Source organism: Diabrotica virgifera, chromosome 3 (assembly GCF_917563875.1).
Source record: "Diabrotica virgifera virgifera chromosome 3, PGI_DIABVI_V3a".
NCBI classification, from domain to species: Eukaryota; Metazoa; Arthropoda; class Insecta; order Coleoptera; family Chrysomelidae; genus Diabrotica; species Diabrotica virgifera.
In genome coordinates this window covers 190,151,130-190,223,218 of record NC_065445.1, presented here as the reverse complement: position 1 = coordinate 190,223,218, position 72,089 = coordinate 190,151,130, and the positions used below count along the sequence as shown (strand labels likewise).

At 33.0% G+C, this 72,089-nt stretch overlaps 1 protein-coding gene across 1 annotated transcript; it reads right to left on the bottom strand.

The window, feature by feature from the left end:
* Window positions 1–19,772: 19,772 nt before the first annotated feature.
* Window positions 19,773–54,467, bottom strand: LOC126882264 (serine/threonine-protein phosphatase 4 catalytic subunit B). Its single transcript, XM_050647101.1, has 7 exons — window positions 54,331–54,467; window positions 53,856–53,932; window positions 53,504–53,653; window positions 47,910–48,062; window positions 35,515–35,815; window positions 25,725–25,914; window positions 19,773–23,552 (listed from the first exon to the last, which is right to left on the bottom strand). The coding sequence occupies exons 3-7, from the start codon at window positions 53,651–53,653 to the stop codon at window positions 23,423–23,425; spliced, it is 924 nt and encodes a 307-aa protein (XP_050503058.1). The 5' UTR covers window positions 53,856–53,932; window positions 54,331–54,467; the 3' UTR covers window positions 19,773–23,422.
* Between the last annotated feature and the right edge of the window lie 17,622 nt (window positions 54,468–72,089).

Sequence of the window (72,089 nt, the reverse complement as noted above, 5' to 3'; positions counted from 1 at the left end):
TATATAATACTCAGTAACCAGTGATATTGTCGTATCTTTTATTTTTATGAGTTTTGAGTAGTTTTTTGTTCAGTGTTGCCATATGGCATCGCTGGGCTATAGAGGGCTTTTCATTGTAAATTACTGTAAAATATTTTGTTAGGCCCATATAACACTCAAAATGGTGGAAATGGGGTAGTTTTGCTTGTTTTAATGAAATTTTTACATTTTATTTCTACATTCGTTTTAAATTTACTAGAAAATATTATTATTGTTAATTATTGTTGTTTACAGGGTACAAATTTTTTATTTTTATGTTTGTAGAAAGATATCGCTAAAAGAGGCATTGGATAATTTGGATGAAATACCGTCCGATGATGACGAACCCAAAGTCATATATATATATATATATATATATATATATATATATATATATATATATATATATATATATATATATATATATATATATATATAACCTCAAGAGACAGAAGATGGTACTGTAAGTGGTGAGGATGATGGTCCAGATGAAGAAGAAGCTACGCCGGATAATCTTTGCGCTGGACAGTTAAAAGCCGGTTGTGAGATAGTATTAGCGTCTGGCAAACGAATTGATTCAATTGATCAAATTACGTTGAAATCAGATTCAAAAGAGTCGGAGTGTGAGTTTGAGGAATTTGATTAAGATGAAATTTTGAACGACGTTTTGGAAACTTCTAGTGCTAACATTGTAACAGATATCTTGTACATTTCCAACAGTGATCCATCAACTTCCGCACAATCTTCTAATAATACTGTTACTTGTTTACGAAAAGTTACTTCATTCAAGTCGACAATCCCAATTCAATTCCATTCTCTGATAAGAATACTAAATTTGTTTGGAGTGAAGACAATTGTTCTGCAATGATTCCGATTTTTCCGCCTGCAAATTACGAAGACTGCGGTGGAATAAAGGCGCACGAGCAGTTTGAGAAATTTGTTGATAACGATTTGCTTCAACATATTTGTAATGAATCTGGGAAATATGCTGTTTTTTTAGGCAAACCCAACCCTAATATTACTGTTGATGAATTAAAAGTTTTTATTGGAATTTTACTTGTGACTGGTTATAATTACCACTCACGAATTAGAACGCTATGGAGTACTGATGAAGACCTTCAGAACAATTTGGTAAGGAACTCCATGCGCAGAAACAGATTTCAACAAATATTGTAGTTTCTTCATTTTGAAGATAGCCTAAAAAAGGCACTGAAATGGATAAGATGTGGAAGCTTCGACCCATTACAGATCATTTAAAAGCAAACATGATAAAACATTTTCACCCTGAACAGCATCTATCATATGACGAACGTATGATTGCTTACTTTGGCAGACATGGCTGCAAACGATTTATTAAAGGAAAACCGCTTCGTTTCGGATATAAGGTTTGGTCTTTATGCACGTCATCTGGTTACCTTGTTAACTTCGAAATATATCAGGGTAAAAACTGCAGATCGAACTCCAAGTATCAAGAACGATTTGGTAAATGCGCTGCACCACTGGTATGTATGATTGATGACTTTCCACCTGATGTTCAACAACTGCCCTTTTCACTGTATTTTGATAACCTCTTTACTGGCTTTCCTTTACTGACGTATTTGAAATCTCGGGGTTACACTGCTACTGGCACTATTCGCGAAAATAGAATCCCAAAGACCTGTCCACTACCTTCTAAAGAAAAACTTACGAAAAAACAAGAGGTTTTGCCGTTTCCACCAAAACAAAAGAAAGTGATATTGTTTTAACAAAATGGGTTGACAATTCCGTGGTATGTACTGCATTAACTGCTTTTGGCATGAACCCTGTTTCCAAAGTGCAACGCTATTCCAAACACAAGAAGCAGCGAATCAATGTTACACGTCCTTGTGTTATAAAACAATACAACCAGTATATGGGATGAGTTGATCGTATGGATCAAAATATAAGCCTTTATCGTATTGGAAACAAAGGTAAAAATGGTGGAGTTCTATATTCACGTGGCTGATCGACGCTTGCGTGCAGAATGCTTATGCTTGGCAACTGCATAGAAGTGCACATCCCACAATGTCTCAAATATAATTTAGACGCCATTCATTGTTGCAAGCATTACGAAGAACCTCCTAAACAACCTGGGCCTTCCCGGAAACGAAAAAGTGAAGGTTCGCCTTATGAAACTCTTCGGGATGATGGACTGTGCCATTGGCCTGTGCCAATTGAAAACAAAAGAAGGTGTGCTGGGGATTCCTGTAAAACTATTGGTCGTACTGGCTGTAAAAAATGTGGAATCGGTCTTTGCATTAAATGCTTCGAAAATTATCATACTGAAATGTAAAATACCTTTTAATTAAAATATTGTAGTATAATGGTCTGACTTTTATTAAAAAAAGAGAAACTTTCGGTATGACCCAGTGTTGCCATAAGGCAACATGCCTTGAACAAAAAACCGTTTTTCAAATAAACAAATAATTATTGAAATTGAGTTTAATTAGCATAATCATTGTTATTTATTACAAAAAACCGAAACATTTAACAAAAAAGTTCTGGGACATACCGGGTTAATAAAATTGTTTGAAAGTGGTAGGTAAGAAAGTTAATTTAATATTTAAATAAAATACAAAAAGTTTTTAGTATATTTATTTCGTTGAAATTATATAATGGAAGTATAACTTCTTACGTGCGTACAAAGTACACACACACATTATTTTTTATCTCTATGGTTTGTTTTTAAACCAAGAGGAGTAAACTAAAAAGACAGATTCACACCCAAGAAAGTCATTAGAAAAATCACCAAATACATATTCTTTTTTGGTTGTTCATATCGGTCTTCGACGGTAATCCATACATATTATATTATACTAATACATCGCTAAAGAGTTCTAAAAACAACTGTTTTTATATAAAAGTATAGACTAAAAATTAAAGGAATAATGCAGAAAACGCAAAAAATCGCCGATATAACTGAATTAACCTATGCAATGCCAGAAGTGTCAAAATTTCATAAATGTCATTAATGTCAAAATTTCATAACAGTGGAGTAAACTTGCCTGAGATTGGACCAATTACAAACAAGCATTACGGCGCGGTAAATTTGAATTACTCCTCTTGCTTTAAAAACAGACCATAACAAGAAATCGAACATATTATATAGTCCTGTCGCCAGGGGTGGGTACAACGGCCTCCTTTATTTCAGATGGACTTACTCAAGTTTTTTTTATGTATTTTGGCCCGTAGAACACGAATTTTTTGGGTAACAGTTGATTCGAATGTCGATAAGATTGTTATAAACAAAGAAGTTGAGGAATTACATAACAGGGATATCTCGCAAAACAAAACATTTTTTTGCATAGGCGTAACCAGGATGATCCTAAGGGGGGGTTACAACTACTGGAAGGTCTCTGAGGGGTATGGTGTTAAGCGTATAGAGCTAAAAGTTCATCCCAATGGAGGGGGGAGGGTTATAACCCCCAAAACCCCCCTGGTTACGCCTATGTTTTTTGTATTTTTTGGGTCATTCTAACCAAAAAATGTTATTACAAGTTTTTGCGTATTATGCATAGTTTTCGAGATAAACGCGGTTGAACTTTCAAAAAATCGAAAAATTGCAATTTTTGAACCCGAATAACTTTTGATTAAAAAATAAAATAGCAATTCTGCTTACCGCATTTAAAAGTTCAAGTCAAATTCTATCGGTTTTGAATATTTACATTGCTAAAAATTTATTTTTTTATTGTTAAAAAAAGCTATAAACACATAGTGTTTCTGTTTCCCGTGCCTAATACATGCGTTTTAATGCATGCTACGTAGAAATCGCCTCGCTTGCACTTGTACCTACTCGTTCGATTTTAAATGAGTAATCATTGAAAACATCACTCAAGCACTAGGTGTTTATAGCTTTGTTTAACAATAAAATAATAAATTTTTAGCAATGCAAATAACTAAAACCGATATAATTTGACTTGAACTTTCAAATGCGGTAAGCAGAATTGCTATTTTAGGTATTTTTTAATCAAAAGTTATTCGGGTTCAAAAATTACAATTTTTCGATTTTTTGAAAGTTCAACCCCATTTATTTCGAAAACTATGCATCCTACGAAAAAAATTGTAGGAACATTTTTTGATTTTTTGGTTAGAATGGCCCAAAAAATACAAAAGAATGTTTTGTTTTGCGAGAAATCGCTGTTATGTAATCCTCAACTGCTTTGTTTTTAACAATCTTATCGACATCCGGATCAACTGTTACCCAAAAAATTCGTGTTATACGGGTTAAAATACATAAAAAAACTTGGGTAAGTCCATCTGAATACAGGAGGCCGTTGTAGCCCCTCTGGCGACAGGACTAATAACTAAATAACTGATTAGTCAACATAGAGAAAGTGTCACTGTCATTTTGACAAACCTGCGTCAGATGGTACCTACCCGCTACGTGGTAGCGGGTAGGTACCCCTCTATGATCCCGATAGAGAGTAGACTTACTTCAGGGATTTAGCGCCCATGTCCACGCCGCGACCTCCTGGTTTTTTCCTCCATTTCCTATTTAGAGGTAACCAGGCCCCAACCTCAGTAGTATCCTATCCAAACCCCAAATTCCTTCCCTAATATCCCCTCCCACCCACCAACCCGTCTGGCCAGCGTGGTGGGTTATGGCCAAAACCTCCAAAAATCAAAAATGTCGGTTTCAACAGATATACGGAAGATACCCCAGGTGGGTAGGAAGTTTCTTCCACAGTCCCACACCGAAATAAAGGTCTGCCTCGAGTATTCTGGGGAAGGAAAGTCGACATTGAAAAAGAAGAACAACAAACAACTCCATGTAGCAACTTACAACATCCGTTCCATGGCAAAAGACGAAAAACTCTACGAACTAGAAGAGGATTAGGGAATATGAATTGGGATATAATGGGACTATCAGAAGTTAAAAGACGAGGTGAAGGGTATGTGGACTTACATTCAGGCAACAGGCTCTATTATAAAGGCAATGAAGACTATACATACGGTGGAGTAGGTTTCTTAATCAACAAGAAGAGAAAATCACAAATTCAAATAATTGACAGTATCTCAGACAGATGACAGACCAAATTAAAGATTGTGCAAGTTTATGCTCCAACTGAAAAGGCAACTGATGAAGAAATAAATACTTTTTACGAAGATCTTAAAAAAGCTATAGACACCAACAGATAATCAATGATAATAATAATAATGGGAGATTTTAACGCCAAAATTGGAAGATTGAAGACTCTGAAAGCAAGATTGGAAATTTTGGATTCGGCACAAGAAACACAAGGGGAGAAAAACTTATGGAATTCCTGGAACAAGAAAACATGTACGTTATGAATACCTTCTACAAAAAGAAACTTAACAGAAAGTGGACATGGGTTGTACCTAACGGAACCACCAAAAATGAAATAGACTATTTTCTCTCAAACAACAAAAGAATATTTTTTGAAGACGTAACAGCAATCAACAACGGAACAACGGGCAGTAACCATCGTATAGTTAAAGCAAAAATAAATATTAACATGAAAGAAGAGAGAAAAAGAATATTTAAAAAAACAACGTGAATAGAGCCTTTAAAGTAAAAACAAATGAACAGCAATTCCGAGAGGTCTTAGCGGATAAGTTCGAATATCATCCTTCACATAATCAAGATGAAATTGACGAAATTAACAAAAACATCAATAAGAACCTTCTCGAAGCCGGACTTCGCAAAGAAAACAAGTACTAAAGAAGATAAAATAAGCAACGAAACTAAACAATTAATGACGGAAAGAAGACAACTACTAACGCAAAACAAACGCGATACTCAAGAATACATAGAACTATTAGAAAAGAACTAAAACGCGACTTACAAAAATGGAACGAGAACTTAATAGAGCGAGTCACTGAAAACAACAGAGGCTTAAAATGTTTAAGACCCACACTGGGTGTTCAAAAAATCATCAAAATTAAAGACGCCAATAGTAAGGAAGAGAAGGACAAATATAAAATAACAAAAATAGTCGAAGACTTCTACAAAAGCTTGTACAGCTCGCAAAGCCAGCCTAATGAATCAACAAAGAAAAACGTCAAAAGAAAAATAAAAAACCTGGGATCAGAAGTACTACCAAATATAAAGGGATTCGAAATATAAAGAGCTTTAAAAGAACTAAAAATAAAGCTCCAGGACAGGACGGTATAATTGCCGAGCTCTTGAAAACAAGCAAAACAGTAACAATCCCTATACTAACAGAGCTATTTAATAAAGGTCTCCATAATAGCAAGATCCCTAAAGACTGGAACGAAAGTTTAGTAATACTTTTACACAAAAAAAGGGGACAAAAATGTGACCTACAGAATTATAGACCGATATCGTTGCTCAGTCAAGTATACAAACTATTTATGAGAATTATTAACAACCGGTTGACCTACAAAATGGATAATTACCAACCAGTGGAACAGGCTGGCTTCCGCAAAGGATATAGTACATCAGACCACCTGCTGACAATGAGAACATTGATAGAGAAGGCAAATGAATACCAACTACCCGTATCTCTTGCCTTCGTAGACTATGAAAAGGCGTTTGATAGTATTCGAGATGTGGGCCATAGAACAAGGTATTAATAATTGTAGAACAGATTCGAGATATAGACAACTAATACATAATATATATGAAAATGCAACTATGATAGTACAACTAGACGAAAATACAAATCCCATCCCCATTAAGAGAGGCGTGAGACAAGGAGACGTAATATCGCCAAAGCTTTTCAACCTAGCCCTAGAAGTCGTCTTCAAAACGACAAATTGGTCAACCTATGGCATTAACGTTAATGGCAAGAAGCTAAACCACCACAGATTCGCTGAGGACATTGTGATTATAGCGAGCTCATTCGAGGAACTGCAAATTATGATGGAGGAACTCGCAGGCAGCTCCCAATTCGTCGGCCTGAAAATGAACATGAGAAAAACAAAAATAATGACAAACACAGATGACCCCAGACGTATAACTATAAATGGCAGTGAGATAGAAAAAGTCCAGGAATATATCTACTTAGGTAAAAATCCTGAAACTTGACAAAGAGAACCAAAGTGCGGAAATTACTAGGAGAGCAAGACTAGCATGGGCAAGATTTGGAAAACTTAGTTGGATACTTAAAAACCGCAAAATACCCCAATACTTGAGGAGCAAAGTGTTCAACCAATGCATTCTTCCTATCATGATATATGGATGTCAAACCTGGACCCTAACCAAGGCAAATATGAATAAACTAGCCACAACAGAAAGGACAATGGAAAGAGCAATGTTAGGTATACGACTGTCAGATAAAAAGAGGAACGACTGGGTAAGATCAAAAACAAAAGTCGAGGACATAACAACAAAAGTTGCCAAACTTGAATGGAGCTTCGCAGGCCACACTGCTAGACAAAAAGACCAACGTTGGAATGCAACGATGCAACATTGGAGACCTTACCAAAGTAAACGACCGAGAGGAAGACCACAGATGAGATGGGTTGATGATATTAAAAGAGTAGCCGGAACGAATTGGAAATATGTTGCTCAGGATAGAGACCGATGGAAGGAGTTGGGAGAGGCCTATGTCCAAACGTGGACGATAGTAGGCTAAGAAGAAGAAGAAGAAGAAAAAGCGTCAGATTTCTGTTCCGTTATCTGCATAGGGATTACGAACACTCTACGGCGCTACGGTAAAACATGGCGGATACGATTCGTCAGTTTCTGTGGAGAATATAGAATAAAAATGAATATAAAAAAGACCAAATACATGATAATAACTAAGAAAACAAGCATACATTTGGGAAATGTACCGATAGAAAGGGTTGATAAATACATAAGAACGTAGATTTCAGAGAAAAATGCGTTTGTAAAAATGAAAACAATTCTCTGCAACAAAGACCTTGATTAGAAATGAGAGTAAGAGCTTTGAGATGCTACGTGTTCTCGAAACTGCAATATGGACTTCAAAGCTAGACATTGAACAAAGAACACATAAATAAGCTACAGTCATTTAGTCTAGGCGCCAAATAGAGGTCACCGTGTCCTTTTTAATTCTGATGGACAAAGTCAACGGTTTCTTATGGATTCTTGGATGATGATTACGAATTTCGAGGGTGGATTTCGATCCGAGTATCCAAAATTAAAGACGCCAATAGTAAGGAAGAGAAGGACAAATATAAAATAACAAAAATAGTCGAAGACTTCTACAAAAGCTTGTACAGCTCGCAAAGCCAGCCTAATGAATCAACAAAGAAAAACGTCAAAAGAAAAATAAAAAACCTGGGATCAGAAGTACTACCAAATATAAAGGGATTCGAAATATAAAGAGCTTTAAAAGAACTAAAAATAAAGCTCCAGGACAGGACGGTATAATTGCCGAGCTCTTGAAAACAAGCAAAACAGTAACAATCCCTATACTAACAGAGCTATTTAATAAAGGTCTCCATAATAGCAAGATCCCTAAAGACTGGAACGAAAGTTTAGTAATACTTTTACACAAAAAAAGGGGACAAAAATGTGACCTACAGAATTATAGACCGATATCGTTGCTCAGTCAAGTATTCAAACTATTTATGAGAATTATTAACAACCGGTTGACCTACAAAATGGATAATTACCAACCAGTGGAACAGGCTGGCTTCCGCAAAGGATATAGTACATCAGACCACCTGCTGACAATGAGAACATTGATAGAGAAGGCAAATGAATACCAACTACCCGTATCTCTTGCCTTCGTAGACTATGAAAAGGCGTTTGATAGTATCGAGATGTGGGCCATAGAACAAGGTATTAATAATTGTAGAACAGATTCGAGATATAGACAACTAATACATAATATATATGAAAATGCAACTATGATAGTACAACTAGACGAAAATACAAATCCCATCCCCATTAAGAGAGGCGTGAGACAAGGAGACGTAATATCGCCAAAGCTTTTCAACCTAGCCCTAGAAGTCGTCTTCAAAACGACAAATTGGTCAACCTATGGCATTAACGTTAATGGCAAGAAGCTAAACCACCACAGATTCGCTGAGGACATTGTGATTATAGCGAGCTCATTCGAGGAACTGCAAATTATGATGGAGGAACTCGCAGGCAGCTCCCAATTCGTCGGCCTGAAAATGAACATGAGAAAAACAAAAATAATGACAAACACAGATGACCCCAGACGTATAACTATAAATGGCAGTGAGATAGAAAAAGTCCAGGAATATATCTACTTAGGTAAAAATCCTGAAACTTGACAAAGAGAACCAAAGTGCGGAAATTACTAGGAGAGCAAGACTAGCATGGGCAAGATTTGGAAAACTTAGTTGGATACTTAAAAACCGCAAAATACCCCAATACTTGAGGAGCAAAGTGTTCAACCAATGCATTCTTCCTATCATGATATATGGATGTCAAACCTGGACCCTAACCAAGGCAAATATGAATAAACTAGCCACAACCGAAAGGACAATGGAAAGAGCAATGTTAGGTATACGACTGTCAGATAAAAAGAGGAACGACTGGGTAAGATCAAAAACAAAAGTCGAGGACATAACAACAAAAGTTGCCAAACTTGAATGGAGCTTCGCAGGCCACACTGCTAGACAAAAAGACCAACGTTGGAATGCAACGATGCAACATTGGAGACCTTACCAAAGTAAACGACCGAGAGGAAGACCACAGATGAGATGGGTTGAGGATGTTAAAAGAGTAGCCGGAACGAATTGGAAATATGTTGCTCAGGATAGAGACCGATGGAAGGAGTTGGGAGAGGCCTATGTCCAAACGTGGACGATAGTAGGCTAAGAAGAAGAAGAAGAAGAAAAAGCGTCAGATTTCTGTTCCGTTATCTGCATAGGGATTACGAACACTCTACGGCGCTACGGTAAAACATGGCGGATACGATTCGTCAGTTTCTGTGGAGAATATAGAATAAAAATGAATATAAAAAAGACCAAATACATGATAATAACTAAGAAAACAAGCATACATTTGGGAAATGTACCGATAGAAAGGGTTGATAAATACATAAGAACGTAGATTTCAGAGAAAAATGCGTTTGTAAAAATGAAAACAATTCTCTGCAACAAAGACCTTGATTAGAAATGAGAGTAAGAGCTTTGAGATGCTACGTGTTCTCGAAACTGCAATATGGACTTCAAAGCTAGACATTGAACAAAGAACACATAAATAAGCTACAGTCATTTAGTCTAGGCGCCAAATAGAGGTCACCGTGTCCTTTTTAATTCTGATGGACAAAGTCAACGGTTTCTTATGGATTCTTGGATGATGATTACGAATTTCGAGGGTGGATTTCGATCCGAGTGGTTAAAAAATTGTTATAAACAATTTAATTGTTTATAAGGCTCTTAGTCCAGAAAGCCACTGCGCATCCGCTAGGAAAAATATTCTAATTCGGATTTTTTGCACAATCTTACTCAAAAAGGACCCCTTTTAACAAATTTGCATGTTGCCAGGACCAAAAGTTGGTCAAAAATTTTTTAAACGTTTTTTTTTGTTTTTTTCCTAAAATTATTTTTTTTGCATGGAACAAAATTTTTTTAGGTTTTTTGGATCATTCAAAACAGAAAAGGTCTTTAGTAACTTTTCTCTAAAGTTGATAGTTTTTGACATATAAGCGATTAAAAATTGAAAAATTGCGAAATCAGCCATTTTTAACCCTCAAAAACTATGTGAAAAACTGAAAATTTGAATGTTGCCAAGGTAGGTAGATATTCTTTAAACATCGATTAATGAAATCCCGAAGAGTTTTTTGCAATACAATATCAAAAACCCCTTTATTTTTTAATTGCCAATCAAGCGTGCGCGACACTATTTTCCTCCGTTGCATGTGTATACAGTATGGTGCAAATGAAAGGAATAAATTCGTTACTTCGTAAACCGGTGACTTTAAGGAAAAATCCCAAAACAGGTCGGTTTTATTTTTAAGTTATGATATTGTGGCATATATAGTATACTAGTGACGTCATCCATCTGGGCGTGATGAAGTAATCGATTATTTTTTTAAATGAGAATACGGGTCGTGTGCTGGCTCATTTGAAAGGTTCTTCAAATCTCTATTCAGTAATATAAACATGTACATAATTATTTATACAGGGTGTCCAAAATATTTTTATTAAATTAAATCACTTGGCAAATTGACAAAAAAATTAAATTATTGGACACTCTGTATAAATAATTATGTAAATGTTTATATTATTGAATATAGAATTGAAGAACCTTTCAAATGAGCTGGCACACGACCCCTATTCTCATTTAAAAAAATCACCGATTACGTCATCACGCCCAGATGGATGACGTCACTAGTATACCATATATATGTCACAATATCATAACTTAAAAATAAAAATCGACCTGTTTCGGGATGTTTCCTTAAAGTCGCCGGTTTAGGAAATAACGAATTTATTCCTTTCATTTGCACCATACTGCATACACATGCAACTGTGGAAAATAGTGTCGCGCACGCTTGATTAGCAATTAAAAAACAAAGAAGTTTTGAATATTGTATTGCAAAAAACTCTTCGGGATTTCATCAATCGATGTTTAAAGAATATCTACTCACCTTGACAACATTCAAATTTTCAGTTTTTCACATAGTTTTTGAGGGTTAAAAATGGCCGATTTCGCGATTTTTCAATTTTTAATCGCTTATATGTCAAAAACTATCAACTTTAGAGAAAAGTCACTAAAGACCTTTTCTGTTTGGAATGATCCAAGAGACCTAAAAAAATTTTGTTCCATGCAAAAAAATTATTTTAGGAAAAAAACAAAAAAAAACGTTTAAAAAATTTTTGACCAACTTTTGGTCCTGGCAACATGCAAATTTGTTAAAAGGGGCCCTTTTTGAGTAAGATTGTGCAAAAAATCCGAATTAGAATATTTTCCCTAGCGGATGCGCAGTGGCTTTCTGGACTATCTGGCTCATAAACTAAAAGAGATATAAAAAATGTTTCAAGTAAAATTTGTTCCTTAATAAAAAACGAAGAAAAAAACGTTTACTAAACTTAAATCCAACTATTAGAACTCAAGATATTGTAAAATTAGTGCACAATGGAATAGTGGTAATTGCAAATTGCAAAATAAGTATTTTTCAAAGCTTTATCGATTGTAACTCGACTTCTACGCATGCAAGTGAGCTTTTCAAGGTCTCATTTCAAAGCTTAATTAATAGGCTTCCAAATAAAGGTTGTCAAATTACCTTATCTTCATTTGTTTTAAAGTTATACTCGTTTGAAGTTATAATTTTCTTTAAAAAATTGTACATTAATTTGTTTATGAGGGTTTCAAGAAAATTTGAACTATAAACATTTATACTTTAATTAACAATAATGATAGTCGAACTCAAAGGGAACATGTTGAGCTTACGAAAATGTTCGTAAGTTTAACTTCTCGATGCAAATTATAATTTCTATGTATACCTACAATAATACGTTATCTTCATTTTTCATTTTTGAAGATCCTAATAAAATTTTATCATATAATTCTTATAATTAAATCATCATACGTTTATCTCGTATCACCTTTCATTCTATTTACTTTGTCTTCTATTTTTTGTACTAAATGAGAAAAAAAATCATTAAAAAATATTTCAGAAATATAACTAAAAAGTAAGTTGATATTATTTATTAATACTATTTTTACAAACATTTTCTTTCATGCATCTGTATCAGATAGGGAATCTCAGCTTTTTTACATCTGCATAAGTTCTCAGAGCAATTTTTACAGATACATGGTAGTACTAAATCTGGTCTTGTTGTCATTAAAATTATAACTTTTTGGGGCCTCAGTGTTTCGTTATCTATGTGATATCCATATACAAGTGGATCAAGTTCTTTTGCAGTATCTTTGACGTACGATCTTTGTGTGTATCACCTAAAATGCTCGTTTTATATGCAATTGTATTGAGTTCGATGTTGGTGGCATATCTTCAACAAGAGAAACGTCTCCATGGTCCTATAAATAAAAGCGCAATTCATCAAAAGTTTTCACATTTTCTGAGTTATTCAGAACCTTTACCAAAAATTCTTAAGATAGTTTAAGGTTTTTCTGAATACAGGGCCGCCGCTAAAGTGTTGGCCGTCTGTGTGCAACTTAATATTTGTCGCCCCCTTTTAACACTTTAGTCGTTTCAACATAGGTACTAGTATTTAAAGAAATGTGCAGGAGATACATCGTAACCGTAACGGGTATATGAAAAATAATTGCTCTGATCTCGACGTTACTTTTAGACCTGGATCCCGCGTACCAAAAAAAAATTGATTAATAGCAAGCTAAAAATTTGTTAATAGCTTAACTGTGTCTAGTCCTAGTCGGACAAACTTTGATGTATGGGAACACTGCAACAGGGGAAGTTTTAATTGTGGAACAGGTTAAAAATTTGGAACGTCAGACTACGAAAACGTTCCATGTATTTTGTCGGACATAACTTCCAATTGATTTGTTACCATTTCATTAAACTCTCATGAAAAAATCAGACTGGCGTCTATGACCAACTGGGCATTTTAATGAGTGAAACACGAAGAACATGTCAAATGACAGGAATCATGTTGGTTAGTAATAGCAGTCTGATTTTTGCATGAGAGTTTAATGAAAGGGTAATAAATCAATTGGATGTTCTGTCCGACAAAATACCTGGGACGTCTTCGTAATCTGACGTTCCAAATTTTTAAACTGTTCCACAATTAAAACATCCAGTGTTCCCGTACATCAAAGTTTGCACGACTAGACACCGTTAAGCTATCAACAAATTTTCAGCTTGCTATTAATCGACTTTTTTTGGCACGCGGGATCCAGGCCTATTTGAAAAACAGTAGTGTGCAAAAGAAACAGGCACACTATACTATATATCTATTAAAAACAAAATCGTTTATCAAAAGCGTGTCTAAAATCATCAAATTCTCAGCTTAGACTGAACTATAACCCATCTATAACCATACATAAGCATAAAGGAACAATATTATAACAGAGCAACCATCGAGTAATAAAAAAGACTTTTTTATTAGATAGATGAAGTAGTTTTCAATCCTAATAGCAAAATTAATAACATTGAAAATATTAAAAATATTACTAAAAGATTTTTAAATTGAAAACTTATTGATACACTTTCCTGGTGACACCTCCAAGACTTCTACAATTTGCAAGTACATGGATGCTGCAGTGAAGACAAAGGGAAGGAATTCTACACTATGCAATTCACATCCCCCGTATGCAGCTTGGTAAAGTTCCAACGGAAAAATGCACCTGGTTACTCTACGGAGTAATACGACTATAAAATAAAAATGTATACCATTTTTATTCAGTTGCAATGCGAAGGCAAAACAATCTTACTTTTCAATTAGAATACAGAGGCCAGTCCAGTCCTCTGAATCGCGATTTTCGGCTCTTATTGGAGCCTCATCGGAGAGAACGTAGGCACTGTTCTCCATATCCTAACTGACCAGCACAGAGAGTTTTTCCCACCCATTGCAACCGACGTGAAGGTATTAGGTGACTAGCGTCATCTGGCAATTGAAAGATGAAGTAGTTTTCAATCCTAATAGCAAAATTAATAACATTGAAAATATTAAAAATATTACTAAAATATTTTTAAATTGAAAACTTATTGGTACACTTTCCAGGTGACACCTCCAAGACTTCTACAATTTGCAAGTACATGGATGCTGCAGTGAAGACAAACGGAAGGAATTCTACACTATGCAATTCATATCCCCCGTATGCAGCTTGGTAACGTTCCAACGGAAAAATGCACCTGGTTACTCTACGGAGTAATACGACTATAAAATAAAAATGTATACCATTTTTATTCAGTTGCAATGCGAAGGAAAATTATACAATTTTGTATATATTTTGTTTATATAATTATATACAATTTTGTTTACTTTTTGGCAAATGTAAACGCACAACCATATGACGTCACGACGCGTTTTTTGCTGGCTGGAATAATTTGAATTTTTAATCGTCTTTAGGGAAAAAACGAAAGACAAACAAAACTTTTTTATCATTGATACATGTCTTAAATTATGTTTTGTTGTGATTTATAACATTTTTTTCCAATTTAAAATTTTACGCAAGTTCCCTAATGTTTATTCCACAAATTTATTAAAAACCCTTATAAACAAATTAATGTACAATTTTTTTAAGAAAATTATAACTTCAAACGAGTATAACTTTAAAAAAGAAAATTTAACAGTATTTTGACAAACTTTGTTTGGAACCCTATTAATTAAGCATTAAAATGAGACCTTGAAAAGCTCATTTGATGCGTAAAGCCGAGTAACGATGGATAAAACGTCGAAAAATTCGTACTTGACTGTGAGCCAATCTTGCGCCTCATAGCGCGCCATTAAAATATCGATATCTTGGTTAAAAATAAACTTACGAACATTTTCATATGCTCAAATTGTTCGTTTTGGGTTCTTCTATCATTGTTGTTAATTAAAATATAAATGTTTATGGCTCAAATTTGCTTGAAACCCATATAAACAAATTGATGTACATTTTTTTAAAGAAAATTATAACTTCAACCGGGTATAACTTTAAAACAAATGAAGATAAAGTAATTTAACAAACTTTGTTTGAAAACCTATTGAATAACCTTTAAAATGAGACGTTCTAAGGATCATTTGCATACGCAGAAGCCGAGTTACGATCGATAAAGCTTCGAAAAATACGTATTTTGCAGTTTGCATTGTGCACTAATTTTACAATATCTTGAGTTTTAATTGTTGGATTTAAGTTTAGTAAACGTTTTTTTCTTCGTTTTTTATTAAGAGACAACAGTATCGATCAACAGGTAGCAGCAAATGCGTTCCAAGATTGCGGCTGTAATTTTGAATATTTTGTCGAGATATTTGGCACACTTATTCGTAATATAATAAAGAATGGCGGTACAGAGCGCAATTTCAGAAATATGTTAGTAGGTATGTGGAAATTACTCTATAACTAAATAAAATATTGCAAAAAGGAGCCTGTACCTCCATTAAGAAAGACAAAAAATAAACATTCTTTATATAAACTTTATTATCCCGTGCTTAGATTTTGTGTCACATTAGAACTACTAAAAATCGATTTTTTTATAACAAGAAATCGAACGTAACTGACTTGGCAACATTTCGCACCATGTGTATAAAATTATTGTTTTTGATCTTAGACAAGGAAAGAGAGAGGACGGGTAACACTCATTTAATACACACGTTCAAAAAGTGGAGCCGGTTTTTGGTTTGTTTGCCACCAAAAACATGGCGGTCACGTCAAACAATGGGTTGCCAGTGGTGGGTGTTCGTTGAAGGTTAAAATTTCATAAAAAATAAAGTAAATCCACATCTAAAATTTGTATTAAAAACATATGTACGTATTGAAACGTAATATGAGCAACTTAATAAAACATTTACCGTACACAAATTCTTCATTTTAAATACATTTCATTTTAAATACTCAATGCATAACAATACCCCAAAGATACGTCGATGATCAAAATCTCTGGTGGCGGTTTGGCTTCACTTTTGGTCATAGGATTACTCGTCCTTTCTCTTTCCTTGTCTAAGTTTTTGATAGGATAAACGTCACTGTCAGTGTCGAATTATACCGACGCACTGTTGCCTCACTTTTGAAAGTTCGCAATCTTGGACCGCGTTTGTTGCTACCTGTTGATCGCTACTGTGTGCTCTTAAGGAACAAATTTTATTTGAAACATTTTTTTATCTATTTTAGTTTGAGCTAGAGCCTTATAAACAATTAATTGTTTATTATTGTTTATAACAATCTCTTGACCACTCGGATCGAAATCCACCCTCGAAATTCGTAACTAGCAGCCAAAAATCCATAAGAAACCGTTGAGTTTGTCCATCAGAATTGAAAAGGACACGGTGACCCCGGAGAAATGGACAAAAAATGCGAAATAATAATCGCAATAAAAATAAGAAAGTTAAAATATCTAGGACACGTAATGAGGGGACAGCGATATGAAATGCTTTATATGACATGCAATTGGGACCGTGCAAGTTCGGCAAAGCGACCTCTATTTCTACGCTCTGTACTTTTATTCGCACTTTTAATTATATTGGCCAATTATATTAGTCCTGGTTGCTGGATAATTGTCAAGGCCATAGTCCAAAAAAATAATAAGAAAAAATAAGATGCAGGTTATGCTATGCAAACGTAAACAATTGTATGTAGTAAATAAAATTAGTTATTAAAATGCAGTACTGCAAGCAAAATACAATTAATTAAATTTACCTTTATAATAATTGCATATCATATCAATATTGTGGAGCAATATATAATTTTTCTGCTTCAATGACAGAAGGTATGAAATATACGTCAATTTGACAATTTCAATTGACAATATGAATTATTTAAGATAGTTGAAATATTCTCCGCGACTCGCGCACGGTCGTTTCTCGTTTCCCTTCCAAGTACTTGCACACCGCGAATAGCGGCCTTATGCAATAATCCATAAATACAGGGTGTTTCATTAATAATTGTCCATATGGTAACTGGAGAAAGCTTATTACAAAATACGAAGATTTAACCTAAAACACTTAAATAAAATGTGGTTCCTTACTGAGTTACAGGGTGTTTTATCTAAAAATTTAAAAACTAATTTTGCTCAGCATTTTAAAACTATTCGATGTGTGCTTTTCATACGTGGCAGAAAGTGCGACTACTAGACACTCTACTAAATTATGATAAACAAACGTTTCTAGCTACTACCAGAGGCGTACGACAGGGGATGGTGGATGGTTGACCCTTTTCAAATTCTACGTCACTGGAGGAATTACTATTTTGGTGCCATTTTTAGATTCTACAATACTTTCTACGTAAATAATATACTCTTCATTGGTAACGATAAAGTCATTAGTTTTCGAGATATTTGAAGGTAAATATGAAACGGTACAGTTATTTTGATTAATTTATGATATGATTCATATGATTAAAATTTAAAAATTATTTGTACCCAGTACTTTAAAACTATTTGGCGTACCCTTATCATACTTGGCAGAAAGTGCATGTACTGTACACCCTACTAAATTAAGATAAATAAACGTTTTTAGTTACTATCAGAGGCGTACGACAGGGGATAGTGGCTGGTTGACCCTTCCCAAATTCTACGCCACTGACGAAATTGTTATTTTAGTGTAATTTTTTGATTTTGCAATAGTTTTTATGTAAATAATATACTTTTCATTCTTAGCGATAAAATGATTAATTTTCGAGATATTTGAAATTAAAAATGAAGCGACACAATACACTGATCAAAATAACCGTGTCGTTTCATTTTTAACTTAAAATATCTCGAAAACTAATGACTTTATCGTTACGAATGAAGAGTATATTATTTTCATGGAAAGTATTGGAGAATCCAAAAATTGAACTAAAATAGCAATTTCGCCAGTAGCGTAGAATTTGGAAAGGGTCAACCATTCACTTTCCCCCGTCGTACGTCTCTGGTAATAGCCATAAACGTTTGTTTAACATAATTTAGTACCTTCTGCAGTACATATACTTCCTGCCAAGTATGAAAAGGATACGTTAAATAGTTTGAAAATGCTAAGCAAAAATAATTTTTAAATTTTTAGATAAAACACCCTGTAACTCAGTAAGGAACCACATTTTATTTAAGTGTTTCAGGTTAAATCTTCGTATTTTGTGCTAAGGTTTCTCCAGTTACTATATGGACAATTATTAATGATACACCCTGTATATTATACTAATACGTTGCTAAAGAGTTCTAAAAACAACTGCTTTTTTATACGAAAGCAGACTAAAAATTGAAGGAATAACGCAGAAAACACAAAAAACCGCCGATATAACTTAGTTGTCCTATGAAATGCCAGTAGTGTCAAAATTTAATAACAGTGGAGTAAACTTGCCTCAGGTTGGACCAACTAAAAACAAGCATTACGTCGCGCCAATTTTGAATTACTCCTCCTGGTTTAAAAACAGAGCATATACTAAGTTAACTGCTTTATTCATGTATTTAGGCAAAATAAAAAATACAAAATTCTGATATACCAGTTTTATTAAAAATTTAAAAAGTACTAATATCAAAAACGCTGACAAAAGTGGTATCTACAAAACAAAATTTAATCACTGACCAATTTTAAAGAATGATAGTGGTCCGATGTGACTTAGATTTACAATCCAATTTACGCAATTTCAGGTTTCTAGAATGTAATCAATCAGAAAATTGTCCAATAATATAAACTAATAGATAAAATAAAACGTTATTAAAGCATAGGCGCAAAATGTCGCCTGTCAAAATGTTCAATGTGTTTTAAATGTATTCATTTATTCGAAACCTGAGAAAACTAATAAGTATTTTTGAAAAATTTATACGCAGAATGAAAGACTACATTATTACCGAGGGTAAAAAGTCCCTTAGAATAAACAAAAAGTTTCTTTTGAAGGAGATAGTATAGTAATAGTATATTGCTTAACACCCCATGTGGGGTTTCACCGCTTTTGCTTTCTAGATCCATTTTACGGGATGGATCAGTCCCCATGATCATTGTATTTGTTAACTAATATGTCTCCATTTCTTCCGGTCTATTCCCTTCTCTTTCCGTTTTGTAATTCCTGTCCCTCTTAGGTCCTCTTCTACTTCAGTTAACCATTTGGATCTGGGTCGACCACGTCTCCTTTTTCCTCCGGTTGCCACAATATCATAGCTTTTGATACTGATTCTGGTCCTTGTCTCCATATATGACCCAGCCATTTGGTTCTTTGTACTTTTATTTGCTTTACTATATCTGCACCATGTAATTCTACTAAAATTCGTTCTTCGATTCTCACTGGACCCAGTATTGTCCTTATTGTCTTGCGTTCATTTATCCTTAATTTCTCTTCTTTTTTTGTCATAGTCATCGTTTCTGCAGCATACATCGTTATTGTTTTAACTATTTATAATGGGAAATAAGCCACAATATTATTAAAAAATGATTTTTATTAATAATATTGTGGCTTATTTCCCATTATAAATAGTTAAAATTGTAAAAATGCCACAAGAAAATAGCTTCAGAACAACATCGTTATTGGTCTTATCATTGTTGTGTATATATTCATTTTTGTTTGTTTGGTCAATATTTTACTCTTTAGTAGTTTTCTATTTAAGTTTCTATATAAGTTCAATAATATATGACAACAACACCAGTTATACAGGGTGTTAGTAAATAAGTATGAAAAATTTTAAGGACTAATTCTACATGAAAAATTTATGCCTGTTTGCTCTATAAACATATGTCCGCAAAAGCTTAGTTTTCGAGATACGGGGTGTTGAAATTTTTATTTCAAACTGCCAATTTATTTATTGCTCTAAGACCAGTTGAGCTATGAAAATGGTATTTGGTGAGTTTTAGGAGGTAGTTATTACGCATTTTTTGACATACAATTAAGAATTTTGTATTCATCATTGGCGCGCCTACGGGTATTGGTCTGAATTTTTTTAAAGAAAAAAATAGTACGCCACTGAGATATTTCGAATTAAAAATTATGTTTAAATTCCACGTCTAATTTATGATTAAAAACCTTTCTTGCCGTTTTTATGCAGAAAAATAAAACATCTTGACGCGTATTTTTCATTTTTTTAATACAATATCAAGAAAAAATATCTAATATAATAATACTAAACTGGAACAATAACAGAAAATATTACTAATAAGATTTTAACTAGGTGCAGAGCTACAACAAATGTTAAAAATGACCTCCTTTAGAGGTTATAGAAGAATTTTATATTCATCATTAGCGCGCGTACGTGTAATTGTCTGAATTTTTTTAAGAGAAAAATAGTACGCCACTGAGATATGTCAAATTAAAAATTTTTGAATTGCTGGTTCAATTTACGACAAAAAATCTTTCTTACCTTTTTTTCATATGCGGCGCCGTTTTTATGTAAAAAAAAATAAAACATCTTAACGTTTACAAAGTATTTGAACTAAGTTTCTATGCATATGGAAACTACCTCAAATACTTTGTAAGCGTTAAGAGGAAACAGTAGCGATCAACAGGTAGCCAAAACGCGTTCCAAGATTGCGGCTGTAATTTTGAATATATTTTTTAATAATTTGAATATTTGGCACACGTATTCGTAATTTAATAAAGAATGGCGGTACAGAGCCCAATTTGAAAAATATATTAATATGTGGAAATTACTCTGTAATTAAATATAACATTAAAAAAACGAGCCTGTACCGCCATTAAGAAGAACAAAAAAATACACTTCCTTCAAATAAACTTTTTTATCCGATGCCTAGATTTTGTGTCATTTTGGAACTACTAAAATTTTTTATTTCATTAGTAGTTCCAAAATGACACAAAATCTAGGCATCGGATAAAAAAGTTTATTTGAAGAAAGTGTATTTTTTTGTTCTTCTTAATGGCGGTACAGGCTCGTTTTTTTAATATTGTATTTAATTACAGAGTAATTTCCACATATTAATATATTTTTCAAATTGGGCTCTGTACCGCCATTCTTTATTATATTACGAATACGTGTGCCAAATATCTCGAAAAGATACTCCAATCTTGGAAAGCGTTTTGGCTACCTGTTGATCGCTACTGTATCACCTTAAGATGTTTTATTTTTTGTATAAAAAAGGCGCCTCGTATAAAAAAAGGTAAGAAAGATTTTTTGTCGTAAATTGAACGAGGAATTCAAAAATGATTTTTAGTTTGACATATCTCAGTGGCGTACTATTTTTTTCTTCAAAAAATTCAGACCATTACCCGTACGCGCGCCAATGATGAATATAAAATTCTTCTGTTACCTGTAAAGGAGATCATTGTAAACATTTTTTGTAGTTTTGCACCTAGTTGAAATCTTATTAGTAATATTTTCTGTTATTGTTCTAGTTTAGTATTATTATATTGGATAGTTCTTGATGATGTATTAAGAAATGTAAAATACTCGCCAAGATCTTTTATTTTTCTGCATAAAAACGGTGCATCATATGAAAAAAAAAGGCAAGAAAGGTTTTTTATCAAAAATTAAACTTGGAATTTAAATATAATTTTTAATTTGAAATATCTCAGTGGAGTACTATTTTTTTCTTTAAAAAAATTCAGACTATTACCCAATGATGAATACAAAATTCTTAATTGTATGACAAAGAATGCGCAATAACTACCTCCTAAAACTCACCAAATTCTATTTTCATAGCTCAACTGGTCTTAGAGCAATAAATAAATTCGCAGTTTGAAATAAAAATTTCAACACCCCGTATCTCGCAAACGAAGCATTTGCAGACATATGTTTATAGAGCAAAGCGGCATTATTTTTTCATGTAGAATTAGCCCTTAAAATGTTTCATACTTATTTACTAACACCCTGTATATACAAGCACGGATTCTTAGCGGTACTAAGTGCTTTTATGCATACAAAGACTTAATGAAAAGTAAGTTACTGAATCGTGAGTGTAAGCCTAGAATCTACAAAACAGTAATTAGACTAGTGGTCACATATGGATTTGAAACGTAGACCCTCTCTACCACTGATGGAAATCAGCTGAATTTTTGAGCACAAAATACTAAGGAAGATCAGCTCAAGGACCAGTCCAATGCAGCGATGGTTCGTGGAGAATTAAAATGAACCACGAGCTGGATGAGCTAATGCAGACCGCAGATATTGTTAGATTTGTAAAGTCACAAAGACTAAACTGGCTTTGTCACCTAGAAAGAATTCCAGATAATCGAGCTGTAAAAGTAATCCAGCGATGGAAACCCCAAGGAAAAGGAACAACAGGAAGGCCCGTAAAAATGGATAGACGACGTAGATGGGGATCTTAAAACCATGAACATCAGGCAGTGGCGAAGGAAAGTATCCGACAGGGCAGAATGGAAGAACATCGTTACGCAGGCCAAGACTCACAAAGGGTTGTAGCGCCATTAGAAGAAGGCCCAAAGAATCTAAAAAAAAATTGTAGAAAGTAAAAATTCATTTTTTGAATTTGTTTAAAAAAATTGTTTAAACAATTTTCCGACCGCGGTACCGCCTGGTACTCTGTGGATTTATTATAAGGAACTCTTTTTGAGTAAGTATGTGGAAAAAACTAATCGGAATAATTTACCTAACGGAGGCGACCATACATCGGAGGCGACTAATAAAGACCATTTTTCCGAATCTTTTGGTAATTTTCTGATAATACACAAATCCAAATTTAGATGCCATAACTGAACAGATTCCTAAAATTACGTATTAAAAGAATCTGATAATAATTAAAACATTGTCTAATCTTTTTACATCGAGCCACAAAAGTAACAACTTAAACACGAGTTTCTTGTACTGCGTTTTTTCATCCATATGAAAAATAAACTTAAAACTAAAGGATACAGATAGACTAACTTAGTTTACGAAATATATAACATTCATGTAGATGGTAAATCGAAAATAAACAACAATGAATGGACCTTAAAAGAGTAATACTAGTTTTACAAAAAGTAATCTGCTTGGGGTTTCTTTGAAGGTATTCCCCTGGTTTCCTGTGGGGCTGCTTCGAAAATTGTGAAATCTCTTTGTAGGTGTTCGTTCAGTTCTAAAATGGCGGCCACGTTACCACATCTAAAAAATAACAAAATATAATTATATACAAAAAATGGAAAAAATCCTTTGTAAAAGGTATAACCTTTTTATTAAAATCCCTTAAAGGGCTACATCACAAGAAAACGTTTTCGATTTTATAAAAAAAATCATCATCAGTGTTAGACAGATTGGATGTTAGCTGAACCACCAAAGAAATATTCGGGTGAAAACCCTTTAAATGTAATATGGATGCGTTAATGCATATTTAAATAAAATGCCTTAGGATGGATACATGGCAACAAGGATAATGCCCTTAGGTAAGGTATTGAATTTCCCAACACGTGGGATGCAAATTGAGTTGTTTACATTCCAATGATTTTATGGCAACTGATTTATTTAGTCATGAGTTCAGTGGAGAGATTCAAGTAAAGTCCTGAAAGAAACAGATAGTAAAAAGATAAAAATCAAAGAAGTGGCTCTAATTATGCTAAATGAAACCAATTGTGTCGCAAATTCCTCAGTAGAATGCAGTAGGATGTGGTTACCCATATTAAAAGAGGAAGTCAATAGAAAGAAAATACCACGATTAGTAAATCAATAACATATCGAGTTAGTACATGTTTTATATTTTAGTATTATTTATATATCTACAGTCCGTCTAATTTACTTACCGTTGCACGTCATTATCTACGCCAGAGATCTAATTTGACATAGTTTCCAAAGTATAAAAAAATCCTGAATCCATTTTAAATCAAATAGATCACATAATCATTGTAAACGTGGATTATACAACAAAACAAATTAATATTTAATGTAAATAAGTAAAAACTTAAAAAATAGAGAACAAGAATTAAGTTATAATCTTTTAAGATTGCTGTTAATAATTAAAAAACGGCTCCAAACTCTTGGCATTAAGCCAGTAGATTTCTTTGTATATGTCTACAATAACAACTAAAAAAGTTGTCAGATACCTCGATTATTCCAAGTCGTGATAAAATTAGGTGACATTTATATTTTTATAGTAGAGGATCTTTTTGTAAAGTAAATAATAAAAACAGTAAATATAATAAAACAGATACTTATAATAAAGAATATAAACAAATATGAAGTGTCATCACCGCAACTGTCAAATAAATGTTACCAATTTATTCTAAAATGTCTCCTTCGTTCGATTACAGTTACAGTGTGTTCCGAACAAATGTTCTTCATAAAACGCTTTATACAAATTTATACAAATTAAATGAAACATATTATTGTGTATTTCTTTAGGTTAACATTAATAGAAATCTTCAAATATTATTTCTACGCGTATATAATAAAATTTGTCTAGTGGCTGTAATTCAAGTGTACTCGGCAATGTGATTCTAAAAAAGAACACACCTACCGCCAAAATATTTCGTGTTGGTATCATGCGACGTCACAGGCTATGACGCGGATGACGTGCAACGGTTAGTAAATTAGACGAAGTATATGTATTATTAATATTATTTATAATTTTAAATAACGTACATATTAAGATCAGAATTTGGTATTAGTTTTGACAGTAAACTAAAGTAAGACCTAATACTTACAATGTCGGGATAGTATCACGAGGTTTTTTTCCTGGTTTTTTCCTCGTGATTTACTATCGAATCTCTAACGCGAAAATTTTACTGTTACCGTTGCATGCGGTTGTCTTTTTAAAGACAGATCACATGCTATGATTTTTTTGTGACGGATATTCTTGAGTTGGGGTTGATTTCATGTAATCGAATGAACTATCTTTCAGTAAAGTCGTCCCAAGAACGCAGCTCATAAATATTGGCAATATCATTAAGTCTTCTACTTTAGAATGTATAATATATGTTTTAATTGCCGATATAAATGAGTCAGATTAAATAAATTATTAGAAGAATTTTTTACTTAGCAACAACATTTTTGTTTAATTCATTAATATTTTTTGTATTTTGACAACGGCATCCGATTTGGACGTCGAAACGTTAATAAAATTATTTTTTTAGTAAAACTGTGGCTTATTTCCCAGTAAAAATAACATTAACAATTTTCAATGGAACCTTACGATAGTAAGTATAATACACAATTTAATCATAAAATGTAATAACCTGGATCTCTCCTGATGGGAAAACAAGAAACCAAATGGACCATGTTCTCATTGAAAGAAAACACAACAGATCCGTGCAAAAAAATTTTGTTTTGCAAGATAATTTTTACCTGTAACAATAATTCGGAGCTGACCAAACAGTTAAAACAGTCTCATTAAAATGCCATTTGTATCCTTCCATTACTAATTGATGGGCGCGACATATCATGTCTATGTCATTGGCAGCATTGAATTGGGCTACTACATCAGATCCAAATAAATATCCTGCTCCTCGTGGAGAAACTCCCCATCCTTGGGTATCTATGAAAAAAGAAATATTGCTTTTAAAAAGAAATAATTATACTTTTATAAAAAAGAACTTTTTATAATACCACTTTTTTGAAGTTATACTTCTTTAGACGCGATTGGGGGTGATTATTTATTATTAATCTGCGCGCATGCGCACACCGACAGTATGGTATTAAGTTATACGGGCTCTGATTGGGTGTTGAAATAATCTGTCAATAATAATTGTTCAATATGGAGGTAAACAAATGTTGTATACCATATTAGTTTTATTGTTGTGAGGACAGAAACAAAAAAGTTTATAATAATTGTAGTGACTTTTTAAATGGTTTTTAAGAGCAACAGGTACGTAATAATAATTGTAAATGTTTCAGTATCGCAATAAAAAATTACATAACCTATTTGGAAAATGTAAAATAAGCCTACCTAGTATGTATGTAAAATAAACCTACATAACCAACAAAATTTCTAAAAATATTCATCTAATATTGTTTTCTTGCTCTGTTTTGTTGTGCTGTAATATTTGAATTCCGTAGACATCAAACTAATGTGATTAAATTCGGAACTGTTGTTCAGTTGCTCTATCTTCCAGTTAGATGCATATGTCCCCGTAGCCGATATCTAAAGGTGCTGGAATTTGAACACAATGTACGTGGGTTCAATCCCCAATACAAACTTTTCTTTTTTTATTTTTTTATACATTTTATGATTGTAAGTATATTATTATATAATTATTTTAAAGAAAATACGTATTTAGTTAAAAATTTTCCAACAATTATTGTTCAGAAATCATTTGTGGCATTTTTCAATGTGTTTGTGTGTGTTTCAATCTGTTATAAGTATAACTTCTTACGTGCGTACAAAGTACACACACATTCTTTTTTATTATTTATAGGACACAATATAAAAAAAGTATTATAAAAACAATTATTTTTCACGAACGAAAGGTTTACTTATAATATTAACAACGTTAAAAATAAAACTTTATCAGAACTAATCTTCTGGTTACACCATTCGTGGCTTCTAAAATTTGCAAACCAACGAATTGCCGGAGCTAACAATGCCGAAGAAGATCTATCAGGCTGCATCTCACTTCCCGCCTGTCCAGCACGATAAAATTCCAACAAAGTTCCCAATACTCAGAATAGGAGCAGAACTAATAAAAATAATAAATAATCATTTCGTTGTGAATCGAAACAAGAGCCGTCTTACTATAGTTAGTTCAGAGATCGCCAAAAGTGCTCTAACTAGTTTCGACTCTTCTTAGAGTCTCTTCAGAGAGCACATACAAAACGTAAATCGTTCAGCTGTACATAGGTAATACACGCTGTGAGCTCGTACGTAGAGGGGATATTTACAAATTGGCGAGCTCCAGTAGTGGTAAGTCTGTAAACGTTTACCGGAAATTTGACATAAATGTCAAAGTGATTAATTTAAAATTAAAATTAAAAACGTTAATTATAAAAAATATTAGTTGATCAAAGCTGTGGTATATATTTTTACCTTAAATATACTTACGTTTTAACATTGATTATAAATATTCCTCTAGATAGCTCACCTCTTGGTAACCGAAAGACGTATCAACAACTAGATGGCGCTACTCGAAAACCGTAGGAGGTAGGAGTAGTGTCAGGGCCGAACTTACCCTATAGGTGTATTATGTGTGACAAGTGTTGTGACAAGTTATAGCAAAATTAAAAAAAAGGACTCACATTTTAGATAAAATGGCCTCTGTAACGCATAAGTGTGTTTACGCGGGATGTTTTGAAAGAAACGATGGAACAAATAATAATATATCTTTCTTTAAATTTCCCCTGAAAGACGTATAGTCCATCCTTTCACGGTTTTTGGTCTAAATTTTAAAGAACCGCTTGGATTGACATGAAATTTGGCATACATATAGCTTACATGTCAAAGAGAAAAAGTGATATTGTGCCGATGTGTGCTTTTTCCCTGGGGGTGACTTTCACCCCCTCTTTTGGGTGAAAAAATATATGTCCAAAATAAGTCCGGAAATGGGTAAACTGACTAATTTTAAGTAACTTTTGTTCTATAGAGCTTTATTATTCTATTAGTTCTATTAGAGAATTATGACAGGTGATAAATAGCAGTCTGATTTTTGCATGAGAGTTTAATCTCTGTTCGGAGAGTTTAAGTCTGTTCTGTCGGACAAAATAAATGTGCCGTTTTCGTGGTCTGACCGTTCCAAATTTTTAAGCTGTTCCACAATTAAAACAGCCCCTGTTCCAGTGTTTCCATATATCAAAGTTTGTCCGACTCGACACCCTTAAGCTATTAACAAATTTTCAGCTTGCTATTAATCAACTTTTTTTTCATACGCGGGATCCAGACCTATAAGTATTTTGTCGAAAAAAAACGTTCTTAGCAAAAATATAGCCTATAAAAAAGTAAAAAAAAAAATGTTGTACGTGTTAGGTCTCTGGATCTCGTAGAACCAGAGTTATAGCCAATGAAAAATATATTCATATTCACCAAATTTCAAATAGAATATTTCGACGAGAAATATCCAAAAAATTAAGCACTTTTTGGGGAAACCCATTATAACTTTTTTAAAGTGTTTAAAAAAAGCTTTATTTTTGTTTTTACAAAAAGTTTCTAACATTAAATTTAAGCAAGTTACGCTCAAAATAAAGTTGGTCCCTTGTGTTTTTGCAAAAAAAAATCGGGAGGACCACCCCCTAATTAGCAACTTAAATGAAATTAATCGTCACCGCTCCAAAAATTATTTTACTTATGTTGTGTTTATATGATCTGTAAAGTAAAATTTTTAAAAATTTAAATTTTGAAAAATACGCTTTTTTTCAAAATAACTTACAAAATTGTTAGAGATACCAAAAATCTCGATGTTAGGCGCATGTAAGGATCAGCCTGCAATAGAAATAGGAAATCAGAGGATTTTAACTGTGTTCGATACAGCCCACTTATTAAAAAGTCTAAGAGATAATTTTCTTAACAAAAAGTTGACGTTTTTTGCCGATTATAAACAAATATCGTGGCAAGATATTGAATACACATACAACATCGATAGAACCAGTGTGAGAGCACGATGCATGGTGAAAATGACAAACGTTCATATAAACCCTAATAATTTTCAAAAAATGTGTGTAAAATTAGCAGCACAAATTTTTTCCAACTCAATTGCCTCAGCAATATCAACAGCAATGTCTGTAGGGCATTTACACACCAAAACGGCTTCTCTTACTGCCGAATTTTTGAAAATTATAAATAATATTTTTGATGGTCTTAACAGCAAATATTGTAGTGATAGTAATCCAAACAGAAAGCCAATGTCAACTTTAAGCAAGTCAACTGAAAACTTAAAAGCAGGTTTAGAATATTTTAAAAAAATTAAAGTTTTTGAAAATCAAAAAGAGAGAAATAATATTCACTGTCTACACGGCTTTCAGTGGACCATTTTCTCAGTTTTATGTTTGTGGGAGGAACTTCAAAAATAATATAATGTGTCATATCTTTTAACATCTTTTCTGAACCAAAATCCTCTAGAAAATTTTTTCTCTATTGTGCGCAATAGAGTTAGTCTAGTGCATTCATAAAAAACATGTGTTTTTACTTAATAACAGGCGGTAGCTGGTTTGTCTTTAGTTTCATGCGTGGAAGAGAATGATGCTAGATCAAAAGTATGTGTTTTATCTCGTCAGGTATTAATGACGCACGGGTAAATAATCGTGGACTCAACTGAATGTTAAACTACACTATTAGCTTTACTTTATATATACAGTAGATATTAACAAGTATTTTATAATATCAGGAAAACAATATCAGTATGTCTTAAAACATTGGAATCATATGGAAACTTTTTTATTCAGTTTAGGGAAAAATGTATTATTGATAAAAACTTGCACGTCCTAAAACTCAAAATGAAAGAATCAGATGTCAAATATTATGAGTCGTATACCAAGTTTGTTCAAAAATATTAATTCTTCTCAAGAGTAATATACCTTCATTTTTAAAGTACTTTCATATAAACATGAACGTGGTTTTTAATTGTTCTCGACTTTTAATAATAAAATGTTTCGATATTGTCAATAATGAAAGTACTTCTTGAGAACAAGAAATAATAAATATCTTTTTTTCCTAAAATTTTAATTTTACTATCTTAGTTTGAAAAGAATTAACATTCAAATATACTTATTTACTTTGTTTTGAAATATGATTTAATTAGTGATGTTTTAAACTTTCTAATCCTGTCCGTTTATCAGCTTTTACCTATTGTTCCTAGACAGATGGCCCTCAACTATTTATATGTTGGAAATTCCCTGTCATTTTATCAGTATATATGTATACCAAATTTCATGCCAATCCAATGGATTCTTTAAAATTCGGAGGTTTTGCAATATTTTACCTGGGGTGAATGGGTTAGATCTGGAAAGAAATTCTGTATATCAACTTCAAATAGTTTATTTCGCATTAGTTCTGAAAATATCATTCTTTTACAAATTGCAAAAAATAATTTACATGTGAATTATCACTGCTAATTTTATTATGTATTTTCTATTTTGTTGTTTTTTTGTAGTGTATTAATAATTAAATAATTTTTAAGAAACCTCTTCACTATTTTTATTAATCAATTTTTAGCGTTTTATCTGAATTAAAATCGAATTCCAAAATAGAGATTACAATCGCGTTAAAATTATTTGTTAAAATGCTGAATACTACCCTTATATCGTTGTCTATTACGCCAGCCAAGCGACTCAAATTTATTTTTCAATCTTGGCAAAAATTTCAATAAATGTCGCCACCGTCCAGCCAGTTAGTACTTAGACTTGAGGGGCAAAGAGGTGAAAGTGGGCGGAGTTTAACACTGAATTCGGTTTTACCTAAAGGTGAGGTATCTATGTACTTATTAATCAATGGTTTTAAATACCGAATTTAAGTTTTTTTAATGTTCCGTAATATTTAATTATAAATTAATATATTAGTCTTAGCGCCATCTACACGATAATTGTGAAAGTATCTGAAGTAAGAAATTCATATTTTATCAATAAAACGTCAAAATGATTAGCAAAATTTAAAAAAAAATCGATTACAATTTAATTACTTTTTTGCGTTGTAAATATTAAGCGATAACAATTAAATAATAAATTTAAAAATTACCGGTGAAAGCTGAATTAGTAATCCGCTAGGAGCGCCACCAGCGAAGCTCAGAGCGTATACATTAAGGTAAGTATGGCAACTGCGCTCTCTTCTTCTTATTCTTTAGTTTATTGGTCTCCACCTACTTTGGCAACTGTGCTCTCTCGTCTCGATGACACTGCTGACGTCAAGGAAGCAGACATTTTAACTTTTAGTATCTAGTTTTTGCTTCCGCGTAAACAATTATGATTCTTCTAATTTCAGCTACATTCGCCCCATCAAAATTAAAGTTAGAAAACTATACGTTGTTCTAAGTTATTAGTGTTGTTACGCCAGTAACAGTTAAAAACTCTAGTCTACAAATTGAATTTAAAAAAATAGAGGCTATTTGATTGATATTCATAATCGCACAATTTTTTTAACTCTGCGTTTTGTTAAGCTTCTGTTCCAGAGCGGGTTTCTGGTGCAATAGTGCTGTCAGAACAAATAGAATGAGTGAGTTTGGAAGCAAGGCTGTTCATAAATAAATCAAAAACAAATATTATGATAAGTTAATAATTTTACTTTACTTTTTAAAATATTCTTTATTTACACTAATTTCAAAATTAAAAAAAGTTTTTCCATTCCCTCAGTTCAAAAATATTCAGCTAATTCTCATGTTTTGACGTTTATGTGTATCGCCAATGAGCTGTGAGCTCGTACGTAGAGGGGATATTTAAAAGTTCGTTAGCGCCAGTAGTAACAAGGCAGTGATCTTTTTCAGAAAATTTGACATAAATGCCAAAGAGATTAATTTAAAACACTGGAATTAAAAATATTAATAGGAAAAAATATTAGTTGGTCAAAGCTGTGGTAAAGTTCTTTTAATGAGCATTTTTCAGTGCGTCACAGTTATTCGATTTCTTTCTAACGCATTAAATTGTATGTGACAGAAAAAGGCACGTCTGTGATTACAGACGGGCGCGCGACTTTTCCCCAACACGACTCTACATTATCGGCAGAGTCTACGAGAAGTGTACGGTAAATTGAAGCTGTAATTACAATGGAACAAATATGTATGTCGTTGTACTCACTTTATCACGCTTAACGAATTACGGGATCTGCATTTCAATGCATATTTTTTTATTAAATTCTCGTATCAAAGTTACGCGTGAAGTTAGTCGTATTGATGACAGTTGGGGAAACGTCCGCGACCCATTACAGACATTTATAACATTTATTCTAGTTCTTCTAGTTGTCGATATATGGCGCTATAATCGAAGAAAAAATTATTTACGAATTATATAATATATCTACGAATATAATCTGTACAATTTATAAGACTATAATACAAATCAAAGAAAATACCATTTTATAAATGCAATAAACAAAATCGATTTGTTTTTATGCCAAATTGCAAATAAAATGTGACAACTGTCAGATTTAACTAAAATGTCATGTTAGAATAAATGTCATAAATGTGTATTATCACGGACTTACCTTTTTTTCTATCATTTAGAAATTTTATCAATTTTCATTATTTATGATGCTGAGAATTGGTATGAATTAAAAACAAAAGCGGAATGTGATCTACAACTAATAAAAGAATGGTTTGACTACAAAATACTAACAATCAATTTTAAGAAAACTGTTTATCTACCAATATTTAACTTGACCACTGATCTTTTCAAGCCCCTTCAAATATCACATAATAAACAAAATTTTTATATTAAACCCGTAACAAATGTTAAATATCTAGGAGTTTTTATACATACACATCTAAAATGGGACTTTCACATTAAATATATCATTAAAAAGCTACAGTTTATCCTGTATAAATTTAAACATATTAAAAAACACATACCTAATATATACCTTCGCACACTATATTACGGACTAGTAGAAAGTCATCTCCGTTATGGTATACTGGCTTGGGGAAGCGCCCTAAAAACACACATTCTCCCACTGGAAATCATACAGAGAAGATTTCTGAAAATTATTATGTCTAAACCATACACCTACTCTACAGATAGATTATATAAGGATAGTAATATATCTGACTTGAAACAGTTATACTTTCTTTGTGTCTTTAAAATATCACACCATGAAAACAGACAACAATTTACCATCACATGAGCATGATACAAGAGGCAAACACCTTTATATGATTCCGAAAATGACAAAGTCCTTCTGTCAAAGAAGTTTTCTATTTCTAGCCCCAAAAATATATAATCATATCCCCAGTGATATCAAAAATACTAAGAATGTTCTTCTATTTAAAAATAAGTTAAAATCATTTCTGATGGAACAAACAAGAAATTTTTGTGACATCATTATAGTAGCTTAAATTTACATACATTAAAAACAAAAAAATAAATGAAACTCTAGAATCACTACCAATTTTTATACCTATATTTCAAATTTTATATTGTTTTAAACTGACTTATTTTGCTTATTATTTTTATCATATTTAATAAAACATGCGTATATACACCATTCTTCAAAAATATTACTAACTAATTGAGCCATAGATAATTATTTTAAAAAAAATTAATTATTCGTGCTTTATTGTTAAACTAAGTATTTATTTTATTGTTTTCATTATATTATTTATTCTACGTATCATATTTACTAAAACATAACTGTATATTTACAATTAAAAAAACGTACCTATCTATTTATTGTATTATATTATATTGTATTATGTTGCTATTTATGTTATTTATGTTATTTACGTTAATATGTTATTATTTATTATTTTATATCATATTTACCGAAACAGGTGTATCCACACCTCTCGGAGACCTTCGGGTTAATTTATTCACTTTAGCTGTAAATATCTAAAAAGATTGTACCTATTATTGTTGAATAAATTATTATTATTATTTATGACGCACTGAAAAATGCTCATGAAAAGGACTCTATGCTTTTTCTCATGAGGATCTTTCAGTGCGTCACAGTTTTTCGATTTCTTTCTAACGCATTAAATTGCATGTGACAGAAAAAAACGCACGTCTGTGATTACATTTCGTCGGTGACATTTATAACATTTATTCTAGTTTGCAATAGATGGCGCTATAATCAAAAAAAATATTTACGAATTATATAATATATCTACGAATATAATATGTTCAATTTATAAGACTAAACAAATCAAATAAAATACCATTTTATAAATGCAATAAACACAATTGATTTGATTTTATGCCAAATTGCAAATAAACTGTGACAACTGTTACATTTAACTAAAATATCATATCACTAAAATGTATATTATCACGGACTTACCTTTTTTTCTATCATTTGTGACGCACTGAAAAATGCTCATGAAAAGAAGCATATATATATATATATTTTTACCTTAAATATACTTACGTTTTAAATACCGAATTTAAGTTTTTTTAATATGTCGTAATATGTAATTATAAATTAATCCCTTCATCTAAGTGCCATCTACACGATAATTGTGAAAGTATCCGAAGTAAGAAACTAATATTTCATCAATAGGGCTTTTCATTCACAGTCATTTGTTTCGAGCTTCTGTCATATGTCGTATATTCCGTGTACGTTAATATTATACACATATTATACAACATATGACGGAAACTCGAAACAATTAACAATCGATGAAAAGCCCTATAGAACGTAAAAATGATTAGCAAAATCTTTAAAAAATCGATTACAATTTAATTACTTTTTTGCGCTGTATTAGTAAATTTAAATTGCGCTGTAAATTTAAAAATTTCCGGCGGAAGTCGCATTAGTAATCCGCTAGTTAGCGACATCAGCGAAGCTCAGGGCCCAGAGCAGGCCAAATAGAATTCTATTTTGCTGACGTCATAAAATAGAATTCATTTCATAATGGGAGAATCGACGGTTGCTAGGCAACGTGGCGTCACTAAAATAGAATTCTATTTGGCGTGCTCCCACAGCGTGCATATAATCTGGAATGTATATTTTTTATAATTGTCAATTTTGAAGTTAACCATGCTAATCAATTACTGACAATTGTAATTATTGTCATCGCTGTTGCCATACTTACCTCAATATAACTGGATGCCGTGGCGGCATCTGCTAAAGACGAACGAACGTTTTACTTTTAATAAGTACTAACAATATTAAAAATAAAACTTTATCAGAACTAATCTTCTGGTTACACCATTCGTGGCTTCTAACATTTGCAAGCCAACGAATCGCCGGAGCAAAGAAGGAGAGATCTAGATCTCCCTCGGCCACGAGAATCCTCGCCGGAATCAAGGCAGATAAGTAGCCCTCTTGAAGTCCAACATCAGTGACAGTACTACGTACTACTGAACAATTTGGTTCCTCTGATTTATTCTACCGGTATTAATAAACGACTATGTGAAGTTATTTTTGGAATTTTATTGATTAACCACCCTTCGATCCTTGGAACAGCATAGGACCTACGCCCGGCTGAGCTTGCCACTAATCTAAATAAGCTACAAAAGCTAGAACAAAAACTTGGCATACCATAAAATTTACAACTCCTTCAATTCTTACCTTCTGGATCACTCCACAACAAGTCACACATAGGCCCATCATGTGGAACTTCCTGTTTTCTATCAATTACTCTAATTTGGTCTAGGGTTTGAATGGAAGGTGAAAGTCCTCCATGAACACAAAATATTTTACCGTCAATGATGGCAGACAATGATAGGTAGTCGAAAATTTCAGTGCAGTATCTCCAAACAGTGATGGAACCATATTTCCGCAGGCATTCATCATAAAATCCATATACTTGGGTGATTTGGCGAGACTCGTGATTTCCCCGAATTAGTGTTATACGATCTGGATATCTAACCTAAAAATAAAATAGTCATTAGATACACCCCGGTGTATAACATAAGGTGTTAGACCAATTACACAAAAGGGTAAATGTTTTTTTTCTCATATGTCGAAGGTGTCAGTGGGAGTTTCTAAAAGATTCTGACTTGCCTGCTGAAGCTAAATTCTTTGCATTTCATAATGGATTAAGTGAGGCTTTCTTACACTCTTTTCCTGAAAAATCTTACAAAAATGTAGAGATCAAAGTCGACTATGGTCCAAACTTGTTCAACTGGTCGACCAAACTGTTTCTACGATGATTTGAAGTCCGTGGGGGAAACTCTGCACTTGATAAAGGAGCCATATGATGTGTTTCCTACACTGGCTCAGAAAAATCTATTAACAAATCACAAAAAACATTACAAATTAGCAATAAAATCTGCTAAACAAAGGGCCAATGATAACCTTATTTCAACTGCATCAAATCCAAAGTGTATGTAGGATATTATCAATGAACACCGAAACAACTTTAAGGGGAACGGAGCAAAATGCAAAATTTTGACGCATGTAAAAATTTTCAATGTGTTTTAAATGTGTTAATTTTTTTCGAATCCTAAGAAAACTAATAAGTATTTTTGAAAAATTTAAACGCATAATGAAAGACTACTTTATAACCGAGGGCCGAAAATCCCTTAGAATAAATAAAAAGGTTCTTTTGAATGAAATATTTGCAATTAAAAATCACACTAAATTTTCTCTTTTATTTTCACCCCTGTAACTTATTAAAATAAGCATTATAGAACTTTCCAGGGACTTTCGGCCCCCGGTAATAATCTCATCTTTCATTCGGCGTTTAAATTTTTCAAAAATCTTTATTAGTTTTCTCAGGATTCGAAAAAAATTAATACATTTAAAACACATTGAAAATTTTGACATGCGTCAAAATTTTGCATTTTGCTCCGTTCCCCTTAAGAGTAAGTTGGAAACAAAAATTTCACCTAACGAATTTAATGATTTCTTCACTAATGTTGCTTGTAACTTGCAGACACAGATTCAACCCTCCATCAATACCTTAGATTTTGACGTCACTATGTCCCGGGAAGTATTTTCCTCTCGTTGAAATCAGAGATATTTTAACTAATACGGGGATCGGCACAAGTCAGGCAACGCTCTCTAAAAATCGGCATAAGTCCGGCAACGCCCATAAATAAGTCTGGCAAAGCTGTCGAACAAAATTAAAACGAAGCATGTTCGTGCTTCAGACAGTTGTGTGGGTGTCATGATAGTACGTGGGCATCGAGCTACGTGACATTTGTGCGGGAGTACCTTATGTTCATTTTGGAGAATGGATAGGCAGACGAGGAATCGTCGAGTGGCCCACACGGTCATGTGAGCTGACACCCTGTGATTTCTTCCTGTGGGGCCTTCTCAAGAACCGCGTTTTTACAAGAGGACTACGCACCCTTCCCGACCTCCGAACTGCAGTTGAAGAATAATTTGAAAATCTTCGCGGACAGCTTGACATACTTCGCCGGACCTGCCTCTTGATTGCGAACGTTGCAATAAATACATTAATCAATATGGGCATCAATTTTAACACATGTCGACCTCTGTATGGTGAACAAGAAAAGTAGAGACTACTTCGGATTCTCTGTTGATGTAATAAAAAGAGTGAAACAACGCTTATAAATCACTGTTTTAAAGAAAGCATATTTCCTGATCTCCTCAAAAAAGCAGTGGTGGTAGGGTGGTACCAATATATAAGAAGGCTGACAATGATGACCCATCCAATTATAGGTCAATATCATCATCATCATCATCAGTAGCTCAAAAACTCTTTTTGGGTCCTGGCTTGTTCTAGGATTTTCCGCCATTCTGTTCTGTTCCTTGCTTTGTTCTTCCAGTGGGTAATCTCAAGTGTTTTCAGATCTTGTTCCATGTATCTAAGTTTGGGTCTTCCCTTTGACCTTCTTCCTACTGGTGTTTGCCTCATTATATGTTTTGGTGTTTCGGTCTCCAACATCCGTTCAACATGGCCCATCCAGCGCAGACGTCCGATCTTTATGGATGTTATGACGTCGGGTTCGTTGTATGCTGCGTATAATTCAAAATTATATCTTCTGTGCCATACGTCATTTTCTTTCACCCCCTTATACACACACCGGCAAAATTAGCCGAACACCTTAAAAATGGGACATGTTTGGTGTCTCGAATTTCCTAAACCTGTTGTCCGATTTGAGTGATTTTTTTGGTGTGTTATAGTCTTATTAGTTAAGAATATCGATGTAATAATATTGTTGCTGGACAGGAAAATGCCATTTTATACCGGATGTTACAATCATACTGTGTTTTTTTCTTAAAGTTCGGAAGACCCTGTGGAATACTCGAGCATATGTAAAATATTAAAATTAAGACTCGATTGTAGACATGGGTTTTCTTAACATTTTCTTTTTTAATTCATTTGCTTACGTTGGAAAATAAACAAGTTCTGTGCTTTAACAACTAGCCATGTTTTTTATCAATAAATCCTCATAGTAGGGGAGGAAAGTATGCTAAATTTGCAGTTACACGAGCGTTATGGGGACCTATTGGATTGTGTAAGAGTAGGTTCTAAATCCAAAAAAAAATAAGTTAAGTTTTCCATAAAGTGTGGGACTCTCCATTTTTTAATTTAATTTTCCCTTTCCACCAATCGTTTTTTCCGATTATAGCGACCTCTATTCATAATTAGACAAAATATTGCAAATAAAATTTGCTTATTTTTACGTCAAGGATCCAAATCTGCAATAAAAATTGGGGGCTCCTATTTAAGATTTAAACCCTACCTCCGTGGAGCTCTTGTGTGGTGCCATTCGGTAGATTTTTGAAAAATATTGAAAAGGTGTATTTTGCAGTTTTACGATCTGATGTTCATTTCGCAAAATATCGCAGGGTTCGTATTTAAAATTTTTAATTTATCCCCCAACCCTTCTCTGTGGGATGTCACGAGCCCCCACGGAGGTGGGGTGGGGGATTTAATTTAAAATCTTAAATAGGAGCACCCAATTTTTATTGCAGATTTGGATTCTTTACGTAACAACTTTTATTCGACAGATTTTTTCAAACTATAGCGCTATAGTCGGAGAAAAATGATTGTTTCAAATGGAAAATTAAATTAAAAAATGAAAAGTCCCCCACTTTATGGAAAACTTAACTTAACCTTTTTCTGATTTTAGCACATACTCTTCACAATCCAATAGGTCCCCATAACGCTCGAGTAACTGCAAATTTAGTATACTTTCCCCCCCTACTATGAGGATTTATTGATGAAAAACATGGATAATTGTTAACGCACATAACTTTTTTATTATCTCACGTAAGTAAATGAATCAGAAAGAAAAATGTTAAGAAAGCCTCAGTCTACAACCAAGTATTAATGTTGATATTCTACATATGCTAGAATATTCTACAGGGTGTTCCAAACTTTAAGAAAAAAACACAGTATTATTGGTACACCCGGTATAAAGTGGTATTTACCTGTCTAGCAACAATATTACTACTACGATATTCTTAAACAAAAAGGCTATATCATAGTAAAAGAATCACTCAAATCGGAACAGTAGTTTAGGAAATTCGTGACATCAAACATGTCCCATTTTTAAGGTGTTCGGCTAATTTTGCCGGTGTGTGTATATGTGTCTGAGGATTTTTCGTTCAAACATACCTAATAAGTTCTCATCGCTTTTCAACAGTGTCCATGTCTCTGATCCATATATAAGGACCGGTTTTATCAGGGTTTTGTATATTTTCCATTTGGTTTTTCTCGTGATGTTGTTAGATCTTAGATGTTTAATTAGTCCATTATATGTTTTATTAGCAATATGTATTCTTCTCTTAACTTCTTCGCTGACATTGTTATCTGCGGTAACTAGTGAACCTAGATATGTAAAAAATTTTACGCTTTCGATGTTATAGTCTCCTATTTTCAGATTCTGATAGGTCAATATCACCCCTTCTTATAATCAGCTTAACAGGGTAAATGCTATCGAAGTCATTTATATTCACTATTCCGATTGTAGAGATTCAGAGGGAGTCATGGAATACCGATTTTGACTATTTCTATTCGACTTTTCGACATTTCTTACTTCTATCATCGAAATGAGTTACAGAATAGGCATGATTATCAAAGGTATTTGAGAAATGTATGGCAGCAATAGCAATGATTGTTAAGTATTTTGAATCCAAAAATTTGTTTACAAATAGTCCGTTTGGTTTTAGAAGGGGTCTAAATACAATAAAGGCCATCATGGACTTAGTGATGAAGATTCAAGAGTCCTCACTAATTACATGTTTTCTTAAATGATTTCTTGACAGATCTATACTAGTTAATTTGGGTATGACAGCAAGCAAAGAGACACCTATGTTTCAGTACTGTTTATTTTGGGGCTGTATTGTATCTCCATTTATAAATTTATACTGTGACCCCAATAATAGGTCAATCATGTTTCTAATTAAATGTTTCCTATAACATACAAAGAACAACCACTATTTCAATGGCCGAAGAGCTAAAATGATTTTGAACTTGTTCATAGTGTATCCTGCCTAGAAATACACTGCGCGCCAAAATTAACGCATATTTTAAAATTATAATTTCAGTCGTAATAAAAACATTTTTGTTTGTTCTTTTGCGCTTTAAGGTTGCTTTTAGAACACCTTAAATAAAAATCATTTCTTTTTTTACAAAAAATGTATCGAAATAAACAATCTAACACTATAAATGTAAACATCTAATTTAAACAAATTAAGATCATAAATAAATGACGGAATTAAATTTTTAAAGTTCAATGAAATTAATCTAGTACCGAGTGTATTGCCTCCTGTGTCATTTATTACTGCTTGTTAACGATCTCTCATACTGAGGATTACCTTTCCTATTTTTCGATAAATTTAATCCCAAATTTCAACTAATCAAAAAAACAGTTGATCGAATGTGTTTGGTGCATTAGGTAGTTGTCATAGTAGTCTCCCTACGATGTCCCAAACCTGTTCTATTGGGTTGAGGTCAGGACTTCTCACAGGCCAATCAATGGTAGAAATCTCAACCTCCTGACGATATTGTTGCACAATTATTGCCATGGGTGGCCTGACATTATCTTGAGTAAGCATGAAATCATCCCTAATAAATCACAAACCATACATACTCTAGACGTTTCACGTAAATTATCAAGGTCAAGACAGCAAATTAGTTACCATTCCAATCCAGAGATGTCCCTGTCAGTAAATTCTCTTGTCATATTTAACAACTGACAGTTGACAATTAAATTAATTTGTTATTTACTATTTATATTACAGTTTGTGGCTTAATTATTTTATTATAGTGGTGTTAAGTTTTTAATTAGATTTAATCACAATTTTAATCAATTGTATTAACCTCCTCTCCGTTTTTATGAATAGAATTTTTAGTTTACAGTGATCATCCCGTGTTGTGGTTCTCCACATTTAAAAAAACAATATAATCGATCCTGAAACAGTTTATTCCAATAGACAAGTGTGTCATCAACATTTCTGGCCTATATATTTTTGGAAGTTTGTAAAAGATTATAAGGTAATATTTATCTAAACAATCATCCTACAAGATTCTTTCAAAAATTTTCATTCAACTCAATATTACACATCAGTGCTTTCACGTGACACATGGCAGTAGTGTTCAGCATTTTGAAAAAAAATTGGAATATTTGAAGTTTTCAGTAAAATATTGAATCAAACATTGAATTGTCTTTCTGTTGTTTTAATTTCCTGCGAAATTTCATCAAAACTCCCGCAAAATTTATAATTTGAAATTCCCACGTAACTATAAAATTTCACAAACCATACATACTCTAAAATTTGTCAATTTAGTTCCGATTCCAATCAAGAGATGGCGTTAATTCGATCCGAAAGATTAACATGGTCGTGAAACGTCTATGAGTATGTATGGTTTGTGTAATAAATGGTGTAAATGGCACGGCATGCTCTTCTAAAATGTCTGTAATATACCTGTGTAATTCAATTCAATTTTAATAAATAATCAGTCCGGTTTTCGACAGAAACATTTATGTGAGTCAGCTTTACAATTGACTCTCTGTAAACTTAAAAAAACGATATTGATAAAAACCGAAACGTAGTAGGTGTTTTTCTTGATTTTAAAAGAGCCTTTGAAACCATTGATCGCCAAATACTCCTAACAAAACTACAAAATTATGGGTTTGTAGGTAAAGTACACAAATGGCTAAGTGATTATCTTAGTGATAGGAAGCAGATAGTACGTTTTGATGCGGCATTATCCTCTGAACATTATATCAATGTTGGGGTACCACAAGGCAGCGTATTGGGGCCTCTCTTATTTATATTGTACCTAAATGACATATACCTATATGTAGCCTATATATCCCGGCGCATGCGCATTATAACTTTGTTCTGATTGGATGTTCAAATGACATGTCAAAAATTATTCAATATGGCGGCTGTGGCACACCTGTACTAGTTTGATTATTTATGGTTGTTGCGTTTTGAAATTTGTGGGAAAAGAAACAAAGTTAGTTAATAGTTATACTGCCTTTTTAAATAGTTTTCATATACCTATATTTTTGGACTTTTGGACTATTTTGGACAAGGAAAACTCATTCTAATTTGGTATGTATGTAGAAAGTGAATTTATTAATCTTTTTGCGGATGATACTTTTGTAGCTTGTAGTGAAACTAACCTTGAAGTAGCGATTCAAAAAATGAATAATACATTAAAAAAAATGGCTAAATACTTGGCATCAAATAAATTAAAATTAAATATTTCCAAAACTAAAGCAATGATCTTTACAACAAAACACAAATATAGTCAATTAAATACCGATAACATTCTGCTACAAGTAAAAAATGAAAAGATTGGTATTGTAAGATGTGTTAAATATTTGGGGTTTCAAATTGATAGTTGTTTGAATTTTGATCATCATTTTGATTATATTGTCCGGAAAATAACGAAAAAACTATATTTTTTTAGCCGAATATCACAAAATATATAGACTCAAGCTAAGATTACAGTTTTTAGTTCAATTATTCAGCCACATTTTGAGTACTGCGCAACTATATTGTATATGTTTAATTTAAATAAACTCAATCAACTACAAAAACTACAGAATCGTGGCATGAGAATTATATTGAAAACAAATCGACTTACACCTGTATCATATATGCTACAGGTTTTAAGTTGGTTCACAATTGAAGAGAAACTGTATTATTATACAATGATTTTGGTTTATAAAATACTTAATAATGTAGCTCCAGATTACTTTAAGGTGGTATGACACAATGTTAAAATTTATATAGTTTTTAGGTACAGTTACCGTCACTATTTCAAAACCAATCTTCAACTTAGAGGTATGTACGTAAACTGTAGACTTTCTATTTTAATAGTATCTAGTTAAAATTTCCAAAGAAAGCAGTATATTTTTTATAACTGTACTTAAAGGAGTCCATGTCATAACTTACTTAGTAACTTGCTATAAAAATTAGTTTTGCATAATAATTTTTGAACTTGGGTGGAAAATAACTACCAGAAACGATTAACTATGCAAAAAGCTTTATTTTAAACAAAATTTCATTGTCCATACTGCCATAATTTTTAAATTAACTGTACCTAAAAGTAAAAATTTTAGTTAAAAGCTGCAATCTGGGGATTTTGTTGAAATTACAGCAATAAGTTGGCATTTTTCTAGTGATAAATTAGTTCCGCTGTCACTTAATAGATGAGAAGATGAGTTCACGTGTCATTTAGTAGATGGCAGCAGTGATGTATTAAATGGAGACAGATGCGCGTTTGCCGGATTTTAAGAAAATCTACAAACAATTGAAAACGAGTTTTGTAACCACGGAAATACGATGAATCATGCGGTTTTGTTTAGAAAAGTGGCCCCACCCCCTCCCAGTACGCATTTTGGACCTTGTTTGACTTTCACTTTCAATCATGATTGTATAACGTCACAGTGTCTTAACAATACAAATATACATGTTTTATGCTTGAAACCGTGACGTTATACGAATGGTTGAAAGTTAAACGAGGTTCAAAATGACTCAAAGTCTTTACTGGGGGATTATACTAGTTTTGACATAATACATAAATAACATAAGTAAGCTCTAGTATGTTATGTGGGGCGGATCTAAAAACAATTTCAGTTTTATTCACTTTCTGGCAAATTTAATTTTTATAGGGCCGCAAATAATGCATTGTTCGGATACAATTAGCGTCTCTTTGTAAAGACGATGACGTCGACATTTTTACACACATTACACATGCCAATGGCCATTAGTATTTGTTGAGGCATTATCCTAATAAAAAAATTGTAGACAAAACAATATTGTATAATCATTGATTAATTTATGTCAAATATTTCCGTAAGTGAAAAGAAATATTGAAATTTACTGGAGTAATAATTAGATAAACCGATATGCAGACGATACAGTTGTGGTTGCTAGCAGTATCGACAGGCCTGTCATACCCGGGTACCTACAAAGAGCGAGTGAAAAAAGAGATTTTAACCATCAACATAAATAAAACAAAAATGGACACTGGTGAGCAAAACTCAAAAACCTGCCAGACAATTGAAAATAAAAAACCAATTCAACACGTAGAAGTATATGTATACCTTGGAACAGTCGTCAACTAGAAATGGGATCAAACAACCGAAATACGATGTAGAATTGAAAAGGCCAGAGCTACATTTAACATGAGAAATATATTCAATCATTGCGACATATCTGTCCCACTAAAAATACGGCTGCTAAAATGCTATGTATTTCCAGTCTTGTTGTATGGAGCAGAGACCTGGACAATAACGGAAACATTATCGAAAAGGCTAGAGGTATTCGAAATGTGGGTGTACCGACTTATCCTCAAAATGTCCTGGACGACTCACACTACCAACGTAGAGGTATTGCGCTGAGGAGAAAACAAAAATGAGAAATCTGTTTCACAATAGAAACGGAAACCTGAATACCTCGATCATATTATGAGACATGATAAATATCGTATACTGCCACTGACAATACAGAGTAAAATAGAGAACAAACGTGGACCCAGAAGAAGAAGACACTCATGGCTTCAAAACTTACGCCAATGGTTTGGACTAACGTGCCAATGTCCGCAACGGACGAGGCACATGAAGAAGAAGAATTTAAAATGAGATATTCTTCTTCTCACGGTGCTTATTCGTTCCGAATGTTGGCGATCAGCATGGCTATCCTAACTTTGCATGCTGCTATTCGGAATAGTCTGTTTGTCGATGTAGGTATTGTACCAGTTTCTCAGATATATTCTTCTTCTCCCTGGTCCTCTCTTCCCAATACCTTGCCCTGAAGAATGAGTAGCGGCAATCTCTATTCATTCCTCATAACATGGCCAAGATATTCTACTTTGCGCTCTTTGATAATAATGTGTGTTAATAATCTCGCATTCCTTGCCCATTCTACGTAAGACCTCAACATTAGTCACACGACCCATCCACGAAATTCTTAAAATGCGACTGTAATACCACATCTTGAATGCCTTGAGTTTTCTTAAAGAAGTTTCGGAAAGAGTCCAGGCTTCTACTCAGTATAATAATCTAGAAAATACATAGGATCTGATAATAGAAATTTTGTTAACAAGTGGTAAATGTGACTTCTGAAACGAGACTTCATCATTATGAACGCTGATCTCGCTTTTCCTATGCGTTGTTTTATTTCACTAGAGTGGTCTCATTGACTGTTTATGTAGGTACCAAGGTATGTGTAGCTGTCCACTCTGTCAATTGGTTGTTGGTTAACCAAAAGCCGTGTATGTAATATATTTCGCTCTTAATGACTACCATTACTTTCTTTTTTTTTTCGTATTGAAATTCCATGTTCACTACTTATGTCTTATATGCGCGACATTATTCTTTGCAAATCATCTAGGCTATCTGCAAAAACTACTGCGTCGTCGGCATATCTAATGTTGTTTAGATCTATCATCTAATCCAGTTTCCTCCAAGATAATTTATGAGTATGTGCAGCTTATCATGTTGTACTCTATCAAATGCCTTTTTGTAGTCGATAAAACAAATATATAGCATTTAGACAGTCAATAGAGCCTCTCGGGTGCCTAAGGGCAAGGCATTGCGGAATCAAATCTTTGTCCGTGATACTTGTTCTTCGCATTTTTTATATAGGTATTCTGCAGTATATTACTTTTAAAAATGTTTTAAGTAAGTGGTTCATTAGGCTAATTATTATTCTGCCTCGCATGTTGAAATGAGAAATGAAATGAAAATGTGAAATTTTCCGAGGAAAGAACTTTCCCTGTTGAAAAAACATTCAATATGAAAAAAGTTATTGTAGTGACTCTGTTTTTCAATTGACTTACGTATTTTACATTTATTAAAAATACTAATTTTATACTCGATCTTCATTCTGAGAATTAGCATAATTCTTTTTTGGTCATTTAGATAGGCACTTACTTGTATTTCAAATAATTGCAAATTTCTTTAGTTTGAAATAAATCATTTTGAGCAGGTAAAGAATTACGAATTGCCGTATAATACAATATTAAATAATAAACTATATCCAAATGAATGAACGTTTAGTATCTATTAATGAGAATTTACCCTAGGCAGGTAAAGAAAGGATTAACAACTGTCGTCTGTAAATACAAAGTACGATTAAGATCGAGATGTGCCGAGCCTAAGTTGCAATACATGGCATCAATGCGGTGTCGTTCAGAGAACTAAATTTAATAATAAAATATATGTACGTGCTGCCATCTATTCAAAGAACTGTTAAACGTTAGTTTAAAAATTGGCCACCTATTTTGACCATAGCGTACTAATACCCCCTTAAGCAGTTTATAGTGTAAAATAAAAATGTGCATTATTATTCTACAAGAAATATGGGGAATATTTACATAGCAAAAACAAATTATAGAATGACGATGAACTCATTAGTATTCAGGGGTTTTAATGAGTTTAACGCTCTACCGGGTGAATTAAAAAATACGATGTCACTAAAATCTTTTAAAACCAAACTTAAGCTGTATATTAGAAACAAGTGATGTAATACTTTATTACGTTAATTTTATGGGTGGGTATTGTATGGTATTATATTGTATGGTTGTAAAATTTATTTAAAGTTTGTTTCAATTTCATTTGATGTTGCTTAATTATATTCGATTTTGTAAATTATTTGTAATATCTATTCTCTACATTGATAGTATATTAGAGTAACCTATTTAAATGAATAAATATCTAAATATTGAAAATGGTTATTCATTTTTGAATAAATATCTATCTATATAAGCCGCCGCGATCTATTCTAACTAACTCGAGCCTCCAAATTATTCCCGCCCCACACCATTACCGAGCCGCCACCATACTGTACACTTCCTACGGTGTTACACTGTGCGTAGCGTTCCCCAGCCCTTCTGTACACTCTGTTCCGCGTATCATCAGAAAAAAGACAGTGCTTGGATTCATCGGTGAACAATATTCTTCCCCAAACGTCATTATTCCAAACAACATGTTCACGAGCAAAATGCAATATTTACCTTCTATGGTCTCTGGTCAATAATGAGTCAGTGGGTGCCCTTCTAGGGCATAGGTCGTTTTCGACAAGTCTCCCCCTTATCGAAGTTTGGCTGATTCTAAAGTTATAACGATCCAAAAATTCATTTTTTAGAGAAGTAACAAACCTTTGTCTCAGTGTACGAAGTATCAAAAATTGGTCTTGATTAGGAGTTGTAATCCTTCTACGGTCTTGACCGGGTCACCTTGAGTTACTTCCAGTAACAGAAAAACGTGTTAACACTATTAAAATGATGATTGACTGAGGGACGTTAAAACGTTCAGCGCGTTCAACTTGACTGTATCCTTCTTCGCTAAGAGTAACGATTCTAATAGAGTCAGTCTCTTTCTGACCAATTTCGATTTTCTTGGAGCTGGTGGTTCATTTCAAAGGAAAAACCGTTTTTTACCGTTCTTTCTATAAATTTTACAATATACCAGAGGTAATAATAATATATTATCACAAAAATCGAAACATTAAAATTATTTGATTTACCAGGATTTTTAAAATTATGCGTTAATTTTGGAGTGCAGTGTATATAAACTTACCTTAAGTGCTAATAGTAACAAAAACGTCTCCACACTGTAGAAACCTCTATCTACAAAATCCCCCATAAACAAGTAATTGGTTTCAGGTACATCTCCACCCACTTTGAAAAGTTCTTTTAAGTCATAAAACTGGCCATGTATATCTCCACATACCTAAAAGAATTTAACAGTACCAGTTATGTATATAAAAAAAGTGTTGGAATGTTATTTTAAAAGTGATTAGAAGGATTGTTTATTTGTAAATATTACAGGGCTCCATTTAATATGCAATGTATGCTCTACTCTAGGAAAAGAAGTTCACCCAAAAACAGCAGTGGGTAGACGCGCTATTCTCATTTAAAAAAATAATCGAAATAACTGTTGCACACTGAACCATACAAGGTATTGATTTTATGAATTCAAATATTTAACACATATTTTTGACGTAAGTACTATTGTAAAGGGTGATTCATTTAGAGGTACTTTTTTTGGTGAGGATTTGTTGGGAGATCGTGCATGAATGGTACCACCTAAAGTTACTTTCTTATTCAGTATTGTTTGACATGTCATCCTAGAAAGACTCAACTCGGCACAACGTCTAGAAATTATTTAGCTGTATTACGAAAATAGGCGTTCAATGAGGAACGTGTTTCGGGCGCTTAGAGCAAAAAAATTTTTCCGATGAGGCCCGTTTTTGACTTAATGAGGACGTGAATAAACAAAATGCCCGTATTTGGGTTGATGAGCAATGTTTGGTGTGGTTAATGGGCCAGTTATCGTCGGTCCATGTCTTGGACCGGCCAGAATGTTACTGTGATTGGAGACCATTATCGTGCCATGATAACAGACTATTTGGTACCAGAAATTGAAGGTCGTAGCTTAAGTAACATTTGATTCCAAAAATATGGCGCCAACATCCCGTGAAAGCATGGCTTTACTGAGAAAATGGTTCGGTGAGCAATTTATTTCACGCTTTGGACCAGTGACTTGTCCGCCTATATCCTATGACATCACACATCTAGTCGTTTTCCTCTGGGGCTACCTTAAGTCCAAAGTCTACATGAATAAACCGGCTACGATTGAGGCATTGGAGGCCAGTATTACTCGAGTCACTGGTCAAATACCAATCGAAATGGGAGACCGAGAACGGGACCGTCTTAACCGCAGTCATGGTTAACATTTGAAAGAAATTATCTGTTCTTTTTTACGACAATAAAGATTTTTAAATAAAATTCTTTTTTTTTTCATTGTCTTTTATTTTTCAAAAAAATACCTCTAAATGAATCACCCTTTATATTAACATGAATAAATGACTTGACTTGACAACACGATTTCTGTAATTCCCCTGTTTTTTTTTGCATATATGTATTTCGCTTTGGGTATATCGCGCTCATCCGGAAGAAAAGTACCACAACTCAAAAAATGCATAATTCCAGTTATTTTGTGAAATTAACTCCAAATATCCTATATTTTACCAGGAACAATGTCACGTAGATGTTTACTTCCATCTTCGAAAGATGGCGGTAGTGTCTTTACTCCACTGGTGGTAAAATGAATACTTTTATTCTGGAACAATATTTTTCAGTTGTGCTTCTCTAACATTAGACGTGAATGTAGTATATAGGGCTTTTCATTCACAGTCACTTGTTTCGAGCATCAGTCTTATTTCATATAATCCGTGTACAGTGGAACCTCGATTATCCGTCAGGGCACCGGAAAAAGGGTATGACGGATAATCGAAAAGACGGTTAACAGAACATTAAAAAAAATAAAAATTCATAGTACATACCACTTTCAAATCTTATTTGTATGTTTTGTTTGACAATATAAGAGGGATTTATGTTTGTACAATCGAATCAATTTGGTATAAAATATTCTGAGATCTTTGTTTGTTTTACTGTTGTTTCACATTTTGCAAAGGCTGAATCTCTTAGTCGGCGTAAGATCATGCAATCTACTTTATTGTCTCGACAATGTGCGATGTAGCTTCTTTACGCAAATCTTTGTCAGTTACAATAGTATCATTGACATATCGCCACCGTCAAATTGCAAATCTGTGTCAGCTTTTAAATCTGTTTCGTCCGCTTCTGTTGCCATTTCAACGATTTCATCATCTGTCAGCTATCAGAGAAATTTCGTTTGGCTTACAGCAATGCTCAAAACATAGAATTGATGACTCAATTTTTGCTTATGTGGTTAATACAACTTATGTACGGACCCTGACGGTTAACAGAGGTGACGGTTAATGGAGAGACGGATAATCGAGGTTCCACTGTATATTAATACTATTACACAGATTATACAACATATGACAGAAGCTCGAAACAAATGACAATCGATGAAAAGCCCTATTGTTATATTTCGAGAAGTGTCTTAGTTATTTTTGGTTGATTTTAAAAAAAGTGATAGTATTTTAAAAGAAAAGTGAAGCAAAAATTTTAGTCGTTTTTCTTTGCTAAATCAGATATAGTTTTTTTTGGTTTTGCCTCTTACAGAATAAGAAACATTCACTTATCCATATTCTTCGTTTTTATTATAAATTTTAGCAGTCACCGTTTAAAACTTACAGTTAACTTAAGATCTAAAAAATCTATTTTTATTTTCCCTGAAAAAAGTTATTTTTTGAGTTTGGGCACTTTTGTGTAAAAATTTTGAAACAAAGATTACTACTACATTAGATTATGATTATAAACACCAGTTTTAATTTTTACACAAAAATTAAAACTGTAGTATGTAATCATCACCAGGGCTGGTGATGACAGCCTGCAAGGGATGAACTGCAGGCGACCACCCCTGTTCGCCAAAATAAGTTTTTTTTTAGTGCTGGTGTTAAAATACTAATTTAAAAACACGGAAGGGCGCCTATGCTAGTTTTGCAGGCATTATACCCTAGTGAAGGGACTGATCATTACAAGAAATATTAAATAAGTACAATTCCAAATTCATATGACATCAGGTCCAAGATAGAAAGATTAATTCTTTAATAAATTACTAGAAAATCTTTCACAATACTATTACAGTCGACTCGCGTTAATTCAAACCTGCGATAATTCGAACCTCTTTACAATTCGAAGTTATCACGAGTGCCCTAAAAAATCTCTTAATATTTCGAACTAAATCAATACATTTTTATGCACTCGGTAATTCGAACAAAAAAAATCATTGCTAATAACAAAACGACTCGTTAATTTGAACTCATAGGCGTCCAACACTCGACAATTCAAAGTTGCACAGAGAAAAAGGCTGAGAGATTGTAGTAAGTACAGTTTTCAAACTTGTATCAACGCGCCTTTGATTTTGTTATGATTAATATTTGACTATTGACACACACTTCTCACGAATTGGTTTGTTTAGTTTAGTTACTGTTACTCTTTCGTTGGTATACAAATTAAAATTGTATTATTCATGAGCCCTAGAAAGTATAAATGTACGACGATTGCTGAAAAGAAGAAGTTAATCCAAAAAGTAGAGGAAGGTGAGAAGAAAAGTGATGTACAAAAGAGTTTAAGATTTCTCTGAATACTCTCTCAGCCATAATAAAGCACAAGGCGAACATCAGAACCTTTGGCAGAGGTGTCACATAAGGAAGCAAGATCCTCATTCAATACCTTACAAACCTTCTGTCTGCAAAACGAAAGTGATAAAAATGCATTTCAGGCACTTTTCTTTTAAAAAAATTATTGAGCAACCTGAGCAACAATGTGCTTTTGAAGCAAACCAGTATAATACAGTTCTTTCGAAAGATTGATTAATTCACATTATGATTGATTAATTCAAATCGTTATAGAATAGCAGTTAATAAATAATAATTGATCAACACTTAATAATTCGAAGTTTTATTAATTTTCTCTCACAAAGTTCGAACCATTTGATATTTCAAACACTGAATAATTCGTAATATTTTAAGAGTCCCTCGAGTTTCGAATTACCGAGAGTCGACTGTATATACAAAAAAAAGAAGGCCTCAACATGTAATATACCTTTGTAAATCTTGGCAGCTACATATACTGATGATATTGTTACAATACATGTTGCTAGATAAAACAGCAGTAGTGTTGGAAGTAAAACTGGAAATGTTTTGTTACTTAGTAAACAATACAATCTTTGTATGCTTTGATCTCGCATCTGCCACAGGTCAGATTGTATTTCCATAACAATACATATACACAAGAATGTAACTTTAAATAAAGAAAACAGTTTCTAACAAATGTTTGCCACAGCCACAATGCACATATAATCTTGAATTGTAGAAAGAATTATAAGACTCAAAATAATGAGATTTAGTATTTTAGCAATCAAATTGCAAATTGCACCTCATTAATGAAGAGTAAAAATAATCCAAAAAAATGATAGGAATGGCATATAACCATTGCACAACCTATGGAAAATTGTTGCTAAATGTAGAGGACTAAATATTATGTTACTTGACGAATTTTCTTTGTTGCAGATATTTAAAGCGAGATTAACTTGTCAATTAATGCGAAGAGTAAATATTTATTTGATAAATAAAGAAAATAAGTCTTATTTGACGTTAGTGAAACGTAGATCTGTCAGTTTTATTGGTATAATAACTATTCATTGAATAAACTACTATTCGTAGTTAGTGAAGAGGCAATATTAAATGCGAAAAACACGTTAAAAGATGGCGGCTTTAATTTTGAATATTTTGTCGAGATATTTGGCACACATATTTGTAATATAGTATGGCGGTACAAAGCCCCATTTGAGAAATATGTTTGTATGTGGAAATTACTCTATAATTAAATAAAATATTGCAAAAACGAGCCTGTACCACCATTAAGAAGAACAAAAAAAATACACTTTCTTCAAATAAACTTGTTTATCCCATGCCTAGATTTTGTGTCACATTGGAACTACTAAAAATCAATTATCTATAACAAGAAATCAAACTTGACTGACTTGGCAACATTTAGCACACCTATGTATAATAATTATGAGGTTTGTTCTAGCAAACAGTCAAACTAGTCAGAAACCGTCAGCAAATAGTTGGTCAGTGAGAGAACATAATACAGTCACCAGTGCTATCCCCTCTACTCGCACTGGTCGACTATTCGCTGATGGTTTCAAACCGTTTGAAACTGATGCTAGAACAAACCTATTGTTTTTGATAGAATAATGTCACTGTCATACTGCTGAGGCACTGTTGCTGCACAGTTGAAAGTTCACAGAACTTTCAAAAAACAAAAATATTGATGAAGCGCTAATGTTGTCTCTGAAACCTGCCATACTTATGGTGTAAATATAATATATTTTCTCAATTAGAATAATCTAAGCATGAAATGACATAGTAATGAAGAAAGAAATAGTACACACAATAACAACAATTGCACTACATGCAATAAATCAATACAACAATGAAAAATAGTAAGATAGCAATCTCTACTAAATACTCTGATAATAGTTAGTTTGAGTTATTTATAACATATTAAAGAAGAGCTTGAACTAGAAACTTAGATAGTTATACAATCTAGAGTATCAACTTTGTCTTGTAGTACTAATTTTTAGATATTTTGAGAAAAAAATTAACAGCTAAGTTGTTTTGATATAGAATATTATGTAAGAGAAAGTCATAAACAAACAAAAACTAAACTTACCGTAACTGGTGAATCCACCCTTTGTACATTACTTTCTTCCACCAGTATTTCCCTAGCTTTAGCACACAGGGCTTTGACCTCACTTTCCTTAATAACTTCACACCTTTTCAGTTGGTCTATCTGTCTATCCAAATCGCTAGTATCACCCATCTGAAGACAATAATGCATTTTATTGTGAAATAATACAACAAATTGGTCTAAAAACTATGAAAACTATTGTGTAAGTACAGGTTATGTTGACAAAATATGGTTTAAAGGAGCTTAAGGTACTTTTAGATGATTTAAACACAAACATATCAGTATTATATCGATAAATAATACTAAAGATCTAAGATAAAACGAAAAAACTTACTATTTTGTTAAATTTAAAGGCCCAGTACAGTGTTTAATATTTTCGTAAGATCAGTGGGCTACGACATACGGCAAGCAGGGTTGCCAGATGAAATTTCAGAATATCCCTAGACGGGAGCTTCAATTTCCCCTAGAAATCCCTAAATCGTATTAATTTGACCTAAAAAAGAAGAAATTGACAGATGACAGCTGTCAATTTAATTTAAAACCTATTAAACATTATGTTTAATCCACTTTAATCATTGATTAGGTAATGTTTTAATGTTTACTTAGGAATATTTATGTCAGGGAACAATAAATAATGACAATAATAATAATATTTGAACAAAAAGATATTTAATAACAACAAAAAATGGCGCCAGCACAGTTTAATAAATCCCTAGATTTCAAAAAAAATCCCTCCAGCGCTCCAAAAGCTTCAAAAAATCCCTAGATTCGGGGAAAATCCCTAGACATGGTAACCCTGACGGCAAGCAATAATTTTCCGTTTCACTAATACGCGACGCCACTGACGTATGTCGAATTCAGAGAAGACGCCTTTAAATAAACAAGTTTTCCAGTAAAATTATCGAGTTTTTCACTCACCTAAAGAGTTATTTAAAAAACATACACTAAGATTAATATGTTTTAAACGTTTGAATGTTTGTATTATAAAAAATAGTTTATAAAAAAAGTGACTCATTCGGATGTCATTATTTTAACTCGTTTAATACGCATGCGTTAAACTACAAGGGCAAGTCGATATCTTTGCATTTTCTCAGTCTAGGGTGCCTGTTACAATTTTCTTTGTAGGTCAAAATAAGAAGGGTGTGAAGTGGATGTTTATTAGATAATAAAAAGAAGATAAAATAAAATAATCATGACGTATGCTGTTGATCTATAAACGCTTAAATGTAATATAAAACTAACCGAATTTCTTGTTTTTTGACAATTATTAATAAACTTTTTTCTTGGTGTATTTTTTTAAAAATACCTCTTATCCGCTGGGAGCGTTATCTATGATTATTATAGGTCACGTGGTACACTATGACGTTGCGGGGGACGATCTTATTGTGCATTGTTTATGTGTGATTTACAAAAACAGGAGATTATTTAAAATTTTACTTTCATTTTGTGCTAATGTATTAAGGGGATGGGTACGTATTTTCGGCTGCAATGGTATTTAAATGGGGATTCATTTTTTTCGAATCCTGAGAAAACTAATAAGTATTTTTGAAAAATTTAAACGCAGAATGAAAGATTTCGTTCTTACCGAGGGCCGAAAGTCCCTGAAAACTTCTATAATGTTTATTTTAATAAGTTACAGGGGTGAAAATCTAAGAGAAAATGTAGTGTTATTTTTAATTTCAAATATCTCATTCAAATAAAGAAACTTTTTATAAATATATTCTAAGGGACTTTCGGCCCTCGATAATAATTTGGTCTTTCATTCTGCGTTTAAATTTTTAAAAAATATTTATTAGTTTTTTCAGGATTCGAAAAAAAAAATGGACACCATGTCCGTGGTGATATTTTCCAAATCGAACATTCGCTATCTTTGTCATACAACGCACTGAGTCAAATAGAATATGATGACAAGACAGTGACAGTTTTAAATATTTGACCATGACTTAACCAATTTTTGTCTTACAGAAAAACAAAAAAAAAGCAAAATATTTATAAAAGCAAAATCTACATTTCTTTACTCTTTGAGATTTTTCGTATCATTAATACTCCAAGACCGATTTGCGGAGGGTCATGAACTTTTTTTATGATACATGCATAGCTTAGGTTACCTCACACTTTACCTAGTTCAGCACAACCTTTACTACCGTTCAACACAAGACTATAAACATTTTTCTCGTAGTAAGCGGGATATGTGTTTGAAACTAAACGCATTTGAACTGCAAATATTTAAATTTATATTATTTTAAATTCTCGAGGGGGACTCTCTGGATCCGCCCTTGCTAATACTTTTTAAGTTATTTTGAAAAAATGGCATTTTTCTAAAATAAAAAAAACTTTTTTTACTATAAAACCAATTTTTTTCAAAAATAAGAACTTCGAACCGATCCAACTTGGGGGAAATTTTCACTTTATTTCTTAGCAAAAAAGGGGACAACTTTATTTTGAGCGTAATTTGCATAGTTTTGATGCTAGAAGCTTGCTATAAAATGTTATAAAAAAGATATAAAAAATAAAAATAAAGCTCTTTTTTGCTGGTTATTTCACGTTGAAATATTCGATTTGAAATTGAACGAATAAGAACAATTTTTCATGAGCTACAACTTTCCTTTTACTGTGTCGATAGACTTCATGAATAGGAAAAAAGGTACACCATTTTTTTTTTGTTTTTTATAAGCTACATTTTTGCTAAAAATATTTTTTAGATAATTTTTCTAAAACCTGAATACGTGATTTTTTGTTGAAAAATAAACATGTTCACTCTCAAGTCACTTGAACAGTATTGACTAAAGAAGCTCTATACAACAAAAGTTGCTTATAATTAGTCAATTTATCCATTCCCGGACTTATTTTAAACATATATTTTTTGATGAGTAAGATCGAGGTCTTAAATTGAAAGAATCAGTTTATCAGAAGTTGTGTTTTTACTGTTATTTTATGTAAAAATATGTTGTTGCCTTTTCAAATCTTTCACACTGTATATATAAATTTTTCAAAAAGTAATACCGGCATTGAAAAGAGCGTAAAAATATTTTTTAGGAAATATTTTGAACTTTTTAGTTATGTTAATTACCATTTAATAAATGCATAACGTATGTTCACATGTACCTATGGGAGACAGATTCATTTTGAATGCCCGCCATTTTTGTAAAAGACAAAATCTGAGATGGACTCATATCTAAATTTGAATCTTTGTATCTTTAGTATGTGTGGTCCAAATTATATGCTTCTACCATTAAATGCACAATAATTCTTATATTATTATTTGCACGAATCTGCCCTACATAGATAGACCAGGGTAATCAGCTAGAAATAGACAATGTTCGGGACACTCAAAGATCCAGGTAGTCTAGGCGCCAGAGGGGTCACCGTGTCATATTCAATTCTGATAGACAAACTCAACGGTTTCTTATGGATTTTTTGCTGCTGATTACGAATTTCGAGGGGGGATTTCGATCCAAGTGGTCAAAAAATTGTTATAAACAATTTAATTGTTTATAAATTGTTTATAAGGCTCTGGCTCATAAACTAAAAGAGATAAAAAAAAATGTTTCAAATAAAATTTGTTCCTTAATAAAAAATGAAGAAAAAACCGTTTACTAAACTTAAATCTAACAATTAGAACTCAAGATATTCTAAAATTAGTGCGCAATGCAAATTGCAAATTGCACAATAAGTATTTCTCGAAGCTTTATCGATCGTAACCCGGCTTCTACGCATGCAAATAAGTCTTAGAAGGTGTCGTTTTAAAGCTTAATTAACAGGTTTCCAAACAAAGTTTGTTAAATTACTTGATCTTCATTTGCTTTAAAGTTATAGCCGTTTGAAGTTACAATTTTCTTAAAAATATTGTACATTCATTTGTTCATAAGGGTTTCAAGCAAATTTGAGCTATAAACATTTATACTTTAATGAACAATAACGATAGAAAAACTCAAAAGGAACAATTTGAGGTTATGAAAATGTTCATAAGTTTATTTTTGGTCAAGATGTCGATATTTTAATGGCGCGCGCTATGAGGCGCAAGATCGGCTCACCGCGTAAAGGTTCACGCGCTAACTTCTCGATGCAAATTATAATTTCTATGTATACATACGTTATCTTCATTTTTCATTTTTGAAGATCCTAATAAAATTTTATCATATAATTCTTATAATTAAATCATTATACTGTACCTCGTATCACCTTTCATTCTATTTACATTGTCTTCTATTTTTTGCACTAAATGAGAAAAAAACATTAAAAACTAATATTTCAGAAGTATAACTAAAAAGTAAGTTGATATTATTTATTAATACTATTTTTACAAACATTTTTTTTTCATGCATCTGCAAATCTGCATAGATATATACAGGGAATATCAGCTTTTTTACATCTGCATAAGTTCTTAGCGAAATTTTAACAGTTACATGGTGGTACAAGTCTGTTCTTGTAGGCAGTAGAACTAAAACTTTTTGAGGCTTCAGAGTCTAATTATCTATATGATATCCATATAAAGTGGATCTAGTTCTTTTGCAGCATCATCAAGGCCCGTCAATTGTGTGTATGCCGCCACATCATAAATGCTCGTTTTATATGCAATGATGATGCTGCAAAAGAACTCGATCCATTTTTATATGATACCGCATATTGGTTCATTTTCATGCGTAGAAGCCGAGTTACGATCGATAAAGCGTCGAAGAATACATACTTACTTGACTATGAGCCAATCTTGCGCCTCTATGAGCCAAAAATAAACTTACGAACATTTTCGTAAGCTCAAATTGTTCCTTTTGAGTTGTTTTATCATTATTGTTAATTAAAGTATAAATGTTTATAGCTCAAGTTTGCTTGAAACCTTTATAAACAAATTAATGTACAATTTTTTTAAGAAAATTATAACTTCAAAAGGGTATAACTTTAAAACAAATGCAGATCAAATAATTTAACGAACTTTGTTTGGAAGCCTCTTAATTAAGCTTTAAAAGGACACCTTATAAGGCTCATTTGCATGCGTAGAAGCCGAGTTACGATCGGTAAAGCTTCGAAAAATACTTATTTTGCAATATGCAATTTGCATTGTGCACTAATTTTACAATATCTTGAGTTCTAATTATCGGATTTAAGTTTAGTAAACGGTTGTTTCCTCGTTTTTTATTAGGGAACAAATTTTGTTTGAAACATTTTTTTATCTCTTTTAGTTTATGAGCCAGAGCCTTATAAACAATTTATAAACAATTAAATTGTTTATAACAATTTTTTGACCACTCGGATCGAAATCCCCCCTCGAAATTCGTAATCAGCAGCCCAAAATCCATAAGAAACCGTTGAGTTTGTCCATCAGAATTGAAAATGACACGGTGACCTCTATTTGGCGCCTAGACTAAGGTAGCTGACTACTTTTTTAGTTATTGCCTACCTAGAGTTCACGTCTGTTTTTTAATTATTAACAATTTAGTGCAAAAAACGCGATTTTTTCGATTTTTTGCACCCCGTTAAAAAGCTAAATAGTTGACATAAAATTACAAATTTAAATTTTTTAGAACATTAAAAAACCTTCAAAATGCAGATTTTTGAAAGTTAAAAAGTTAATTTGTTGCTACGCAAACTGCAAAATAAGTGAAAATCGTTATTTGTTAAGAGGAAACAGTAGCGATCAACAGGTAGCGAAAACGCGTTCCAAGATTGCGGCTGTAATTTTGAATATTTTTTCGAGATATTTGGCACACGTGTTCGTAACATAATAAAGAATGGCGGTACAGAGTCCCAATTTGAAAATGGCCCAATTTGAAAAATATATTAATATGTGGAAATTACTCTGTAATTAAATACAATATTTAAAAAAACGAGCCTGTACCGCCATTAAGAAGAACAAAAAATACACTTTCTTCAAATAAACTTTTTTATCCGATGCATAGATTTTGTGTCATTTTGGAACTACTAATGAAATAAAAATTTTAGTAGTTCCAAAATGACACAAAATCTAGGCATCGGATAAAAAAGTTTATTTGAAGAAAGTGTATTTTTTTGTTCTTCTTAATGGCGGTACAGGCTCTTTTTTTAATATTGTATTTAATTACAGAGTAATTTCCACAACATAATATATTTTTCAAATTGGGCTCTGTACCGCTATTCTTTATTATATTACGAATACGTGTGCCAAATATCTCGAAAAAATATTCAAAATTACAGCCGCAATCTTGGAAGGCGTTTTTGCTACCTGTTGATCGCTACTGTATCACCTTAATAAATTTTACTAAAACTACCTTAGAACTTTAGTGTTTCACACAAAGTTCGGTATTGGGGTACTTAACAAACCCTCAAAATTTGAGACCGATCCATTAATTAGTTTAAGAGTTATTCTAATTGTTTATCCCAGAGACCTTTATTTTGCAATAACATAAGACAGAAAATAATGAAGATAGGGCAATTCTGAGTATGCCAAATGAAAGTAGAAAACTGATACTATCAAAATATACTACACAACGATAAAAAGATTATCTAATATAGTCTAAAATCCTAATGCCAAATTTGTGAAATTTTGTAGTTTAAAAACATTTAGAATAACTTTAAAAATATTGTCTGTAGAAAAAGTCATTTTACATATTAGAAAAGCTGGTATTTTACACGAATTTTTAAAAATGTAGTTTAACTGGTGACTAGTCGTGGTAAGTGAAGGGGGAGCTGGGAGCCGACAAATTCACGAGTTCAAAAATTAAAAAAAGCAACTTAAAACTACTATCATTTTCTATATCTCGGGATCTACTGAATATATTTTGATCGTTCTTTTTTAATTTGTATGTAATTTTTCTATACGTTACAATTATGTAATTTGTCTAGACATTTATTAATTAATAAACAGTCTAATTTGTTTAAACAATTTTTGAAAAAATAATTTTTCCCAAAAATCCATGATTTTAATCATACTATCCCTATTAATCATAGAAAAAATTAAGGTATACTTTAATAAATAAATTAACTTCAATAAATAATTATCTTATGGAACGCCAATGAGGTCATAAATCGGAAGAATGAAAAGAGGCATTTTTAAAATTTCACAACCTAGATATAATTCTATTATCTGAGTCTCACTTAACATCAGAAAATAATTTTAGAATATCCAACTATTTAATGTACAATGCTGCTCATCCAGACGCAGCAAGAAGAGCCAGTACTGGAGCAGCTATAATCATTAGAAAGGGTATAAAACACCATATTTTACAAAAGATTGAACAACCAGATCTACCAGCAGTCTCCATTGAAATAGAAGATTGGATCGGACCAATCTCGATAGCTGCTGTATACTGCCCACCAAATTATAGAGCTAACAAAAATTCTTTAAGTAATCTCTTTACCCAACTTGGTAACCGTTTCCTGGCAGGTGGAGACTATAACGCCAAACATACTAGTTGGGGTTCAAGACTGTGCGCTCCTGGAAGAGGCAGGGTACTACATCAAATCATATCAGAACAACACTTGGACCATTTGTATACGTATCAGCTTACATACTGGCCATGTTCCCGACTGTTTAGATTTCTTTGTTACAAAAGGGTTCTCAAGGAGATATCTAAGTATCGAATCAAATTTTGATATAGAGTCTGATCACACTCCTGTAGTAGCAACTGTACATTCAGGAGTTAAAGAAAGAGAACCTCTGCCCAAGTTGCACAATTACAAAACCAACTGGCAAGCTTTCAGAGAAAGGGTTGAAGCAAATATTGAACTAAACGTATCACTAAAGTCACCAGAAGAACTAGAAAAAGAAATCCAAAATTACACAACAACGATTCAGGAAGCTGCATGGAAATCAACACCTCCACCAACAAAAGCAAAACAAAAAATTAATTGTCCAATAAATGTCAGAGAAAAAATAATTGAAAAAAGGTATCTGAGTAGAACTTGGAAGCAAACTAGACATCCAGATGACAAGTTAAGGCTCAATAGAGCAGCACGACAATTGAAGGAACTACTAAAACAACTAAAAAATAACAGCGTTCAAGAATATCTAGAAAATTTAACGCCGTCAGATGCCAGCGATTATGCGCTATGGAAGGCTACAAAAAATTAAAACAGCAACATCGTCATATCCCACCAATTAGAAAATCCAACGGAACATGGGCCAGAACAAACAATGAAAAGGCAGAAACTTTCGGCGAATACCTAGAAGAAGTTTTCAAACCTATACCAGCTGCTGCAACAAATAACGATCAAGAAATCTACAATTTCCTACAGAACCACACCCCGATAGGAGAAAACACACTACACGCTTCACCCAAAGAAGTTCAAAACATAATCAACAATAATCTAATAAAAAAGAAAGCACCTGGCTATGACTTGATCACAGGTGAGGTAATTAAAAATCTACCTACCAAAGCAATTAAAATGCTAACTCAATTGTGTAATGCGGTACTAAGGCTGAAACACTTCCCAATCCAATGGAAAATTGCGGAAATTATCCTTATACAAAAATCAGGAAAACCTCCAAATGAGCCCACTTCATATCGACCAATTAGTTTAATGCCAGTAATGTCTAAGATCATGGAAAAAATAATAGAAAAAAGACTTCTACAAATACTAACAGACAGAAATATGATACCCGACCACCAATTTGGCTTTCGGAAAGAGCATGGTACCATCGAACAAGTTCACAGGGTGGTCAACGTTATAAATAAAACATTTGAAGAAAAAAGTTACTGTTCAGCAGCATTCCTCGATGTTAGCCAGGCTTTTGATAAAGTTTGGCATCAAGGACTGTTGTATAAACTGAAAAAGAACTTACCAGATGAACTATATACACTACTTAAGTCGTATTTATCAGAAAGATACTTTCGAGTGAAGTTTGAGTCAGCCTATACAAAACTATATCCCATCAGATCAGGGGTACCGCAAGGAAGCGTTCTGGGACCACAACTGTATCTGATTTACACAGCCGACTTACCCACAAATCGTGATACAACGACCACCACCTTTGCAGACGATACTGCAATCCTAGCAGTACACAAAAATCCCGTCGAAGCTGCTGCAAAACTCCAGAGAGTATTAAATCAAATAAATACATGGGCACAAAATTGGAGAATTAAATTGAATGAACAAAAATCAAACCATATTGTTTTTACAAAATGTAACGGTGAATCACCTTCAGTAACAATAAATCATAAGGTAATTCCCTCAGTTACCTCTGTAAAATATCTGGGCATGCACTTGGACAGGGGATTAACCTGGAGAACCCATATATGGAACAAACGGAAACAACTGGGCATAAAATTTAGTAAGCATTATTGGCTTCTAGGGCGTAAGTCCAAGCTCACGACAAGAAATAAACTGCTAGTCTACAACACAATATTCAAATCAGTCTGGGCATATGGTCTGCAGCTCTGGGGAACAGCATCCAAGTCGAATGTATCCATAATTGAGAGATTCCAGTCCAAGGTGTTACGTTCAATAATCGATGCTCCGTGGTTTGTTACTAACAGGGATATTTACAATGATCTGGAAACGAAAACCGTCAGTGAAGTGATAGTGGAGTTAAGTGCAAAATACATCGTACGCCTTGAAAGCCACGCGAATGTGCTTGCAAATAATTTGTTAGACAACAGTCAGGAAACAAAACGCAACGGTTAAAGAGACAGACACCATTAGATTTACCGCACAGACATTAATATTGTTACAGTAGCTAAGTTAATATATGTAATACAGTAATTTAATATTATCTCTATAGAGATGTGTGGCGCTGGTCACAATCTCTTGGTATTATTTTCGGTATTTTAACTCGCTGGATTTGTAGGTTCACCCTAGTAATCGTTTGCACTACATTTTTGAAAAATCGTAGAGAGTGCTGTGAAGGTATAATGTTTGTGCAATTTTTTTAAGAAAAAATACAAATCCCCTTCTTTAAAATGGCATTAATGAGATTCCTTAATTATTATAAACAAATTAGCTGTGAATTAAAAAAAACATATGGCTAACTTTGTCCCAAATGAGCCCAGTCTAAATTTTTTTATTTGAAAATTCGTGTTAAAATACTATCTTTTCGAATATATAAAAAGATTGTTTCTACGGACATTTTTAAAATTATTCTAAATGTTTATAAACTACAAAATTTAAAAAATTTGGCATTAGGATTTTTGACTATTTTAATAATTTTTTATATTTTTTTAGTACATTTTGATACTATCACTCTTCTACTTTCATTTGGCATACTCAGAATTGCTCTATCTTCATTATTTTCTGTCTTATCTTATTGCAAAATAAAGGTCTCTGGGATAAACAAATAGAATAACTCTTAAACTAATTAATGCATCAGTCTCAAATTTTGAGGGTTTGTTAAGTACCCCAATATCCAAATTTGTGTGAAACACTAAAGTTCTAAGGTAGTTTTGGTAAAAGTTATTAACAAATAACGATTTTCACTTATTTTGCAGTTTGCGTAGCAACAAATTAACTTTTTAACTTTCAAAAATCGGCATTTTGAATGTTTTTCAATGTTCTAAAAAAATAAATTTTGTAATTTTATTTCAACTATTTAGTTTTTGAATGGAGTGCAAAAAATCGAAAAAATCGCGATTTTTGCACTAAATTGTTAATAATTAAAAAAAGGACGCGAAATCTAGGCAGGAAACAGGTAGGTTTTCTTCCTATAGGTCTACAATAACTAAAAAAGTAGTCAGCTACCTGGATCTTTGAGTTTCCCGAGAAAATCCTTATTACCCTGGACTAAGATACCTACATGTGAAGATACATTATGCATTTTTATTAAATGGTAATTATTATAACTAAAGAGTTCAAAACATTTCTTAAAAAATATTTTTACGCTCTTTTTAATGCCGGTATTACCTTTTTGAAATGTTAATATATACAGGGTGACAGAATTGAAAAAATAAACAACATATTTTTCCAAAAAAAATCAGGAAAAACACAGCTTCTAGTAAACTGACTCTTTCGGATCAAGAGCTCGATCTTATACATCAAAAAAAGAACATATATCCCAAATTTGGTTGAAATCGGACTTTTCGTTCAAAAGTTATCGTGCTATTAGTCACATATGTATAGTCACCATTCTGAATTCCCGCATTTTTTGTAAAAGGCAAAATCTGAGATGGCCTCGTATCTAAATTTGAACGTTTATATGTGTAGTATATGTGGTCCAAATTATATGCTTCTACCATTAAATGCACGATAATTTTTATAATATTTGCACGAATCTGCCGCACTTAGGTATATGTGAAGATAAGTTATGCATTTATTACATGGTAATTAACATAACTAAGAAGTTCAAAATATTTCCTAAAAAATATTTTTACGCTCTTTTCAATGCCGGTATTACTTTTTGAAAAATTTATATATACAGTGTGAAAGATTTGAAAAAAAAAAACAACAACATATTTTTACATAAAAAATCAGGAAAAACACAACTTTTGGTAAACCGATTCTTCCGGTTCAGGAGCTTGATCTTATACATCAAAAAAGAACCCATATACCAAATTTGGTTGATGTCGGACTGTTCGTTTAAAAGTTATCGTACTATTAGCATAGATATAACAGAATAGATTAGGCCAGTTCGAAAAATAGCGTAACGCGGAACAGTTCGGGTCGGTGGTCTATCTATCTCTCTCTACCGGCGCTTAGCTTTCTCTCTCTAGCATATGATGGCCGCCGCCTGTGTGTCACTGTCGTTCCGTTATTCCCACCTCTTGGTAGATACGCTCACACTCGCACGACAGACAAAGATAGCTAGACCACCGTACTTGATATCGGCGTTACACCCCGATGCATTGAGTGGCATATGACTAGCCTGATCTATTTTCTTTACATATCTCTGACTATTAGTCACATATGTATCGTCGCCATTTTGAATGCCCGCCATTTTTGTAAAAGGCAAGATCTGAGATGGCCTCGTATCTAAATTTGAACCTTTATGTGTGTAGTATATGTGGTCCAAATTATGTGCTTCTCTAATTAAATGCACAATTCACAATTTTTATAATATTTGCACGAATCTGCCGCACTAAGATCCTTGATAGTCCGAGCATTTTCAAAATTTGAAATTTTTCGCGAGCCGCAATTAAACGATTAATTAAAAACTGTAAAAAAGGTATTAAATTTTTCACTCAGTGTTTGGATTTCACGAATTTTAAAGTGAAATAAAATGGATCACATCGTTGTTTCAAATAAGCAAATAATTCGACAAGAAGCCTTTACTAATTCAGGATAGGTACTTCGATTTTTCATCATCCTTTTCCTACTGACTACTGATAGTCTATACCGTCTCTCAAAAACACTCTCTTTAACACCCTGACTTCCTCTGATCTTACCGCATGACCTGCCCATCTTAGCTTATCTTTTATGTCTGATGATGTTTTCAGTACCATACACATTCACCAATTCAGCGTTGCGGCGCCTTTTCCATTCTCCTGTCAATTCATCTATTTGAGGGCCAAATATCATTCTGAGAACTTTCCTTTCAAATACCAGCAGTTTAGTTATTTCCCTCTGATGTCCATGTTTCACTTCCATATGTAACATCATCATCATCGTTCAACCCGGATCTATCCACTGCTGGATATAGGTTTCCCTCAGTCTTTTCCATATATTTCTGTTTTGTGCTGTTTGCATCCAATTGTTGTCGATCTGTTTTATGTCATCAAACCATCTTGTTACCGGACGACCTCTACTCCGATATGCTTCTTCTCTTGGTTTCCAGTGTATTATTCGCCGTGTCCATCTGTTATCCGACATTCTAACTATGTGTCCCGCCCAGTCTCACTTAAGGGTCATAATTCTTTATATGGCATCTGTCACTCCTGTTCTTCGTCTTATTTATTATTGTTCGTAATTCTATCTCTACGAGAAATGCCTAGCATTGAGCGTTCCTTGGCTATTTGGGTAACACAAATTTTATTTCTTATTTTCTTGGTTATTGTTAAAGTTTCCGCAACATACAGTCCCTGGCCATATTATTAGACGCACTATAAGATTTTATAAAAAAAGTAATTATGAGGTGATACTAAATAGATTTTTTGTATGTATAAGACACAATGTATACAGTCGGAAAAATGAAAGAATACTCATGAACGAACATATAAAACACGCTGTATTTTCCTGTCACTGTGTCACAAAGAAAATTGTCCAGTGCAAGTACATGTAACAATAATTATTACATGTACTTGCGCTGGCCAATTTTTTGTGTGACACGGTTACAGGAAAATACAGCGTGTTTTATATGTTCGTTCATGGGTATTCTTTCATTTTTCCTACTGTATCTATTATTTTGTTGTCCATTTAATTGTCTAGTTTTTATCACAAACTAATTGACTCTTGAAAAAAAACAAAAATAACGACAATTAAATGTTATATATTTTGTTGAGCCACCTTTAGCCACTATTAGAACTTTAATTATGCGCGGCATACTATCACTGCAAACCTGTACCCTGTACCATTGATTAATAACTACATTGGAATATTTATAATCAATGCCTGTACTACGATACCTGTAGAATTAAAGCTCTAATAGTGGCTAAAGGCGGCTCAACAAAATAACATTTAATTGTAGTTATTTTTGTTTTCCTTCGAGAGTCAATAAATACATATTTTTTTTTCAATAATAATGTTGTTTTATTTGTGATAAAATATAGACAATTAAATGGACAACCAAACAACATACATTGTGTCTGGTCCATACAAAATACCTATTTAGTATCGCCTCATAATTAACATTTTTGTACAAAATCTTATAGTGCGTCTAATAATTTGGCCAGGGACTGTATGTAAGTACATACTGGTAACACGCACTGATCAAAGACTTTTTTTTTGAGACACAGCTTGCCGAATGCCATCCAAGAGAGTCCTATGCGGCGGCTTACATAGTTCGCACGTTTGATTATCTCTTCCTATGCGTATCTCATGCATTGATAACAATTGGTTGAATAATTGGCATGTACAGTCTTAATTTAGAATTAGCAGCTTAGATCTTAATAATTACGAGAGGGAGTATAATGCTCTATTCCACGCAAATATCCATGCTGATACCTCTTTTTATATATGGTTGTCATCTGTGATTATCGCCTCTAGATATTTAAACTATTTTACTACTTCGAATTTGTGGTCATTAATAGTTATGTTCTGCTTAACTCTTGGTCTTGGATTTTTACTCACTAGCATATATTTCGTCTCCTCTTCATTTATTCGAAGCCCCAGACTACCTATTTTTTCCTTGTAAGTTGTGAAAACACCTCTCTCACGTCTCTTATAAATTAGAGAATGCACCTAGATCATCAGCAAAGGCCAACAATAGTTTTGATCCTCGATACGGAAATCCTCTGTCAGCCCAGATATTTTACTTATTACATATTCTAAGGCCGAATTAAAGATATTAATTGAAAAATGCATCGAGTACAACATACCACCTGTTCTTGCATTTGTCGATTATAAGAAAGATTTTGATTCCGTAGAGTTTGATACAGTACTGGAAGCCCTAAAACAAAGCCGAATAAATTACAGGTAAACATCCCCAATCAAAAACATATAGGAAAACGCTACATCAACTATACGGCTGCACGAAGTCACAGAAAAATTCAGCTTAAGTCGAGGAGTAAGACAAGGAGATACTATTCCACCAAAATTGTTCACCAGCTCTAGAATCAATATTTAAGAATACTCAATGGCACGATATGGGCATCAATATACATAGATGGAGAAAGATTAAATCATCTGAGGTTTGCAGATGATGTTGTATTAATCGCAGACAACCAGAACTTATTTTACTTCAAATCAGGCCCGAGGCACTACACAATTTTCGGGCCCATAAATATGAATTAGTAATAATAATAGTAACTTTTTTAAATGAACTAATTATTTAATAGAGATATAGTTGCACCAGAAATTAAAATTTTTATTAACAATAAATAAAATTTATATTTAAACAATTAAACTTTGCGTAAATATAGTGTGTCTCATTTAAGATGAAGACAGCTCTATTTTTCGGCTACCTATCAAAATAAATACAGATTTCAAGTTTTGTAGTCATACAAGTTGAGGTACACTTTTTAGCATACTCAACTGAAATTTAAATTTTAATCGCGGCCTACTGCGAATCCACAAACAGGGTACTACATTTTCTATTACTTTGCTTCGCGTTAAAGATATCGGAAAAAGTTATTTGAAAAAGTACTTCCAAATCTTATTCTAACCCCACATACCCAATTGCATGACAAAATTCGCACTTTTAGTGTTTTCAGTATTTGTAGTCAGGGCGCTAAAATTCATCTCAGCGATCCCGAGATGCATATCGGACCAGCCAATTATGGAATTTTAAGTTTTAGGGCCCTGACTTCAAATAATGAAAAACTAAAAGTGGGAATTTTGCCATGCAATTTGGTATGTAGGGTTAGAATTTAGAATAATATTTGGAACAACTTGTTCAAATAACTTTTTCCGGTATCTCTAATAGCCCGGCTACACGCACCGTCTTTCCTGAGAGCATGCCTGCACAGTCTGGTTTGTGCAGGTAAGAGCATGCGTATGGACGGAAAGACTGTATCGCGCACAGGCCTCCAAGCGCGGACTGTATCCTCCTCGACATGCTGAAGATTTTACCTGTGCAGTTTTTGGTTCTACAGTTTTAATTGCACGTGTGGACGGTAGTTCAGTCCCGCAAAAGTTTTCGAGGTGGATAGACCAAGATGAGCGACATAAGAAGTGTTACGAAACAGTTTGTAACTGAATTTATAGAGTTATACAAATCTTTGCCGGCGTTATGGAAAGTAAAGTGTAAAGAATATTCCGACAGAAATAAGAAAAACGAAGCCTACGCTTTAATGGCAGAAAAATTAAAAGAGCTAATATTTTATTTTTTAATTGATTCTAAAATAGGACATACTTTAAAATCAAATAATTTGTACCGTTTGGTATTTAATAAAGATTAACTATTATTTTTTCCAATATTGGTATACTATTATTGAAAACAGTTTATACAGTGCGCTGGAATAACTGTTACAACCATTAACTTATTTATTTTTAGCACATAAGAAAAACGTAAAAATTTGTAAAATATTTTTTTTAATCAGAAGCATGTAATTGCATATTTGATCTTGGTTTTTAATTTCAAACAACTTTTCATAATAAGAATTTTCGATATTCAGAGAAATAAAGGTACTTTACCCTTTAACGAAATTCATATTTTTTGACATACCTCGTACAATATTGATAAAATTTGATATATGATGATTGAATCTTAGGTTTTAGAGTATGCAGAACTTTTTATGAAGAATAACTTTTTTTCGTAAAATTAATAATAAAAAAGTTTCCCATATGTTTCCAACTTAAGTAGACACGCTGTAGAACATCGCATAACAGTATCTTCTTTTTTAGTTATGGGTGTCACCAGACGCAGTAAATCAGTATAGGCTGTTTCATCCATTCTAAGATAACCACGCCAGTCTTCAGAATCATCTCTCAAATCTTCGATTAAGTTTACAAGTCAATGTATATTTCTCCGCAAGAGCCACTTTTTACTCCATTTACTTCTACGGCGTCGTTGCTTGTTTGTTTGTTGCTTTTTTATTAATAAACAATACAATAACGCTTCCATTAAAAAACCTCTTCCGTGTGCTCATCGTGTCGAATTCTCTGAAAGACTGAAGTTTGCGCAGTCCAATTTTTTACGTGGCCTGCACGTGTGGACAACGTACGGTGTACAGTTATATTATTTTGTTCCGTCATGCCTGCACAGTTTTGGACTGCACAGGCAAGACGGTGCGTGTAGCCGGGCTATAACGTGAAGCAAAACATCGAAAATTTACCCTGTTTTTGGAGTCGCATTCTGCGTTTAAAATTTAAATTTCAGCTAAGTATCTTAAAAAATGTGAACAGTCAACCTGTATGACTGTGCAAAACTTCAAATCTGTATTTATTTTGATAGCCAAAATATAGGGCTGTCTTCATCTTAAATGCGACACACTGTATATGTCATTTCCTTTTGTAAATAAATTGGTTGTTGAACCATAAAAGGATAGACGGTTCTTGGACAAAAATTTAATTGTTGCTATTATTTGTTGAATAACGTTTCTCCAATGTTTCTTTTCTTCTAAATAATTTTTTCCATTAATGTTACAATTTGTCCTGCTTTTGGAAATCGTTCATGTTGAATAACTGTCCTATTGCTATTTTTCCAGTCATTATACCCATCTAGAATTAGAAGAACAATAATTTTCGTAAAAATCAGTTTACAAACGTAACAATAAACACGGCTACAGTTAGGACTATACACTAAACACTCGCGAAAAATGTTTTCCCCATTAGCTTTCATTTTATAAAAAATCGCAAATGTCTGGTATCATTATTATCCAGTTGTGTAACACATTCACTAGTTTTATCAATATTATTGATTCGGCCTATTATTTATAAAATATTGTTAAAATTTCAGATTTAAATGTTTTGGCCAATCCCCTATATCGCTAGGAAAAGAGTTATTAACATTGTCGTTTTCTATAGGAGATGGCGGAGATGTACTTGTGACAGCTGAAGTCGCTTGAAAATCAACAGTGGAGTCATCATTTAACATTTTTTTCTGTTCGTAAAATGAAAAATTTTTGAAAATTTATTTTATTATTGCAACAATAAATTTTTTTAGTGATTTTTCCGGGCCCCGTTAAAATGCGGTCCCGAGGCAGGTGCCTCACAGGCCTAGTGGTAAAATAGGCCCAGCAGACAACTTGCAAGATACAGTTTTTATGATACATTCGCTTAAAACTCTGTCTGAGAGAGCAGGATTAAAAATAAACTTTGAGATAACTAAACTTATGACAAATCTCGTAATGAGTGGAATTATAACTATTGACAATAATTACCATACAACAATCAGACACTTACAAATATCTGTGACACGAGATCAAAATAAGCAGAAACAATCAAACACACGAAATACAGAGACGTATAGGCTTGACATGGGCAGCACTTGGCAAACTAAGCCATACTCTAAAAAGTCCAATTCCCATGTGTCTCAAGCGAAAGGTTTATGACCAATGCGTTTTGCCCGCACAAAGTTATGGAGCGGAGGCTTTAACTTCTTCTTCTTCAAGTGCCGTCTCCTAATCGGAGGTTGGATATCATCATCACTATCTCCACTCTATCCACCGCTGCTCTAAAGAGTTCTATAGAACTGCATCTAAACCAGTCCCTTAAATTCTTTAACCATGACACTCTACTTCTTCCTATACTCCTTCCGCCTCTTATCTTTCCCTGTATTATCAGTCTTAGCATTTCATACCGCGGTCCCCTCATTACGTGTCCCAGATATTGTAACTTTTTTATTTTTATTGTGTTTATTATTTCGCATTCTTTACCCATTTCTCGCAGTACTTCCGTGTTCGTTTTCCTCTGTGTCCATGCTATTCTAAGCATCCTTCTGTAACACCACATTTCAAATGACTAGCTTATTTATGTGTTCTTGCTTTAATGTCCAGCTTTCAAGTCCATATTGTAGTATCGAGAACACGTAGCATCTCAAAGCTCTTACTCTCAGTTCTAAGCTAAGGTCTTTGTTGCAGAGAACTGTTTTCATTTTTACAAACGCATCTCCTGCTATTTCTATCCTGGT

Bases quoted from the DNA above. Each gene is read 5' to 3' on its own strand.
- LOC126882264 (XM_050647101.1), bottom strand. From the start codon at position 53,653: ATGGGTGATACTAGCGATTTGGATAGACAGATAGACCAACTGAAAAGG. The intron at 48,063-53,503 runs GTAAGTTTAGTT...AAATTCTTTTAG, and splicing joins GGGTGGATTCACCAGTTACG to GTATGTGGAGATATACATGG. The intron at 35,816-47,909 runs GTAAGTTTATAT...TTTTATTTTTAG, and splicing joins TGTTACTATTAGCACTTAAG to GTTAGATATCCAGATCGTAT.